The sequence below is a fragment of the Peromyscus maniculatus genome, chromosome 3 (assembly GCF_049852395.1).
Source record: "Peromyscus maniculatus bairdii isolate BWxNUB_F1_BW_parent chromosome 3, HU_Pman_BW_mat_3.1, whole genome shotgun sequence".
Lineage (NCBI taxonomy): Eukaryota > Metazoa > Chordata > Mammalia > Rodentia > Cricetidae > Peromyscus > Peromyscus maniculatus.
The window spans coordinates 48384960-48457048 of NC_134854.1; the positions used below are offsets into that span (position 1 = coordinate 48384960).

The 72089-nt window shown below is 39.5% G+C and overlaps 2 protein-coding genes, 1 non-coding gene and 1 pseudogene across 5 annotated transcripts; 1 reads left to right on the forward strand and 3 right to left on the reverse strand.

The window, feature by feature from the left end:
* Positions 1–15286: 15286 nt before the first annotated feature.
* LOC102908677 (mitochondrial import receptor subunit TOM5 homolog pseudogene) lies at positions 15287–15442 on the forward strand (annotated as a pseudogene).
* Positions 15443–35842: 20400 nt separating this feature from the next.
* Or6b1 (olfactory receptor family 6 subfamily B member 1) lies at positions 35843–41588 on the reverse strand. Of its 3 annotated transcripts, XM_042274651.2 has the most exons (3): positions 41421–41588; positions 41269–41323; positions 36518–38491 (listed from the first exon to the last, which is right to left on the reverse strand). In XM_042274651.2, exon 3 carries the CDS (start codon positions 38464–38466, stop codon positions 37531–37533), a length of 936 nt encoding a protein of 311 aa, XP_042130585.1. In that variant the 5' UTR covers positions 38467–38491; positions 41269–41323; positions 41421–41588; the 3' UTR covers positions 36518–37530. The 3 variants fall into 3 exon arrangements, with proteins under 3 accessions (XP_076422158.1, XP_042130585.1, XP_006985104.1); XM_076566043.1 differs by lacking the exons at positions 41269–41323; positions 41421–41588 and adding an exon at positions 38868–39171 and having other exon boundaries at positions 35843–38491; XM_006985042.3 differs by lacking the exon at positions 41421–41588 and having other exon boundaries at positions 41269–41406.
* Positions 41589–43039: 1451 nt separating this feature from the next.
* Positions 43040–43146, reverse strand: LOC121828390 (U6 spliceosomal RNA). The gene has a single exon (XR_006070874.1). It is a non-coding gene; the product is annotated as a U6 spliceosomal RNA (small nuclear RNA).
* A 19369-nt stretch (positions 43147–62515) lies between these two features.
* LOC102906800 (olfactory receptor-like protein OLF3) lies at positions 62516–63448 on the reverse strand. Its single transcript, XM_006997169.1, has one exon. It carries the CDS (start codon positions 63446–63448, stop codon positions 62516–62518), a length of 933 nt encoding a protein of 310 aa, XP_006997231.1.
* Between the last annotated feature and the right edge of the window lie 8641 nt (positions 63449–72089).

The following is a 72089-nucleotide window of genomic DNA, read 5'->3' on the forward strand; positions in this document are numbered from 1 at the left end:
AGCGAGAACATGATCAGCTAAAATCAGGTGAGAGAAGAGAGAGAAGGCAGGATAATGAGCATAGATGAATGTTCATCATCGTTCATAGCAGGTAATTACCTACCAGTGGCAGATAATTGATTTAATGCAATGAAATGGAAGATGAAGAATATCCCCAATGTAGACAGAGGCTAGGGATATGGCTTAGTGATAGAGTGTTCACCTAGTCTTCATAATGCCCCAATCTCCTGCACCACAGAAACAAAAGAACATTATTCTACTATATTAGGAAGTTTAAAAAATGACTTATTGAGAGGAAAGAGTAAAATTGAGATATAAACATCAAAGGACTTCCAGAATGAAATTATTAGAAGGACTATAAAATTAAAACAACAACAACATAGTTTTCCTTTTGGCTTTTCCATCCATAAACACAATACTTTAAGAATTTTGTTTCTCTCATGCGACTTTTAGGTTTCCAGCAGATATGTCTCACTCACACTGAATTAGGTATGCTCCTAAATGTTACGAGTTTCTGTGCAGATTCTACAGAGACAATCACATCATCTTTGGACAGATATACTCTATTTATTCCATCCCAATCTCTATATCTTTTCTTTTTATTGCTATTATATTCATCAATGCACATTACAAATGAGTGTGTTTCATTCTGGTACTTCATCACATGCATCTATTATGTGCTGAACATTGCCATCTTCTTTCCTACCCTTTCTCTATTCTCCGGCCTTCTTCCCTTTCCCTAATAGTCTCTTTTCTACTTCCTTTTATATGTTTGTTTCCATATACTAGAGAAAACATGTGACACCCATCTTGCTGTGTCTGACTCATCTCACACAGTGATCTGCAGTGCCATTGATTTTATTGCAAATGATAGAGTTTCATCATTCTTTGTGTTTTGTTTCAACAATAGTTTTGTGTGTGTGTGTGTGTGTGTGTAACTGTGACATTTTCTTTCTTTATCTTCTGATCTTTTGATGTGGACTTAAGCTGCCTCTAGACTTTGGTTGCTGTGAATAGCACCAGGATAGATGTTGGTGTGTATGTGTCTTTTATGTATGAAGATAACTTCCTTGAAGTGGATGCCCAGGAGTGGTATAGCACATCACAGGGTATTTCTAATTTCAGGAGCCTCCAAACTGACCTCTACACACTATTGACAATCCCCGAGAGCAGTGGATAAGGGTTCCTGCTCCCTCCTGCATTCCCACTAACATTTGTTACTTTGCTGTTGCTGTTTGAGTCCTGCATGGCGTGAATTGGAAGCGTAAAGTAACTTTGATTTACATTTCCCACATAGATAATGATAACAAATGTTTTTTTTAAAGGTGTAAGTTCAGAACAAGACCAGATAATAAACCTTTTAAATAAACCAAATAAACTTTTCAGTCACAATAATAAATGTCAACAAACTACTTATTAAGAGAATATACAGATTGGCTTACTTTTTTTATTTTATAATTTAATTTAATTTTACATATCAGCCATGGATTCCCTTGCTCTCCCCTCTCTCGCCGCCCCCCCCCCCCCCGCCTTCTCCCCAGTTCACCCCCCATTCCCATCTCCTCCAGGGCAGACTCCCCTGAGGATTGAGTTCAACCTGGTAGATTCAGTCTAGGCAGGTCTAGTCCCCTCCTCCCAGGCTGAGCCAAGTGTCCCTGTATAAGCCCCAGGTTCCAAACAGCCAACTCGCACTGAGTACAGGACCTGGTCCCACTGCCTGGATGCCTCCCAAACAGATCAAGCTAATCAACTGTCTCACCTATTCAGAGGGCCTGATCCAGTTGGGGGCTCCTCAGACTGGCTTACTTTTAAAAAGCTCTAGTTTACTCTTTTTACAGGAAAGATGTAAAACAAAGAGATTAATCAGGATTAGAAGGAGAAGTCTGAACAGGGCATGCCTGGCAAGCACCAGCCACAATGTAGATCATTAACTTCATTTCAGACAAGGTTTGATCCAGACCCAAAGCACTAATGGCACAGAAGAATATGAGTAGCAACAAAATAATGATTGACAGGAGACAGTCCCACAGCTAAAACTTAAAAAATAATAAATGAAACAGGCTGATTACTTATTTTATTATTTTTTTCATTTTACATATCAACCACAGATCCTCCTCTCTTCCCTCCTCCAGCCCCCCAGCCTTCTCTCCTCAACTCACTCACCCCCATTCCCTCCTCTGACAAGGTAAGGCCTTTCATGGGGAGTCAGAAGAGCCTGCTACACTACTTTCAACAGAGGCAGGTCCAAGCACCTCCCCCTGCATCAAGATTGTACAAGGTGTTCCACCATAGGTAGTGGGCTCCAAAAAGCCACCTTATGCACCAGGAATGGATCCTGATCTTACTACCAAGGGTCCCCTTAAGCAGATCAAGCTACACAACTGTGTTGTTTATATAGAGAGCTTAGTCCAGCCCCATGGAGGCTCCACAGGTGTTGGTCTAAAGTTCATGAGTTCCCACAGCTTGGTTTGGTTGTCTTTCTAGGTTTCCCCATCATGGTCTTGATGCCCCTTGCTCATAGAATTCCTCTTCTCTCTCTTGACAGGACTCCCTCCTGGAGCTTGGCCTGGTGGTGCTTGACTCTGGATCTCTGCATCTGCTTCCATCAGTTACTGGATGAATGCTCTATGATGACAGGGTATTCACCGATCTGATTACCGGGTTAAACTAGTTCAGGCACCATCTCCACTATTGCTAGTAGTCTAAGCTGGAGTCATCCTTGTGGATTCCTGGGAACTTCTAGCACCCGGTTTCTCCCTATCCCCATGATGTCTCCCTCTATCATGGTATCACTTTCATTGCTCTCCCACTCTGTCCCTGTTCCAGCTTGACCATCCTGTTCCCTTAGGTTCTCATCCTCCATCCCCTACCCTCCATTGCCCCCAGTTTACTCATGAAGTTCTCATCTATTTCCCCTTCCCAGGGCAATCCATGTGTCCATCTTAGGGTCCTCTTTGTTATCTAGCTTCTCTGGGGTTGTGGATTGTAGTCTGGTTATCCTTTGTTTTACATGTAGTATCCACTAATGAGTGAGTACATACCATGTTTGTCCTGAGTCTGGGTTACTTCCCTCAGGATATTTTCTAGTTCCATCCATTTGCCTGCAAATTTCATGATGTCATTGTTTTTCTCTGCTGAGCAGTACTCCATTGTGTATATGTGCCACATTTTCTTTATCCATTCTTCAATTGAGGGGCATTTAAGTTGTTTGCAGGTTCTGGCTATTACAATAATGCTGCTATTAACATAGTTGAGCATGTGTCCTTGTGGCATGATTGAGCATTCCTTGGGTCTATGCAGGGCCAGTTTTTATAAGGAAAAAACACACATGATCAAAGTGACACAAAAGTGGCTAAAGGTGTTAATTCACTTTTCTCACCCATATGAGATCATGGGGGTATGTTAATATACAGAAGGCCAAATGGTGGAATGGACAAAGCAATCTGGTGAATGTTCCAGAGAATCTGAATCCTGAAAGCAATGAACCTTCTTGTCAAACGCCAAAAGTTTTCAAGCACCAAAAAATGGTAAGAGATTAAACTCCACATAAAACTGGTTACAAAAAGCCAGCTCATCAGATGAGATCCGCTGCGATCAGGCCCTCCGGATAAATAAGACAGTTGATTAGCTTGATCTGCTTGGGAGGCATCCAGACAGTGGTACTGGGTCCTGTCCTCAGTGCATGAACTGGCAGTTTGGAACCTGGGGCTTATACAGGGACACTTGGCTCAGCCTGAGAGGAGGGGACTGGACCTGCCTAGACTGAATCTACCAGGTTGAACTCAATCCTCAGGGGAGTCTTTGCCCTGGAGGAGATGGGATTGGGGGGTGGGCTGGGGGGAAGGCGGGGGAGTTGTGGGGGGTGGGGGTGGGAGGGGGAGGGGGGGAGAACAAGGGAATCCATGGCTGATATGTAAAATTAAATTTAATAAATATTTTTTAAAAATGAAAAAAAAAGCCAGCTTATTCACCAAGTACAGGTCAGGCTGGGCTGAATCCCCAGGGGAGTCACCTTGCCTTGGAGGAGGTGGGAAGGGGGGCTGGGTTGGGGGAGGGAAGGCTGGGGGGTGGGTGGGAGGAGGGAGGACAGGGGAATCCGTGGCTGATATGTAAATTTAAATTAATTATAAAACAAAAATATTTATTTACAAAACTTGCAAAAACAGAAAACAAAACAGGTATAATTTTTCTCAGCACAGTTTAAAAATTAAAAATTAATTGAGATAGAAAATTAGAATTTAAAAGTATCTTAAAATTTCAAACTTTACAAAATGTGTTCATGTATGGGAAAATGTTTAAATGCTATTGAGAGGCCAGGTAGCAAGCCTTTCCAATTGTTGAATAGGAATGTGACCATTTTAAACACGTCAATTTCTCTGCAAATAGTTCAGTAATAGCATTCCACTCCACTGTAGGCAGTTCCAAGATTTGCTCATTTTTAGCTTACATAGGATGATACTAACAGTATATGAGAAAGTAAAAAGAATGGACATCATGGAAATTCTCTAAGAGAGTGATGTTTAAGCCTAGCCTTCTTATCCTTTCGGATACAATAAAATGGCCATGATTTGAAAATTTAAATACTAAGTTACTGATTTGTGGCTGGAGAGACACATGATAAATTAATCCAATTCAATAGACTTTAGATAACCAAATAAATATGCCAAGAGATTTTTATGGTGCAGTTGGAGTCTCAAATGAGCGAGACCACAATGGCTTACAAGACAAATGTAACAAAACGACTAACTATTCAGACAATAGTTCGACTTATGTCTATGATCTTACATTGTTGTGCATCACAGAAACCTAGATTGTTCTCAAGGCATGCAGAAGCAAGGACAAAGGGTGTTTCCTGCTTCATTTCAAGGCTAGACCGTGCAGTACACAAAAATCAACTAGATGTAAAAAGATCTCTTTTATGTATTCAGTCTCCTGTGCTGGATTTTCTCATTATGAAAGAATCATGCTTGAGAAACGCCTGTCTTGGACACAGATTAACCAAGACAAAGTAAATGTGATTCAATAATACGAAAGGAAAGCAAACAGCATGGCTGCCCTCATCCTACTTTGTTGTTGTTTTAGTTATTTACATAATTATGTACAATGGCTGAGCATAGGGACATATGTGCCTTTAATCTCAGCAACTGGGAGGCAGAGACAGAAGGATCTCCATGAGTTCAATTTTATCCTGCTCTACATAGTGAGTTCCAGGCCAGTCAGGACTACACAGAAAGATCATGTCTTTGTGTGGGTGATAGTTGTGTGGCTTGATCTGTTTGTGGGGCCCCTGGCAGTGGGACCAGGACCTATCTTGGGTACATGAACTGGCTTTTTAGAGCCCATTGCTAATGGTGGGATGCCTTGATGCAGGGGGAAGGGCTTAGTCTGCTCCAGCGTGGTATGCCAGCCTGTGTTGACTCCCCAATGGAGGCCTTTCCCCCTATGAGGAGTGAATGGGGAGTGGGGTGGGGGGAGAGGTGGGGAGAACAGGAGAAGGGGAACACTTGTTGGTATATAAAGTGAAAAAAAATTTAAATAAAAAATCACAAATAATGTTAAGTAATATGAACTACTTAGGAATGATTGTTTTCCATGCAATGCCATCCTGCGATGACCCTTGTCACCTGAGCCAATGTCTTGTCATTTATAGATACTTTGTAAATCATCTAACACAATTTTCCAAAACACACTATGTTCACATTCCTTTAAGTTATTTGAAATATTAGGCATTTTAAATCCATTAACAAGCTCTCAGTGGAAACATTTTACCAAGCCAGAAGCACCCACTGACACAGCTGTGTAATATTTTTTCTTACTTGCTTTGGATATATACTTATTACTTTCAAGCCTGGCTGTGATTATTCAAAAACTGAAATGACTAGCTCCGAGCTTTTGCCTCCAATTTCATGTGTGGTACTAGCTGGACACAGTGCCTTACATTTGTAGATTTAAACCATTCCTTCGTAGTCGATTGGCATTTTACTTGTGATTTAACACTGCCTTCCGGTTTCATCCTGTCCCATGCTCTCTGTTGCTTAACACAGTCTTTCTCCTCTCCTTTTCTTCACAGTCAATGTCCTGTCCTGGCTTTTCTAGCCATCCAAACCCTACAGAGCTTTCAAAATCCAATGCAAATTTTACATCTCCTAAGCAAAATCTCATTTCATTTCATCATAGTGATTTTTTATTATTTTAAATTACTGTAACAATCCCCTTCATAGAAGAATTCCTATATCTCTCCATCATATTTTACTTCATTTCCATATCCTCCTATTGTGGTGGACGACATGAGGTGAGTACATTTCACCTAAGAAGTGTTCAGCCTAATGTAGACTATGGGAAGATTCTTAGTTTCAAATTTTGACTTATTTCTCTAATTAATAGAGAAGGTTGGATCAGGTGATGAACCCTGCCTGTCTCAACATTAACTGTCCAAGCTCTCCTTAGCTGAGCACTACCTACATTTACCACAAGATGGCGCCAACACCAAATAAACACCATTTAGAAGCATCCATATTATTTATTTTATTTTATTTTTTAATTGAGTTTTTTTCGTATAATACATTCTGATTATGGTCTCACTTCCCCAAACACCTCCCAGATCCTCCCCTCTTCCTCACTCACCTAAAGTCACACCCTTTCTTTCTCTCTCTCTTTAGAATACAAATAAGCATCTAACAAAAAAAGTAAAAGATAAAACAAAAACAAACCAGAATATAACATAACAAACAAACAAACAGAAGGAAAAGATCCAAAAAAGCTCTAGAAACGTATAGATACCGTGATATCCATGTTTCACACAGAGAAATCCCATAAAAACACAAACAGGAAATCATATGTACACAAAAACCTGTAAGGTAACCTATTTTTAAATTAGTGACAGAAATATAACGGGTCAGTTGTCATGTCTACTGGTTGTCATTGGAGAGATAAGTTACAGATTTCTGCAGACACCAATGATGCCGTCAAATCAATCAAGGGACGAAATATGACATCTCGAATTGTCTTCCCATCATCTCATGATTCTTATTTCTTTCTTCCTTATTTTTGTTTGGTAAAAAAAAATTTAACAAAATATCTTTCTTTTTAATAAAAATGCATAATATAGCATGAACAATAGACATCATGTAGAAGTCTAGAACTTATTTATCTTATCAAACTGAAACTTTATGTTGAATGAGCAGCAGAATCCCATTGCTTACTCCCTCACAGCCACCATTCTGGAGTTGACCTACTTATGCCTTACATGAGATTGTATCACTAATACAATCTGGACTCAACAAAATGATTATCTTATCTGTCATCTTAAATATAATTTACATTTCTGTAACAGAGAATCACGTAGTTGTTCTTGTTTTGAAATTGAACATACTTGCTAAATAAACCCTAATGAATATCCTTTAAAAAGTTTATGGAAAGATATTTGTGAAAGGACCCTCAAATACCTTATTTAACAAACAAACTTATTGTTTGTTCTATATACAGTATTACAGTCATCTGAGACAAAACGATATCATTCACAACTATATGATATGAATGGGAAGACATAAAACATTGTTTCAAAAAAATCACAATATAAACAAAAATGAGAAAATCCCGGGGACACAGATATAATTATCAGCTGAAGAAATTAACTGGGCTGTTTATAAGAATTGGGGTATTTTAGTAAAAGGGGTCCAGTTTTACCTTATACGAGAAAAACACACTGAAACGGGCGGTGGAGAATGTTGACTGTGTAAGTTAAGTCTCCGGGATTTCACTCAGTAGATGACCGGACAACTGAAGACTTTTTCACACAGTCTCACAATCAGAGCCCACTCTACACAGTTAGTCTGCTGGCTGCGAGGCTGCTTGGCAAGACTGAGAAGCAGCAACAGAGCAGCAGGTTGAGGGGTATGACAGTCCACACATACTCCTAGGAGTCAGCGATGGCCTAAAGAGGGGTCAGGAAAACAGTGACGGCCGTGAGATGTCAAGGGACACAGGGAAGAAAGACTGATGTAGAAGCAGAGAAGATACAAACAACTGGAGTCCACTGTGATTTGGTGAACGGTGACAGAAACAAACGACCATCCATGTGTGTCTTGAGACTTAGAATCTGACGCCTGCGCCCTTTTCCTTTCTCAAATGCATGCTTTCTGACCTTTCTGATTGCCACTGCACTTCACTTTCTTTGCTGGTTTAAAAACTAAACTACATCTGTCAAGCCAGTGTGAGGATGGTGGCACCATCTCAAGCAAGTCACTCACCAGTGAGACTATGTTGTGTTTATTAGTACAGAAGTGGGGGAGGCGGCTTTCTGTGGGATGAGTCTCTTCTGGAAACATTACAAGACATTAAAATAGTGATGGAGACATAGAGCCTTTATCCAGTAACTGATGGAAGCACATGCAGAGATTCCCAACCAACCACCAGGCTGAGCTCCAGGAATCCAGCTGAAGAGAGAGAAGAGAGACCATATGAGCAAGACCATATGGTCAAGATCATGGTGGGTATATCTACAGACAACTGAACCAAGCTCATAGGACTTCACGGACTTTAGATCTACAGCTGTGGTCTGCATGGGACCTGCATGGGACCGGACTAGACCCTCTGCATATGGGAGACAGTTGTGTAGCTGGGTCTGTCTGAGAGGCCCCTGGCAGTGTGATCTCCCTGGTGTATGAGCTGGCTTTCTGAATCCCATTACCTATGGCCAGACACCTCGCTCACACTTGAGGCAGTGGGGGAGGGGCTGGGTCCTGCCTCAACTGAGTGTACTAGACTTTGCTGTCCACCCATGGGAGAATTTACCCTTTTGGAGGAGGGGATGAGGGGTGGGGTTGAGGGAGTGGGAGGAGAGATGAGAGGAAGATCTGTGGTTGGTATGTAAAGTGAATAAAAAAATCTTTTAAAATAAAAAAGTAGTGATGGAGAAATACCCACATGTGGGTCTAGAAAACTTCTTTGTCCCTTTTCTTTTTCTCAGCAGCTCCCCTCCCGCAACTGGACTTCACTTAGTTTAACAATGCTAATCAGGAATCAATTTCATGTGAAGGCTCCAGAGCACCAAGAAGATAAGTCAAGAATCATGTTCACTTGAACTTAGAGATACAGGGCAGAGCACTGTACCTTCTATAAGTAGAAGGAAACAGTACCAGGTAAGATTCCTGATACAAATAAAGTCTAATGGAATGGCAAAGATAAAAATATTACTCACTGGAAATAGCCTAAATGGAGACAGGGAGGCTTGAAACAGCAAGCTGGATTTTAGAAACGGTGATTAGTTTGAGAACATGAAGTCCTAGTGGGGAGTATCAGGGAAGACTGCTGCAGAGGTAGACGCCAGGGAGAGACACACAACCAGAAACTGTCAACAAGCCATGTGATCAAGCCTAAGGGACAGTGGAGAGAAATTTTGCATGTTTTTTTTATAAAGGAAGCTGTTCTTGTTAGATTAGTATTTTTATTTTGGTGATGGGAGATATTTTCTCTTAGAAATGAACAATGCAGAATTTCAAGACAGAAAACTACAAAGTAGAAAAATAAGAGGTGGTACAGGAGGAAGAGATATAAAATCCTTGCATTCTGCCTGTACCCATGATTATGTCTTAAAATTTAGTAGCCATGTTTCTAGATGTATTGTTATTAGAAAGTTATTATTGGCTACATGGCTTCAGTATGCCATGAAGATCTCTCAATGTTTCAAAATAAACATGAATTGTAAAGGGAATTGTGGGTTAGGAATGCAGCTCCATTGGTAGAATGTCGTCTACCTAGCATGCATATAACCTTGGATTCTATTAGTATCACCTAAACTGGTAGTACATACTCCAATCCCAGCACTCAGTAGGTAGAGAAGGAAGGATAAGTTCAAAATCATCCTTGGATACATATCAAGTCTAAGGCCAACTTGGGATACATATTGCTAAACAAACAAATATGTCTAGGCAGATGGCTCAATTAGCAAAGTATTTGTCATGCAATCAGGAGAACCTGTGTTTTAGGGTTTTTATTGTTGTGTAGAGACACTATGACTATATCAATTCTTATAAAGAAAAAACATTTAATGGGGGTGGCTTACATTTTCAGAGGTCTAGTCCATTATCATTATGGTGGCATGCAGATAGACATGGTGCTGGATACATATTGATCAGAAGGCAACAGGAAGTGGACCGAGACACTGGAAGTTGAGCATATACAAGACCCCAAAGCCCGCCTCCCCAGTGACACACTTCCTCCAACAAGTCCACACCTACTAATAGTGCCATTCCTTTTGGGGGGCACTTTCCTTCAAACCACCACAACCTGAGAGAAAATCCCAAACACCCATTGACATAAAAAATCCAGGTGTGATGGCCTGCTCCTGTCATCCTAACTCTGGGAACACAGAAATAGGTAGATTCTTGGAGCTCACTGACCAGCCAGGGTAGCAGAATTAGTGGACTCCAGGTTGAATGAGAGAAAGTAAGGTGTCGAGAAACTGAAAAAGACATTTGGCATCTAACTCTGACCTTCAAATGCATTCATAAATGTATGCAGTGCACCTACACCCGTGCATATGTGTGCATTTGTACCCACGTGGAGGGTATGGCCCAAATGTTAAGTATGCTTTTTACACTTATAGTAGTTACCTTAAGCTGTTCTCAGCAGTGTGCTCCACTATCACTAGTGTGGTTTGAATACGAGTGCCCCCCATGGGTTCCAATGTTTGAATATTCGGTCCTAGGTTAGTAGAACTATTTAGGTAGGTGTAGGTGTGGCCTTGCTGGGGGAAGTATGTCACTGTGTGTGTGTGTGGGGGGGGAGGTTGGCTTGGAGAGTTTAAAGACTCCTGTCATTTGGATTTATCTCTCTGCCTTGTGCTTGAGGTTCAAGATGAGAGCTTTCAGCCTCCTTCTCCTGCCGTCATGCCCTTGCTCCGCTAAACCTTCACTCCCCCATCGTGGACTCTAACCCTCGGGAATCGCAAGCCCAATAAACTCGTTCTTCTATAAATTGCCTTGGTCAAATTGCTTTTTCACAGCAATAAAAAGTGACTAATATAGCTACCCTGACAAATGTTGTAGTAAGACAGGAGGAGGATGAGGTTGCTCTAATCTAGGAGCTTTGTCCCAGAATTTGATACTTCACAGTTCTTAATATCAAGGGGATGGTAGCCAGCTTCTTGTCCATTTATGTTATCTATAAAAATATTTTCGCTGGGCGGTGGTGGCGCACGCCTTTAATCCCAGCACTCGGGAGGCAGAGCCAGGTGGATCTCTGTGAGTTCGAGGCCAGCCTGGGCTACCAAGTGAGTTCCAGGAAAGGCGCAAAGCTACACAGAGAAACCCTGTCTCGAAAAACCAAAAAAAAAAAAAAAAATTTTCACCTCAACCTTATATTTAGAAGTAACATTCTTCCTCCACAATCCTAATTTGTCCCCAAGCCTGTTCCACACCTCTTAGTGTAGTTTCCAGTAAAACCCTTTCATTATGTATGAACAAAGGTGCATTGTGTCTTGGTGAGAATGGGATGAATAGAACCAAATTTTTCTCTCTGTTTTCTACATGACTTCCTTCATAATTTGAATCTTCACCTTAAAATGTTGTTTCCTCAGCTCAGCTCTTAAAATTCACAAACAGAAAGGTCATGCCTACTTTACTCAATTCTGTATTTTAAGCATATCATAGTTATTTATCTTATTTCCTTATCTACTGATTTATTTATTAAATTTATTAAAATGTATACATATTTAATTGCCTCCAGGAAATAATATATTTATATATCACAAAGATGGTCTAAACAGAGACATTTTGCTAGATACATCCTGGAACCAAAAGACTAGCCTGTAACTGACTGATGTGGCCTCTGTGTTCCTGGAGGGGCAGAAAGGAGATCTGTATCTCCTTACACAATTTCTGGTAACCACTGCATTATAGAGCTTGTATGTAGCATACCAATCATGGAGCTTTTCTCCATCATGAAGTATTTTTTTAGTTATTAAAATTAATGGCTTTCTTTCAATATTATCCTTAGCATGCAGCATATCAGGAATAGCCAGATTGGTAGAAAAAAAGAATTTTCACTGGAGAAGTCACATTCATTCTCACAGACAGAAGGAATGTGCATAAAAATGCTTAAATGCATCAAATTTGAACATGATTGAGGCTGCAATGTAGTGGGTAGCCATTCCAGCTTTGGTCTGGAAGTTCCAAGCCCCATTGAGGTTTTGGTAACTATCACACCCACAAAGCAGGGCCGAGGGAGGGCCTGAAGACCCCAGATAGATTCTTGCTGTTGGGAGCCCGGATGCTAGAGGTGGACGAAGGAGAGTTCTCCAGAGAACATCGCTGAACTACTGCTGCTGCTTTCCCAGAACCCTCAACCTAACTATTCCTTCATTTGTAAGTTACGCCATTAAATAAATCTCCTTTTAACTATGTGGAGTGGCCTTAATAATTTCACCAATACTGCAAGAAATTATCCAATGAGCATCAAGATATCCTCTGATGAAGAGGCTGTGTTCTTACTGGAGGGCAATTGGAGGATGGCTTAGGAGGCTGGAGCTCAGCTAAGAGTTTGGATAAGGTGGGGAGGTTGACAGAAAAATAATATGGAGGAAGAAAACTTGGAACAGGGTGAGGAAAATCCATGGAGTCTCTTCCTCATGAAAGTAATGTTTGTAATGACTTATCTTTGTGGGATGTAAAAGAGTGAAGCCAACCAGATCATGACCTAATACGATAGTCTCAAGAGTAAACCAGTGCACCCATGGCATCCAAGCTATCTAGATATGTGGGACTGTATATTGCTCTTCTTATTTTAGCCAATTTAAGCTGGAATTTTTATTTCCATATTTAATGTTGTACCAGAAATGGGTATAGCAATAAGGCATTGAGGGGAAATTGGCTGCAGTGAGGTAGGATGGTGGCCGGTGAGAACATATCATTCTCAGATATGGATGATAACAGTCTTCTCAATGGATCATACCAGCTGGTTAAATGCTTCTTATGCTGTCCTGTGATGCAGACATTTATCTAGCTTGATTGAAATGAGGTAGATAGGAAAAGAGACCAGATTAAAAGATTTCAGACTATCACAGTATGTTAGCTACTTCCACCAGTTCAATGAGAAAGAAAATGAATCTTGGCTAGACCTGAGGACAGAGAGAAGCAAATAGGCCCTTTATTTTCATTTTTTATTTTTTTTCTAGTCTCCTCTTGGCCTCGACAGCAGTGACAAGTATATGTTTCATCTTGGGGAGCGGACCTTAAATCCGATCACAAAGTGGTCAGTTCCTTCCATGACATTAATGATATTATTGCACCAGTGGGCAGGTCCTGCAAGATCTATAATTATTCTAGTTTTCAGTATTTCCAGATGGGTAAGATTGTTAATACTTTTCTTCTACCATAGCATGTGAGCCTCTCCCAGCACTATGAAAGCCATCCAATAGGGAATGAAGCTTCCAGAAGAGTATGGACTATTTCTCATGTTTTATGACACAAGTATGTAGTATCATCAGCAATATGGTCTTATTTCTAAATTCTGACAGCTATTTGCAATAGACACATGATGGGAGAGGGAGAGTCAATTTACTTTAAGGATGTGGCTCCTAACAGGTTGTCCATCCTCCAGTGGAAGCCCATACATCCAAGAGTATATGAGCAGCACAAATTGGACTTGATGAAATTAAAAAAGAGATACCAAAGTTGGTTGGGAAGAGAAAGGTGGTTGGAGCTGGGAGAAGTTGGAGGAGAGTGAATGTGATCAAAATAAGCTGTATGAAGTTCTCAAAGAACTAATTATTATTATTATTATTATTATTATTATTATTATTATTATTATTATTATTAATCTATTTTCTGAGACAGGGTCTCCCTTAAGTGACTGGTTGTCATGAAACCCACTATTACAGACCAGGGTAGCCTTGAATTCACAGAGATCTACCTGTTGAAGTGCTAGAATAAAGGCATGTGATACCATGCTCAACAAAAAACTAATTTTAAAAAATCCTATTTTCTTTTTTCTTTAGCCCTGAATTAGAGTTTTCTGACATTTGAATCTAACCAGAGAAAAAGCCAGACTTTGATTCTGGATAAGATGAATTTCATTCAGAGAAATTCTGAAATCCTTGCTGTTCCAGCAGAATATTATTTTTCTTCTTGTGAGGAGTTGCTTATCCACAGGAATACAATCTAGGAATGTTATCTGTTATTCTCCTGAAAACATTATTTCAATTTATTTCAGGGTGGCAGCAGTGGATGTTGAATTCAAAGTATATGACATATAAAAATAAATAGAAGAATAAGCATGCAAGGCCCATCTGCTGTATACATTGAAGTATCTATACCCAACTTTGCTCCGAAGTATTTTACTTTTAGTACAGGCTCACATTAATTAAACCAAAGAGAAAAATGCCTACGAATCTTCTGTGAAAGTTTCGTTGACAGACTCCAGTTCAATCAGCTCATAACATCTTAAATACCAAAAAAGAAAAAAAGAATCATAAGTAATTTTTTTACCACTGTGGCCCAATGCATGATACAAGGAAAAACAACTGCATTTAAATGCCCTGTCCTGTTTACATGCATCATTTATGATCTGTAAACCTAGAAACCAGACAGGATGGTGTATGTCAACTGTATAGATGATCCAAAATTATTTTGGTGATATAGAACCCTGATTGTCAAGTTAACAATAGCTATAGTTATCCTAATATTCTAATATCTACTGTTTAAGGTGTGTGTGTGTGTGTGTGTGTGTGTGTGTGTGTGTGTGTGTGTTGAGGTAGAGGTGGGAGGCATGTCCAGTGTCTTTTTTTTTTTTTTGGTTTTTCGAGACAGGGTTTCTCTGTGTAGCTTTGCGCCTTTTCTGGGACTCACTTGGTAGCCCAGGCTGGCCTCGAACTCACAGAGATCCGCCTGGCTCTGCCTCCCAAGTGCTTTAATATGGACAAGTATGTCTCCACAATCTCATTATCTCCCAGGAGATAATGTCTCTTGTGGATCAAGAGATTCAATTCACAGACATTTGTCTTATCTCCTTTTGTGACTCCTGACCACTCAGTCTGGGCTATCACATGTAGACATCTATGAGTACCACTGTGTGGCACTCTGTGATTCTGTAATTGATGAGTTATAGCAGGATGCTGAATTGCTCACAAACAAAATGGCCATGATTCTCCTCCATTTTGGTTGCCTGGATTTTCCAGATAACTTACTCCCTAAGGTAGATTTTCTAGCTGGTTGAGTTATGGGTGTAAGGCAGTCACTGGAGGAGAACAGAGTGTGTAGATCCTACAAGCTTTGGAGGCGGAGCTGCAATGTTCTGGATCCAGGGTCTTGTGCTGAAGCTGGCCCCTGAGGAGATGAAGCTGAAGATGTGGGAGGATGTGATCTTCTCCATTCTGAACTTCCTCGTCTATGTGGCCCTGCTGTGAGTCCCTCCATGTATCTTAAAGAACTTGGACAGCATATGAGGATTGGGAGTCACATATGGATGCATGGCATGAATAACCTGGTGACAGTTTCTCCTCCTGTCTGCAGATGAATTGGTTCCAAAAGATGTAAGACTGATTAAAGGGACATAAAACTCTACTTGTTAAGAATGGGTTGGGCTTTGGGAACTGACCTCAATAGCTGAAAAATAAAACTATTTGGGAAATGAAAAAAGATGCCTTGTGATCATACTGTGTCCTTAGGCCCGTGATATCCACCTCTGTGAGTGTTGATGGAATTGTAAATAATGTCAAAATTCTAAGGGACTTATTTTTGAAGAAAAAAGATAATTTTTTTAAAAATACTATTGTCTGCAAAAATCAAGACTCAAACAAATGCCTTTCAGCCTCCTCCATCAACAGTAAGCTGACATGAATGAAAGTATCATTGCTCACATCAAGCTGTAGATCCAAGAACACAGACAAGTAAAGGTCTCTCACTGTGTATCCAAACAGCATTCCTATCTCTCTAGTTTTAATTGTCCCAAACTTAGTATCAATACTCAATATTTTGGAAATTATGATAGAGTCTTTTCTAAAAACTTGATCTTAGTGTGGTATTCCTAGGAAATGCTGCCATTTATTTAGTCATAATTTGCTATGTAAAAAAGTACAGAGTTTAGAGATTTATATGGTTATAGATTAACCTATAGAAATGTATGTGGTATTATATTTTGGTAGTATAGTTAATACAGTTAAGCTGGAGGTGATATGGATTATTAGACTGTAGAAGTTTACTTAAGATTGAGTCTAATTTAATGAACTTATTTTGATGTTCCTTTTTCTGAATTACTAAAGTCCTAGTCTGTAATGTTGGAATAACTTCTTATTCCTTCTTATTTGTTTTCTCAGCAGCAGGTTAATAACATTGGAATATAGTCACTATTGTGACTATTGTCAATATTGTCACTATTAGTTTTTATAAAGAGTATGATGTTACAATCCTTCTTGGTAGCTAATTGATGAACTATTATTTACTTTTACGTGGCTTGTATGTACTTGGGAAAGTAAGAAATGAGGCAGTGGGGGAGGGGAATGAAGGTTGACAACCCATCAACCTATTCAACTTATTCTCCCTATACTGTCACCAGCTTTGATGCCTTGATCATCAAGACTGTATGCTTGCTTATGTATTCTAGATGGACTTTTTGGTCAGTATGTAAAATCCTCACATAACTGACTTCCTAAGGAAAAATCAGCATCAACTACTGCTTCTTGCCAGGTGCACAGTGATGTTTAATTCAGGGTTCTATCCATCCATCTCCTTCTGAGCTCCAGGTGTGAGCTCTGATTGTATGAGTCCAGAAGCTCACTCCAACCTCTTGGCCATAATGCTCTCCAAGGGGCAAGATGGACACAGTACTAAGTTATAGTCAATAAGATCTCAGCAAAGATCTTGCAATGTTTTGGGGGAAAGAAATGTCTTTGCTTTGATAGGATTTTGTTTCTCCTATTTGGGGAGGCAAGGTGTCCTAGAGGATATTGACAGACTCTAAGGACATATGGTCATATATATTGTGAACATAAGGATACCAAGTCCAAAGAGAAGGTAGCAAGTGGGATAGAGAAAATTGTGTGATTTTAGTATAGTTGTCCTGGAAATGAACTACTCACCCAGAACATGTCCATCTTTTGTGCAAATGCTCAGAGTAACGCCCTGCCCATTGCTGTGTAATCCAGCTTAAGTGAAGCTTCTGACAGGTATATGCAAAATGTATTAGTTATATGTGTGTAATATATATATTCTTTAGACAATTGAAACTCTCTTAATTTCATGCTCTTCTAGTCAACTACTTTTACAACAAAAATAAATTCTTGAATTTCTCTGGGACTAATCCTCACATAGAGATAATAACCATGTGTTTAATATTGTAAAAACTTTATTCGAATGGTTTACACAATCAGAGGAAGGGTAGTCACACAATGGATGTCTGCAGGCTGGAGGACCACAGAGATGTCAGTCTAAGAAGTCGGATGCCTCAGAACAAGAAGGACCAATGACACGAATCAGAAGCTGGTGTTAGTCCACCTTGGCAGGCTAACTGAAGCTGTAGACTAATGCCCATGATGATGGCAACATCTCAGGAAGACTCAATCAAGCTTGGCCTCACTGACTGGCTGCTTCTCTTTTCTGTTTTTGTTCTATCTGTATGCCCACCATATTGGATGATGCCACCTGTACTCAGAGTGAGTTTCTACTCCCCCCACATTGTCCTACTTGCCTATAATTCACAAAAACACCCCAAAGGCATTGCTCAGTGTATTCTGGTTGACAATTGAGATCAGCTGGTAGAAGCTTTTTCAGAAATACGTTCTTCCACTGAGTCTTTGAATGTTGTGGTTTCATGGTTACAGGTACATGCTGTTATCATTGCGTTGACCCATCTTTAAATAAGATGAAGTCAGAATAAAATAAAAGTATCTTCCTGTTTTTATTTTCTGCATTTTCTATCTCATGAAAAAAGTAGGTTTTAAACACTAGTTTTCTTTTTCACATTTATTTTCCTTTTCCTTTTGAGGTATTTACTGAGGATTTCCAGCAAAAAAGTAATTTAACTAGGACTAAAGAGTTAACATTGCCCCAACCTCAACAACATCATTACCTGATAGTATCTGCTACCATCCCTATGCCATTGAGATGTGTTTTGTCTTTATTCTTGCAATAATCATTTAACCTACTGGATCCAAGAGCATATTACTCAGAAAGTGTTTTTTTTCTTCTGAGTCAAATTTATTCAACATCGTTAGTCTAAAAACCCAGACAATGGAGGCAGCATTAGTCTTGTCTTTCATCCCTGTTATCCTTTTCAAGTTAGAGGAAAGAGACCAGAGATAACCCATAGAATAAGGTGTGAGTTACCAACATGAAGAATTTAAGAAACAAACAGCTAATTAAGTTACAGTGGGCAAAACAAAGAATGACAATGATAAGCCCCTAGTTCCTATATTTGGTTGCTAGAAGGATTCTGCCATCTCAGGGATTGGCCAAGATATATTGTGGCTCTCTCCTAATTATGGCTTGAACACTCTTAATCCCAGACTTAGGTTATTATTCAAGGATAAGTTAAGATGTGGTGTTGGTTCTGAAAACATTATATAAAGAAGAGGTTAGCTTCCAGAGTTTTTCTCCAGTGTCAAGCACAGTTACCACAGACTTGGTAGTGTAAAGTAGCAACATATTTTACTACTTTATAATCCAGAATGCTGAAATCAAAGTATCAATAAGGCTTCATTTTCTTTGAAAGCCCTAGAGGAGACTGGTGTCTCAAGGTAGTCCACTGAGTGAGTTGCATAGCTTGGCTCTCTATCCCATCTTCACAAAGCTTTCCTTCTCCATCTTCTAGTCCCACATAAAGGATTTGACACTGTACTGAAGGCTCATGCAGGTAATTCATGATGGTCTCATAACTTTTAAATTCATAGGTTTAATATAGAAATTCACACAGTTAAAAAGGTGTCAAAAGATTGTTTGAATGGTTAGCTGAAGCATTTGTCAATTGCAAAGGAGATGGAGATGCCTGATATCCCTTGTCTTAGTGTTGATGAAGAGATTTGAAGGCTCAGGAAAATTGCATTGCTATAGTGTTATGCTATGTAAAATGCAAGCCTCTGCAATAGGAAGGCCCAGAGGACATGTGTGGTGGTATTGTGTTCCTCAATATATCATGTACCCCAGTAAATTTATCTGGGGTCAGAGAACAGAACAGCTACTAGACAGACATAGAGGCCAGAAAATGGTGGCACTCACACCTTTAATCCTAGCCTTCTGGAGGCAGAGATCCAGTTGGATCTCTGTGAGTTCAAAGCCACAGTGGAAACAGCCAGGCATGGTGACTCATGCCTTTAATCCCAGGAAGTGAGCCTTTAATCCCAGGAAGTAATGGCAGAAAGCAGAAAGGTATATAAAGCGTGAAAACCAGGAACTAGGCTGGTTAAATTTTTAGGCTTTTGAGTGGCACAGTTCAGCTGAGAGGCATCCAGTCCGAGGAAACAGGATCAGCTGAGAAATTGACAAGGTGAGGAAGCTGTGGCTTGTTTTGCTTCTCTGGTCTTCCAGCATTCACTCTACTACCTGGCTCCAGGTTTGTTTTTATTGATAAGACCTTTTAAGATTCGTGCTACAGACATGCCTTTCACTGATCCTATAAGATGCAAAATGGTGAGAGGGGCAGCAGCACATTTGAAGAGCTTTGCTGTTGCATTTTACCTAGTGCCAGAACTTAGTGTTGGAGACTCTTCTGCTCGGTTGGATGAATTAAATGCAATGGGTTTAATTGGACCCAGAAGCAGCAGGGGCTGGGTGGGAAGCACTGAATCAGCAAAGGCAAGGTGATTATAGTTATCATAATGGGCAGCACAGACAAAGTAATGTCCAAAATGGCCTAACCTGCAATGGCCAATACAGGCAAAGTGAATTTTATGGTGACATTACTCATATGGACGTTTGGTGTTGACTAAGCAATCATGGTGTTTCTGGGAATGGAATGGCTAAGAGACCTACTGCATTTCTGTTTGACCTGACTAACTGGAAAAAATCTCAAACAAATGAAAGAAAGGCTCTGCTGGATTGTGGCAAAAGGAAATTTTGGCCTGTGAATCCATTTCCAGACTTGAGCCAGTTTGCAGACCAGGAAGAACCTGATTAAACCCCTAAGAGTTTTACTGTTAGCCTTTCTCCAGTCCTTCCCCATAGAGGGACCTACGGCTTTTGACAAGGGTAACTGTACACTGCGGTAAAGGAAACAAGCAAACTTTCTGGGATCTGTTGGATGCTGGTTCTGAATTGATGCTGACTTTGGAAGACGCCAATAAACATTGTGGCCTTCCAGTTAAAAGTAGGGCCTTACAAAGGTCAGGTGATTAATGGAGTTTTGTCTGAAGTCTGACTCACAGTAGGTCCCGTGGATCCCCAAACTTATCCTGTGTTTATTCCTCCAGTCCCCAAATGTATAATTGGAATAAATATTCTTGGAAGTTGGAAGAATTCTCACATTGGTTCCCTGACCTGTGGGGTGGGAGCTATTATGGTTGGAGAGGCCAAAGGGAACCTTTAGAGCAGTATCACATTCCTGGAGGAACTGCAGAAATTAGTGCCACCATCAAGGACTTGAAGGCTGCAGGGATGGTGGTTCCCACTGCATCTCTCTTTAAATTTCCCATCTGCCCAGTGCAGAAGAGAGACAGATCACGGAGAATGGCAGTTGACTATTGAAAACTCAAACAAGTTAGTCATTCTAGTTACGACTACTGTAGCAGATATGGTTTCCTTACTTGAGCAGATTGATGTGTCTCTTGGGACATGGCATATAGCTATTGATTTAGCAAATGCTTTTTTTTTCTTTCTTTTTTTTTAATTACTTGTCCATAAGGACCACCGGAAGTAATTTTCTTTCAGTTGGCAAGGTCATCAGTATACCTTTACTGTTTTGCCTCAAGGATATATTAACTCTCCAACCCTGTGTCATAACTTAGTTCAAAGGGATCTTGATCATCTGTCTCTTCCACAAAATACCGCATTGGTTCGCTATATTGATGACATGCTGATTGAACTGAGCGAGTAGGAAGTAGCAACTACTTTGGACTTGCTAGTAATACATAAGCGCATTAGAAGACGGGTAATAAATCCAACCAAAATTCAAGGGCCTTCTAACTCAGTGAAATTCTTAGGAGTCCAATGGTGTGGGGTGTGCAAAGATATTCCTTCTAAGGTGAAGGATAAGTTATTGCACCCGCTGCAGCCTCCTCCCACTTCTGCCCCCATTTCCAGCTGATCACACTGATCTTCTCATCCAACCTCCCTCTCTATTTATCCCTTTATCTCAAACTCCAGCAGGTACTCCCTGTGAACCCACCAGCCAAGCCTTCCAGAGAAGTAGGCCATTGAAGCACACAGGCTAGCTTCAGATCTTCCCTTGCCCTTCTCTCCTCCAAGTCTGATCCCCCAGTCCTATCCCAACTCTGTAGCAGACTACCTGCTGTGGCCTCTCCTCACTGCCTGCCCCCATTCCTGGGGGCTAAGCAATTCTGGGTGGGACGCCTATCTTGCCTTCCTCCTGTGGACCCCCCAGACCCTACTGAGCCATTTCCATTCTTAAGTGTCAGCTCCCAATACCCAGAAACACATTTTACCTGGAACCCCCAGTGGCCATACCTAGCAGAATCCCAGAAGCATTCTCAACCAGGCATCACACAGCTACCACACCCTCTTAAGAACCAGAGAGGACAACAGAAACCAAGGAACAAAATATTCACCCAACAAAGAAAGGCCAGATATCAGCACTTAGAATTACAACTTTCCTGAATCCAGATGTCTAGACCATAGTGTGAAAAACACAATCATTAACAGCCAGGTCAGTATATTTCCACCAGAACCTAGTAACCCTACCACAGAGAATTGCAGCATAGATGACAAAACAAAGATGTAAACATAGCCATTATGATGATAGAAATACTTAAAGGGAAATTAATCAATATATTAATGGTATATTGAAGAAACAAGGAAAGTGGAAGGAAATGAAAAAAGAGTACAATACCTGAAAATGGAATTAGAATAAAGAAAACCCAAATTGAGGGAAATCTGGAAACAGAAAATTTAGGAACTTGAGCACATACATCAGAGGGAAGCTTCACCAACAGAATACAAGAGATGTAACAGAGAATTGAAGTATATGTAACAGGTATTTTAGATACAATAGAATAAATGGATACTACTGTAGCTAGAGTTTCCCTGCCTTGCCCACAGTCAGGACAAATCTTTGTCACCTGCCAGTCCCACAGTCGCTCAGACCCAAACAAGTAAACACAGAGACTTATATTGCTTACAATCTGTATGGCCGTGGCAGGCCTCTTGCTAACTGTTCTTATAGGTTAAATTAATCCATTTCCACAAATCTATACCCTGCCATGCGGCTCGTGGCTTACTGGCATCTTCACATGCTGCTTGTCCTGGCTGCGGCTAGCAGTGACTCCTTCTGCCTTCCTGTTCTTTCTTTTCTCCTCTCTGTTAGTCCCACCTGTACTTCCTGCCTAGCCACTGGCCAATCTGTGTTTTATTTATTGACCAATCAGAGCAACACATTTGCCATACAGAGCATCCCACAGCATACCACAGCCAAAGAAAATGCTAAATCTAACTCCAGACACAAAACATCCAGGAAATCTGGATACCATGAAAAGACCAAATCTAAGAATAATAGGAATACAGTAAGGGAAAGAAACACAGGTCAAAGGCACAGGAAGTATTTTTAGTAAAATCATAGTAGAAAATATTCTTAACCAAAGAAGGAGATGTCTATAAAGGTATTAGAATCATACTGAATGTCAAATAGAATTGATGATAAAAAGAAAGTCCCCTGGTCACAAAATGATCAAAACACTAAATGTACAAAACATAGAAAGGATATTAAAAGCTTCAAGGGAAAAAAGGAACATATAAAGGCTGACCTATTAGAATTATGCCTAACTTCTCAGTGGAGACTCTAAGAGTCAGAAGGGTCTGGAAAGACATTCTACAGACTCTAAGAGACCACAGATGCCAACCCAGACTATTATACCCAGCAAAACTTTCAAATATATATAATAGATGAAGAAAAGAAGACATTACATAAGAAAGCAAATTTAAGAATATCTATCTACAAATCCAGCCCTATAGAAGGCACTAGATGAAAAACTCCAGACAAAAGAGGTTAACCCTACACAAGAAAACACAAGGAATAAACAATACTGGACTAGGAAACCAAAAAGGGAAACACACACCTGACACACACACAACCACAGCAACAAAATGACAGGAATCAAAATCTCTGTTTATTGATATCTTTCAACACTAATGGTCCCAATTCCACAATAAAAAGCCATAAACTAACAGAATGTGTAAAAACAGGATTCATCCTTCTACTGCATCCAAAAAACACACCTTAACATTAAGGATAGACATCACCTCAGAGAAAAAAGATATTCCAAGAAAATGGACCTAGGAAGCAAGCTGGTATAGTCATTTTAATATCTGACAAAATAGACTGCAAACCAAACCTAATCAAAAGAGACAGGGAAAGACACTACAAACATATCAAAGGAAAAATCCACCAAGGTGACACTGTGATTCATAACATCTATGCACCAAACATGCGGGCACACAAGTTTATAAAAGAAACTATAGCTTAAATCACATATTGGCCCTCACATGCTATTAGTGGGAGACTTCAATATCCCACTCCACCAATAGACAGTTCTTCAGACAAAAACTGAACAGGGAAATGCAGGAGTTAACAGATGTTATAAACCAAATGGACCTAACAGATTTTTACAGAACATTTCACGTAGATACTATATATATATATATATATACCTTCTATTCTGCACCTCACAGAACTTTCTCCAAAATTTATCTCATGCTTGGACACAAAGCAGATCTCAATAGATGTAAGAAAATTGAAATAATTCCCTGTATCCTAGCATACTATCACAGACTAAAGTTGGATATCAACAACAGAAACAACAGGAAGCTTATAAACTCATAGAAATTAAACAACTTTCTAAAGAATGAAAAATGGGTAAACCATCTAGAATAGAATGAATATGAAAATATACATAACAGAAATTATGGGACACAATAAAATTAGTTCTGGGAAGCAAATTCATAGAAATAATGCCTACACACACACACACACACACACACACACACACACACACACACACACAAAACCAAAAGCTGGAGAGATTTCACACTAGCTCCTTAACAGCATGCCTGAAAGCTCTAGAACAAAAAGAAGAAATCCTACTCAAAAGGAGTAGAAGCCAAGAAATAATCAAACTTGGGGCTGAAACCATAAACTACAAACAAAAAGCAATACAAAGAATTAATTAAACAAGAGTTGATTCTTTGAAAAATCACTAAGACTAACAAACCCTTTCACAAATTAACCAAAAGACCCAAATTAACAAAGTTGGAGATGAAAGGGGTTACATAACATCAGGCACCGAGGAAATCCAGAAAATCTTAAGGGCATACTCTAAACACCTGACTACCAAATTGGAAAATCTAAAAGAAATTGATATTTTTTCCCAATACATAAGTGGTATCACTTACCAAAGTTAAATCAAGGTAAGATAAACAATTTAAACACACCTATAACCCCTAGTGAAATAGAAGCAGTTACTGAAAGTCTCCCACCAAAAAAACTCCTAGGGACAGATGATTTTAGCAAAGATTTCTACCAGACTTTCAAAGAAGAGTTAATGCCAATAGTCCTCAAATTATTCTACAAAATAGAAACAAAAAGGACATTGCCCAATTTGTTCTATGAGGCTACAGTTATCTTGATACCCAAAGACTCAACAATGAAAGAGAATTACAGAACAACTTTTCTTATGAACATAGATGCAAATTGTTTTCAATAAAATATTTGCAAACCAAATCCAAGAACACGTCAAAAAAAATCATCCACTGTGATCAAGTAAGTTTCATTGCAGGGGTTTAGGGGTGGTTCAACATACTTAAGATGATAAATTTAATTCACCATATAAACAGACTCAAAACCAAAAACTTCATGATTATCTCATTAGAATCAGAAAAGGTCTGTGACAAAATCCAACACCCTTTCATGATAAAAGTCCTGGAGAGATTAGAAATACAAGGGACATAGTTCAACATAATAAGGGCAATTTACAGCAAGCCCATAGTCAACATCAAATTAAATGGAGAGAAACTCAAAGCAATTCCACTAAAATCAGGAACAAGACAGGGCTGCCCACACTCTCTAAATCTATTGAATACAGTGCTTGAAATCTTAGAACAATTAAACAACTGAAGGAGATCAAGGGAATACAAAATGCAAAGGAAGAGGTCAAAGTATCTTTATTTGCAGATTATATGATAATGTACTACATGACCCTAAAAATTCACCAGGAAATATCTACAGCTGATAAACACTTTCAGCAAAGTAGCTGTAAACAAAATTAACACAGAAAAATCAGTACCCTTCCTATATGCAAATAACAAATGGATTGTGAAAGAAATCAGGAAAACAACACCTTTCATAACAGTCCCAAATAAAATATCTCAGGTTAATTATAACCAAGCAAGTGAAAGATATGTATGATAAAAACTTTAGATATTGAAGAAAGAAACTGAAGAAAATATAAGAAGATGAGAAGATCTACCATGCTAATGGGTGGGTAGGATTAAATAGTAAAAATGGCCATCCAACCAAAAGCAATCTCAAAATTCCATGCAATCCACATCTAATTTGAACACAATTCTTCATATATCTTGAAAGAACAATTTTCAACTTCATATGGAAACATAAGAAAAAAATCCGGGATATCTAAAACAATCCTGAATAATAAAATAATTTCTGGAGATATTACCATTCCCAACCTCAAATTTTACTACAGAGTTTCAGAAATAAAAACTACATAGTATTAGTAGAAAAGCAGACCTGTTAATTAATGGAATTAAATAGAAGATCCAGATATAGTTTCATATAAATATGGACACCTGAGCTTTGATCAAGAAGCCAGAAATACATGTGGGAAATAAAGATAGCATATTCAACAAACGGTTGGTGCTGGTCAAACTGGACAGCTGCATGTAAAAAATGGAAATAGATCCATACTTATCACCCTGAACAATACTCAGCTCCAAATGGATCCAAGACCCCAACATAAAACCTGATACACTGGACCTTCTAGAAAAGAAAGTGGGGAAACTTGAACACATTGGCACAGGAAAAGACTTTCTGAACAGAACACCATTAGCACAGATACTAGGATCAACAATTAATAAATGGGACTTCATGAAACTGAAAAAGCTTCTGTATGGCTAAGGACACTATCATTTGGACAAATGATGTATATATGGGTATTAGCTATTCAGTCGATGATAACCAAGCTAGAATATGTAGAACCACAGAGGTTAAGTATAGAGAAAGGGACTAGCAGAGGACAGATAGAACTCCCTAGGAAAGGGAAATAGAATATATCGTTATGCACACACACACACACACACACACACACACACACACACACACACACATTGGAATGGGAGATCCAATGGAAAAGTGGAGGGGAGAGGTGGATAAGGGAGAGAATATGGAGAGAGACAGCCAAAATTAGGGGCATTTTAAGGCTAGTATGAAAACCTAATACAATAGAGGCTTCTACACACACGCATACACACATATGCACATATGCATATATACATATATGAAGGTGATTTAAATAAAATTGCCAAATAATGGGAGAGACAGAGTCCTAAATGGCTATCCCTTGTCTCTAAATGAAGTTTCTAGTGCTTGGAATGGGTTACATCTAACTGAGTTGTTCAGGGTAAAGGGATTCCATGGGAATCCCCAAACAACCCAGGGCATTTCTATGACTATAGGTTGCTTTCCAAAACTGAAGGCAAGTTCCCATTACTGAAAACAACACCTACACAACTCACTGACCATGCAAAAGTCGAGCTGTTGTCCATATAGAGCCTTCACCCCTACATTCTAGTGTCTTTGGTATAGGAAGGGACTCTGCATGCTACCAAAGGAGAAATGTAAAAACCAATCCAGCCACAAACACTTTGATCTACAAGGGTGTCCTGCCTGTAAGATATGTTAACTCAGTGGTGGCGCAAGGCTTGCAGGAGTCACCAACTAATATATTATTTGACTTAAGACCCATTCCACAAAATTGAACCCATACACGATACTGCTGTCCTTGGGTGATAAAGAAGCTGAGACTAGGTACCCAGGGACCTAGGGTAAAACCAAATACTCTTGTTCTACCAAAGGAAGGTAGCAGTAGAATGGCACCTAGTGACATTCTGTTATGCTCATAGATCATTGCCTTGCTCAGCCATCAAGAAACTTCCTCCTGTAACAGTTTGGAACAAATACAGAGACCCAAAGCCAAACATATGTGAGTGAGAGAGCTTGGAACACTCAGCCCTAAATGTGATGTCACCATCAAATCCCTCCCCTCTGAGCTCAGGGAACCCCAGAAAAGAGGAGGCAGAAAGAATTTAGGAGCCTGGGGAGATGGAGGACACCAAGGAAACAAGGGCTTCTAAACACAAAAGGAGAGGTTCACATATGAACTTAGGGAAATGGAGGCAGCATGCACAGGACCCACACAGGTCTTCATCAGCTGGGGTTCTAGAGCTGAAGAGAAGTGGGCACATGTCTCCCACTGCAACCTAGACTTCATCTTCAACTGATAACCCCTTGCAAATGGAAATTCAGTTTTCTCTGTGGGAGTCTCACTAGGGAAACAAACTATACTAAAGGGCAATGGGCATGCTTAGCACTAGATGGCCAACAGAAAGTGAGCTCAGGGGTATCTTTGAAGTTTTCTTGTCCTATAATGTCATGTCAGGACCACCCCATTTTGTCTTATTTTTTATTTTTATTTTATTTCCTTTTATTTTTTCTTCTCTCTTTTTACCCTATGTGTCCTTTGTATTTATATTATGACTTCTACCGGACCACACCAGCCAGAATGGGTGAGTGACCTATCTGTCAGCAGAACTACACCCCTCCCAGGATTCTGTCCTCTGGGACCCTTCCCCAGGTCCACAGCCATCCAGCCCATCCCTGGCCCCTCTGTTGAGCCCTGGTCCCAGCCTCAGAAGACTTCTGCCAAGCAGGCCAAGGCCACACAAGACAGAATGGATGAGTGACCCAACTGTACCCAACCCTGGATTCTGTCCTCCCAAACCCTTCCCCAGGTCCATGCCATTCCAGTTCATCCCTGGCCCTGCTGCTGCTGGATCCTGCTCCTAATCCAAACAGAGTTCTACTGCTGAGACACAGACCACAGCACCCACAACCAGTAAGTGATCCTCTTGTTAGCCCGCCTGCCTCCTCCCATCTCAGGACCAGACCCACTGCTGGGCCTTGCCAACTCCGGAGGAAGGAAGAATCCCACTGCTCTGGTGCAGCCCTCATCAGCCAGTGAGTAGATGAGTGATCCACCTGCCAGATGGACTGCCATGATCTCCTGTATTCTGTCCCCCTCCCAAGACCCACACCACCACCCAACTCCTCCCCTCATCATCTTCCCTGTGGCCAGCCCTCCCCCAGAACTCTTGCAGACTCCATAGGCCTAGACACATTTCACACCAGTTAGAAGAACAACCCCAGAAGCTCTACCAGAGGCCGGGCTTGTCCTATGTGCCCTAGAAAAAGATTCAGGCTTTACTGGAGGCCAGGCCAGATCTAAAGACCCAAGAAGACTTTAACTTTACCAGAGCAGACCTCATCAAGGGACCCAAAGCACCCAAAACCCCAGTGAAAGACACCCTACTGGACCTGAAGACTCATCAGTCATGAGAACCCTTGGCTACTTAGGCCAGAAGACTGGGGAGGAAACAGAAACCAAGGAACAAAACACCCGTCAAACAAAGACAAGCACAGAAATCAACATTAGACTATAATCATCCCAATTCCAGATACGTAAATGCCAGTGTAAGAACACAATCAATAACAGAAAGGGTAATATGTCACCACCAGAACCTGGATATCCTACAACAGCAAGACCCGAATATTCCAACACAGCTGAAGCATAAGAAAATGACCTTAAAAATAACTTTATGAAGATGACAGAGGTCCTTAGAGAGGAAATGAAAATTATCCCTTAAAGAAATTGAGGAAAAGATAAACAAAAAAATGGAGGAAATCAATTAATCTCTTAAAGAATGTCAAGAAAAAACAGTTGACAGAAACAAACCTGTTTGAGATCTGAAAATGGAAATAGAAGCAATAAAGAAAAGACAAATTGATGGAATGCTGGAAATATAAAATCTGGGCAAGTGAACAGGAACTACAGATGCAAACATCATCAACAAAATACTAGAGATGGAAGAGAGACTCTCAGGCATTGAAGGCAGAATAGAGGAAAGAGATTCATCAGTCAAAGAAAATGTTAAATCTAAAAAATTCCTAACACAAAACATCCAAGAAATCTGGGATACTATGAAAAGATCAAATCTAAGAATAATAGAAATAGAAGAAGGAGAAGAATCCCAGCTCAAAGGCCCAGAAAATATATTCAGCAAAATTTTCCAACCTAAAGAAGGACATACCTGTAAAGGTACAAGAAGCTTCCAGAACACCAAATAAACCAGATGAGAAAAAAAGTCCTCTCACCACATAATAATCAAATTACTAAACATACAGAATAAAGAAAGAATATTAAAAGCAGCAAAGGAAAAGGGCCAAGTAACATATAAAGGGAGACCTATTGGAATTACATCCAACTTCTCAATGGAGACTTTAAAATCAGAAGAACCTGGACAGATGTCTTGCAGACTCTAAGAGACTATGAATGCTAGGCTAGCCTACTATACCCAGAAAAACTTTCAATCATCATAGATGGAGAAAAGAAGATATTTCATGACAAAGTCAAATTTAAACAATGCCTATCCACAAATCCAGTACTACAGAAGGTACTACAAGGAAAACTTTAACCCAAGGAAGTTAGCCTCACTCACAAAGTCACATGCAATAGATAATCCTACATCAGCAAAACCTGAAGAAGGGAAACACACACACATACCACACCACCACCACCACCACCACCACCACCACCACCACCACCACCACCACCACAACCATCTCCAACAAAATAACAGGAATTAACAATCATTGATTGTTAATATCTGTGGTACTTTGAATGTAAACCCCCCTCCAAATCTCATAGGGAGTGGCACTACTAGGAGGTATGGCTTTGGTAGAGTTGGTATGGCCTTGTTGGAGGAAGTGTGTCACTGTGGGGTGGGCTTTGAGGTTTCTATGATTAGGATACTGCCCAGTGGCTCAGTGGTTTCCTGTTGCCTGCAAGATGTAGAACTCCCAGCTACTTCTCCAGCACCATGTCTACCTGCACACTACCATATTCCCAGCCATGATTATAATGGACTGAACCTCTGAAATTGTAAGCAAGTTGCCCCAATGAAATGTTTTCCTTTATAAGAATTGCCATGGTCATGATGTCTCTTCACAGCAATAGAAACCCTAACTAAGACAATATATCTCACTACCAATGGACTCAGTACCCCAATAAAAAGACACAGGCTAATAGAATGAATATGAAATCAGAATCCATCCTTCTGTTGCATACAAGAAACACATTTCAACATAAAAAAACAGACATTACCTCAGAATAAAGGGTTGGAAAAAAATTTCCAATCAGCAAGACCTAAGAAGCAAGTTGGTAAGCTATCCTAATACCTAACAAATTAGACTTCAAACCAAAATTAACACAAAGAGATGGAGAAGGACATTTCATATCTATCAAAGGAAAAGTCTACCAAGAAAATGTCTCAATTCTTAGCATCTGCATACCAAATACAGGGCACCCACATTTGTAAAAGAAATATTACTAACACTTAAATCACATATCAAATGCAACACATTAATAGTGGGAGACTTCAACACTCCACTTTCATGATTGGACAGGTCGTCCAGACAGAAACTAATTAGAGAAATAATGGAATTAACAGGCATTATGACTCAAATGGACCTAACAGATATCTAGAGAAAATTTCACCCAAACACCAAAGAATATACCTTCGTCTCATGGAAGATATTTTCCACCTCATGGAACCTTCACCAACATTGACCACATACTTGGTCACAAAGCAAGTCTCTATAAATACAAAAAATTGGAATAACTCCCTGTATCTTATCAGATCACCATGGATTAAAGTGGAATTCAATAACAACACAAACTATATATAGAAAGCCTACAAACTCTTGGAAAACTGAACAACTCTGAACTGAATTATAACTGAGTCAAGAAAGAAATACAGAATTCAATGAAAATGAAGGCACAATATACCCAAACTTACAAATTGCTATGAAACATGCTAAGAGGAAAGTTCATAGCACTAAGTGTCTGCCTAAAGAATTTGGAGAAATTTCACACTAGCGACTTAACAGTACACCTGAAAGCTCTAGAACAAAAAGAAGCAAATATGCCTAAGAGAAGTAGATGGCAGGAAACTGAGGGCTGGAATCAATAAAAGAGAACAATACAAAGAATCAACGAAACAGAGTTGGTTCTTTGAGAAAATCAACAAAATAGTCAAATCCTTATCCAAACTAACCAAAAAGCAGAGAGAGAATATACAAATTAACAAAATCAGAAATGAAAAGGGAGTCATAACAACAGACAATGAGGATGCTCAGACAATCATTAGGTCATATTTCAAAAACTTGTACTCTACAAAATTGGAAAATCTAAAAGAAATGGACAAATTTCTTGGTAAATAATACATACCAAAATTAAATCAAGATCATATAGAGGATATAGAAGCAGTTGTTAAAAGTCTCCCAACCAAGAAAAAAAAAAAGCCCAGGGACAGATAAGTTTAGCACAGAATTCTACCAGACTTTCAAAGACGAGCTAATACCAGTACTCTTCAAATTATTTCACAAAACAGAAACAGAAAGAACATTGCCAAATTCTTTCTTTGAGGCCACTGTTATCCTGATACCCAAACCACACAGACTCAATAAAGAGAATTACAAACCAATTTCCCTCATGAACATTGATGCAAAAATATTCAATAAAAATACTGGCAATAAAAATACTGGCAAACTGAATCCAAGAACACACCAAAAAGATCATCCACCATGATCAAGTGGGCTTCATCTCGGAGATTCAGAGATGGTTCAACATACAAAAATCTGTCAATGTACATTAGGACTTCTAGTTTAGTGGACTTATTAGATTCCCGAGTGTGCAAACAAATAGGTCTCTGTGTCTGTAACTGTTTCTTGTGCCATTTACTGGGCTCTTTCTTCTTTTCTTTTTCTTTCTTTTTTTTTTTTTTTTTGGTGGTTAGTTTTTTTTTATTTTATAATTTTTTTTAGGCAACCTTCTCTCTCTCTCTCTCTCTCTCTCTCTCTCTCTCTCTCTCTCTCTTTTAAAGATTTATTTATTTATTATGTATACATTGTTCTGTCTGTACATATCCCCACAGGCCAGAAGAGGGCACTGGATCTCATTACAGATGGTTGTGAGCCACCATGTGGTTGCTGGGAATTGAACTCAGGACCTTTGGAAGAGCAAGCAGTGCTCTTAACCTCTGAGCCATCTCTCCAGCCCCCTATTTTATAATTTAATTTAATTTTATATATCAGCCACAGATTCCCTTGCTCTCCCACCTTCCCCCCAGCCCACCCCCCATTCCCATCTCCTCCAGGGCAAAGACTCCCCTGAGGAATGAGTTCAACCTGGTAGATTCAGTCCAGGCAGGTCCAGTGCCCTCCCCCCAGGCTGAGCCAAGTGTCAGTGTATAAGCCCCAGGTTCCAAACAGCCAGCTCATACACTGAGCACAGGACCTGGTCCCATTGCCTGGATGCCTCCCAAACAGATCAAGCTAATCAACTGTCTCACTTATCCAGAGGGCCTGAGCCAGTTCGGGGGCTCCTCAGCTATTGGTTTATGTGTTTCATTTGGCTATTTGTCCCTGTGCTTTTTCCAAACTTGGTCTCAACAATTCTCGCTCATATAAACCCTCCTCTTTCTTGCCAATTGGACTCCTGGAGCTCCACCTGAGGCCTGGTCGTGGATCTCTGCATCTGGTTCCCTCAGTCATTGGATGGGGTTACTAGCATGACAATTAGGGTGTTTGGCCATCCTATCACCAGAGTATGTCATTTTGGGTTGTCTCTCAACCATTGCCAGTAATCTATTGTGGGGGTATCTTTGTGGATTTCTGTGGGCCTCTCTAGCACTTTGCTTCTTCCTATTCTCATGTGGTCTTCATTTATCATGGTCTTTTATTCCTTGTTCTCCCTCTCTGTTCTTGATCCAGCTGGGATCTCCCATTCCCCTAAGCTCTCTTTCCCTTGACCCTTGCTCTTCATTACCCCTACTCATGTCCAGTTTGCTCATGTAGATCTCATCCATTTCTCTGTCATTGGGTGATCCCTGTGTCTTTCTTGGGGTCCTGTTTTCTAGGTAGCCTCCCTGGAGTTGTGAGTAGCAGTCCAGTCATCTTTGTTTTACATTTAGTATCCTCCTATGAGTGAGTACATACCATGTTTGTCTTTCTGAGTCTGGGTTACCTCACTCAGGATGATTTTTTTCTAGATCCATCCATTTGCCTGCAAACCTCATGATGTCATTGTTTTTCTCTGCTGAGTAGTATTCCATTGTGTATATGTACCACATTTTATTTATCCATTCTTCAGTTGAAGGGCATCTAGGTTGTTTCCAGGTTCTGGCTATTACAAACAATGCTGATATGAACATAGCTGAGCAAGTGCCCTTGTGGTATGATTGAGCATTCCTTGGGTATATGCCCAAGAGTGATATAGCTGGATCTTGGTGGAGATTGATTCCCAATTTTCTAAGAAAGCACCATATTGATTTCAAAGTGCTTGTACAAGCTTGCATTCCCACCAGCAGTGGAGGAGAGTTCCCTTAGCTCCACATCCTCTCCAGCATAAGCTGTCTTCAGTGTTTTTGATCTTAGCCATTCTGACAGGTGTAAGGTGGTATCTCAGAGTCATTTTGATTTGCATTTCCCTGATGATTGAGGATGTTGAGCAATTCCTTAAATGTCTTTCAGCCATTTGAGTTTCCTCTTTTGAGAATTCTCTGTTTAGTTCTCTGTGTCTATAACCGTTTCTTGTGCCATTTATTGGGTTCTTTTTTCATTCTGTTTGTTTTGTCCAATTCTGATGTGTTAATTTTTGTTTTATACTATTATGTTATATTTTGTTATTATTCCTTATAAGTCTGTTTGTTATCTGATGAGAGACAGAAAGGGGTTGATCAGATGGGCAGGGAGGTGGAGAGGAACTGGGAGAAATAGAGGGAGGGAAAACCATAATTGGAATATATTATTTTAGAAAAAGAAATCTACTTTCAATAACAGCAAAAAAGAAAGGAAAACCTGGTATGGCTTAGAAAGAAAAGGGAGCAAGAGCAGATGGAAACAGGCACCTAACTAACCAAACATTCTCTCTGAGTAGAATCATATTTTTAAATCAAATTGTGATTTTCTCTGATATCTTCAGTCTTCTATACAACAAGAAATATTTTGTTCTTGTTATATTTTTAAAGATTTATTTTTATTTATGAAAAATATGTAAAATTAATTTGTCTATATTTAATTTTATAAAATTTTTATAGGTTTGATTGGTGACAGCCATAGCCTCAGAGTTTGCCCTCTGGGTAAACTGCCACCAGACTTGTATCATCTTTACCTGCTATAAACTCACTTTGAGTACAACAGTCTGGCATAAATGGACTGTTGGGGAAGTTGGTGCTCTGCCATGGCAGGCAGATGGTCCAGAAAGCACACCACATTAATGTTGACCTCAGAACTGTTTTTTCTTTCAGTATCTGAAGCAGACCTAACCACACACTCCTACCTCTTATCCTGATTAACTCAGTTATGAGTTTGCCTATAATCTTAGAAACTCCATGTTGGATTAGAATTAAATAGAATTTATTCTCTAGATATCTACATAGTGTATCTGTCCTTAAAGTTCAGATCACATGAACAGGTAAGCATGAGGGCTCACAATTTGTGTTGACATAGTGACATCATATTGATACCATTAATGTCTCACTGGGCCATTGAAGGAGAAAGGGTATAGAAAACAGATAGCTAATCATTTCTTTATAATGAATTGTAACAAACTAATAAAATCTAGTGGCCTGGTAATAAACTAGTTTCTTTGACCTCTCATTTATTTGGACAATGATTTAAAGAGCTAAGGTTTGCAGTCAGAATGGCATCAAAGACAGAAAAAGTGTGGTGTCACATATTGCAAATAGCTTGTTTTGTCCAAATTTACCTATTAAACTGCCAAGAGTTTTATTCTTTCTGTTGAGGTAGAGTCCTGCCTTACTCTAAATTATACCCTGTAATTTCCTTCTATACCCTTAGGGATTCTTTTCACAAAGAGGTCAAGGATGCATTACTAATTCTCATTTGTTCTTTGCAACACAGTTTAATAAAATTTACACTCTCTCCAAAACCCACCCCATCATACCCTCTCTGTTACTAGAACATTGTGGAAATCATAAACACACAGACACTCCCTTGTATTTGCCATCTCCCAGATTATGTCCATGGGCATAATCAGTCTGTATAGGGCAGTTTTTGACAGGTGAAAGAACACAACCGTTCTTGCTCATTTCTCCACTCAAGCCCCAATTAAGAGACACTTTGTTCAAATCTTAGACTATGCCAGGCACTGAATAGTCAAGGCTTTTGATCATATTAGCTGAGCCTCACAACCATTGTGCGAACCAAGCAGAGCAAGCATAATTACTTCTGTTTTGCATATAAGGAATCAGTTCCAGAAAGTATAAACAGTTCTTCCAAGGCTCCACAATAAAAACACATCCAGAGCAAAAACTTAGATTATGGCCTATAACTTTTATTGTTTTGTTCTGGTTTAGTTTTCTGATCTCTACAGAAAAAGTTTTTTGCCTATGTTTGCCTGTACACATTTAATATTCCCTTTGGACTGTACCATGATAGTTTGATTCATATGAATTATTCAGAAAATAATTTATTTTATATACTTTGGTTTAAAATATAAAGACATTCATAACCACATTTTATTGACTAAGGAAATCCATCCAGAAGCAGACATTAAATCATTTCTATATGAGCACCATTTACTTTTGCACATTTATTTCCTAAAGTGAAGTATGTGTCTGTTTCTCTTTGTTCCTTTCCTAAGTTCTGGGCTTCTCATTTGTCCACTATATTTTATTAGTTGTCTCCCACTGTAGAAGTTCATTATCTACTCAATCCCTTTGCAATTAGCTTCTGCACACCTGGCCTCTGAAGAAGTATGTTTTCCTTTGGGGGACCCAGGCACTAGAGGAAAGACCCAGAGCTCAGAACCAAGAGACCTGGGCTTTTGACCTTTGCTCTTCAATATTTTTGGGAAAATACTATTTGCTTCCTTGAATATCTGTTCTGAATGTTTGTAAAAATGAGATGATAATCCCAACTAAATATCCTTACTTTCAAAGTGTTTTTTGTACTTAGGTGAAAGTTGCAGCAGTAATGAGTATTATAATGAGTATTCTTGTTTAAAATTACTCATAAGAAAAATTAAACTCTGACCTCTAGAGCCATTATGGTGAATGTAGCTTACAGTAGAACTTATGTTGCCACTGACAAGAGTGTGAAACCGAGCATTCTGTAGAGCTAATGGAAAAGGCCTTATGTAGGATGTCAGGTAAAGAGAGCTAATTATCACTCTGTTACAAAAGGAAAATCCATGTCAATTATTAAAATTGTGTTGTTACTTGTATCTGTGTACAAGTGGTAAAAGGAAAAGCTAGAAAAGAGGGAAAGAGGATGAATTAGAAGATACTGGGTTTGGAAGACAAGGGGACTAATAAGGCTAATTGACCCACACTGAATATATTTAAGATTTATTAATCATCTACACTTATCTATCAGAGCATGTAAACAAATGTTCTGGAGGGAAATATGAACTTCAAGAAAAAGCAATGACATAAGTTGTATCAGACTTCAAGATATGATTGTATCATGGACAATCCATTCACTTGCAGAGAGTTACTACTCAAGGAATGGTACTTACATGGGTAAGTCGGTGCTAGACAAAGGTTTTGGAAGGATCTGAGGATCAGCCACCTAGCCTCTGCCACCAACACTGACACTAAGGACATAGACAATGGGATTGTTGAGGAAGCTGCTTCCTCTGCCAGTCATGTAAGTGGGGAAGCAAGGATACCACAGAATCTTTTAACCTCAGAACTGTTCAAGCTTGCAGGACTCAAAACAGGCCAAGCCACGTGATACCATACCACACCTTATTTAGCTTAATTATCTACAACCTTATAAACTCCATGTTGGATTAGAGTCAAAGAGAATTATTATTTTTAATAGATACCTACATATTTGTATGTCCTAAGAGCACAGTTCTCATGCATAAATACATACAGATGCCCAAGACTGGTGTGTACACAGTGACATCATATTAACATCTTCCATCTTGAGCTGGGGCATTGAAAGAGAAAGGAAAACAGAGAAGACAGTCTTTTCTTTCCAACCAGTCAGAACAGACTAGTCAGATCTAACAGCCTGGCAATAGATCAGTTTCTTCAGAGCTTCTTTGACCTCCCGATTCCTGAGGCAGTAAATGAAAGGATTGAGGGCTGGAGTGACAATGGCATAGAAGATGGAAATGACTTTGTTCATGTTGAAGGCGTGAATAGCTCGGGGTCGGGCGTACATGAAAATCGTGGCAGAGTAGAAGATGGTGACCACCACAAAGTGGGAAGCACAGGTGGAAAGGGCTTTCTGCTTTCCTGTTGGCATGCGTAGCACAGTGGCCAGAATGCACCCATACGATAAAGCAGTGATTGACAGTGGGAAGAGGAAGATGACCAGAGCCAAGACAAAGTCCACCAACTCGGCAATAGACATGTCTGTGCAGGAGAGATTAAGTACTGGAGAGATGTCACAGAAGAAGTGGTTGATGACATTGGGACCACAGAAGCTGAGGCGAGAGATGAAGTAGATCTTTGCCAAAGAGATGCCAAAGCCGATGACCCAGGAACCAAGAGCCAGGCGGAAACAGAGCCCATGGCTCATGATGGTGGGGTAGTGCAGTGGGCGGCAGATGGCCACATAACGGTCATAGGCCATGGCAGCCAGGAGAACACATTCCGTACACATAAGTGCAATGAAGAAGTAAAGCTGTATCATACAGTGGGTGAAGGAGATGCTGTTACTTATGGACCAGAAGCTGAACAGCAGCTTGGGCACAGTCACAGAGATGTACCAGGTCTCCAAAAAAGACAGGTTGGCCAGGAAGAAGTACATAGGCTTGTGCAGTGGCCGGTTCTGCTGCACCAGTAGGATGATGATTACATTTTCAGCTACGGTCAGAATATAGGCCACAAGAAACATCAGGAACACGGCTGCTCGCATGCTCAAACTCCCAGGAAATCCTACCAGGATGAACTCGGTGACCCGTGTCTGGTTCTCCAAATCCATATCAAACACACCGGATTTAGCTCTTCTGAGAGAAAAGAATCACTTGATCAGAGTCTATGGTCTGGTAAACATCTTTTATCCCTGCCTTCTTTGAGAACCAATAGCAGTAACAGTTGCTTGTTAACAGCATATTATAAATTAGGTAGATGCATGTAGCATAATTAGCACACTCAATTTCCCACATAGCATCTTTAACCATACCCTATTACATCCATTTTAACGATATGGTATTAGAGAGATATTAAATACATTTCTATGTTCTTACTGACAGGAGAGAAAGAATTGTATTCAAGTCTAAGCTAAAGCCATCTATCTACTACCCTACACTGCCTCCACAAATACTTCCAAAGCAAACGAGCAAAGCTTGTGTTACAGCGGCTGATTTCAAAAAGCACACTCACCTTCCTGTGTTGTCGTCTGCTTATAGTTCTGAAAGTTCTTCCTCGCAGCTGGGAGACATTGACATGTCACCTGTGTCTTTTTTCTTCTACCATTAGTGGAGATGGAAAGGGCCTGTCACAATCTGAGTTGTATTAGATCAAGAGGCACGGGGAGAAGTCAAGCTCATCCCTGTCAAATCCCTGGATTTCATTCGACTTCCAAGTCTTCCATGGAGTTGCTATGTCCTTGAAATCATGCCCTCTTTGAGACCCATTTTTCCTCTCTTACTTAATACAAATATTAATATGTGTTCAATGGATGTCACTGTGGATTAAAATGAAGTTGGAATCAAGAAAATAGTGTTTTATATAAACTTAATGATAATGAGTATGAAATGGGCTCTTGTTCCATATTAAAACAGTAAAGATGAATCTAGATCAGTACAGGGGAGGTGCAACTCCTGTCATCCAAGGAAGCGATGAGAAACAGAAATGTGGGGCCCTGGTCAGTGAGCTTTTAGCTTCTGAGGATAAAGACAGTTTTTTTTGGGGGGGGGGTTTGCAATTACTAAGCTAAAGTAGAAATATATCATAAAATTTTAGATATTTTTAATGAAGATTAAGAGCCAGAGAGTAACACCGTATAATCTGGAATGCAATGTACCTCTGACCTCTGAGGAGGTGACATTGGATCAGAGGATTCCAGGGCCAGCTCTTTGAGGGCGTTAGGTGAGGGAGACCCAAGCTAAAATGAGACCCCTATTGCTACACTGTGGCTGATAGAAAAGGAGCCAGGAAGTGGTGAGAAGGTAGGTGAGACTGTGTAGACAAGACCCCAAGGCTCAGAAAAGGATCTACATGGTGGCCTAAATGCAATGTGAGGCAAGCAGAAGGGTAAAGGGCCTGGCATTATTGTGTCCTGGAAAAATGACTGTCATTTCCCAGTCGGCTTCCTGGAGCGAGGAGTGGGGGTGGGGGTGGTGGCCCAGGCGTTGAGGGAAGGTGCCGTGACCTCCAGGACTGCTTTGACAAAAACAAGTTTAAGGTCCATCTGAGAGGGAGGATCTTTAACAGAACTGAGTGGACTTGGGTGTGGAAGTTTAGGGGGGAAAGATCAAGGAGAAATCACAGACAGCTGAAACAGAGATGTGTTGCCATTTACTAACAGAGAAATTGTGGGGTTTTCATGGGCATTTCCCCTATAGTCAGAGACAAAAATGGATGAAAACTTGCCATATTTGGTGAGCATCAATGCTCCACTTCATCCTCTAAGAAGAAATCAGAGAGCATTCACTAGGTACCAGGTACTTACTACTGTTCATAAAGTGCAGCATTTAATTCATAAAATAACATTAATGAGATACAGTTACTCTAATTTCCCAGAAGAGGCATTTGGTCTCATCACTACTTTTAAACACTTAGAATTTGTGATTCTTTTAGTAAATGTTCTCCAGTCCTGCTGCAATTTCATTATAAGCACAGGCTATTGGGACAGCAATGAACATATGACAGAAGAATATTTTTTACCCAAAACACGCACAGCAGAAAGGAACATACAAGGATGCTTGTCATGTGTGCCAGAGATAAGATAAGCACTGAATATATCCTGAGATATATCAGGGAGAAGCTGGGGCCTTGCAGGCAAATGATTCAGAAAAAAAAAGTCAGAGAGGTCAGAACCACACAGCACAACAGCTCATTGGTCGTGTGTTTGACAAATGGAGAGTGATTGAACTGAAGAGTGATGCATGGCAGGAAGGAAAAGGGAGACTTGTCAGGGGCCAGATCGTGGGGAGCTCCATCCACAGTAGTAAGGAGCTGAAGAGCCATCCTGAAGCAAGAACAGTAAATGATGACTGGATATTTGTCAGGAGGATGGTAATATCCTTATATTTCACCCTGGCTGTTGATATGAGAAGATATATTGGGCAGAACAAGGTTATCAAATGAGAAGTTGATGGGCAAGCTGGAAGTCACCCTCATAGCAAACACTTACAACACAAACAAGGAAGAGCAAGATCACTAGCTGGTGACTGATTGTTAAAGAAACTGAGATGAACACATTCAACTCTATCTACATAAGCAATATCAAGATCTATCTATTTACATAAGAAAGAACAAGGAGTCTGCAGCATAGCAAGACTGGGGAGCATGAAGAATCTAAGGATAGTGGCCATACTTTGGGATACTTATTATGACCCAACACCAGGAAATATTTCTCAAAAAGCAATCATAGAAGTCTATTCCCTTGATTTATTGTGTAATTCTCCACACAGAGGTTTCAGAAAATGAGAATAAAATTGTGTTCAATTGCTGGAATTATAATGGATAAAAAGGAAAGACATAAAACATGTAGGGCTTAAACATCACTGTATCTAACAGTTGCACATTTATTATGGATGCTGCAAAAGAGATCACTTACCTTAACTTAGCAGCCTCTGATGGGGTAGAATGTGAAAAGAAATTCTTCACTGATTCTAAAATAGGAAGAAGTACAAAGGAAAGATTCAGATATTGAATAGATATGAGGAACCCACTCCCTAAACTCAGAAGAACACAATGGGCACCGATTACCCCACTGATTTCCAGCAGATGGCCAGGACTATATGAGAGTATATCCCTAGATACTAAGACCACATTTGTGTCCAGTGTGGCACCAGGCTGGATTTTCCAGCATTGTGGGGCCAGAGATCCCATTGCCTTCTGGCAAAAGCTGTCCTAGACTAGGGCACATCAAGCTGTGAATGTCTTTGTTCTTCTGAGAAATTTATACAGCATCAAGATTTTCTTGGCATCTCTCCCAGGACCCAAGAGGAAAGAACATTGACAACAGCTGTCCAAGTCTCTTGTGGTATCCAAGGAAGGCTGTGTGTACTGTGGCCATCTCATTTGTTTCATGTAATACTGGTTCCATTGGAGGAAAATCACTCATGGCCACATACTTTAGAAAGAGCCATGTTTTAGTCTTTGTCAAAAGAGTAAGAGGAAAGAGAGCATTGAATTTAAAAATCTACTTTGAGATAATTCGATTAGTATTATCTTGGCTTTTCGGAAACAGAATGACCATATCAGTTCTCCAAGGGAGACCATGACTGCTGAACTAGACTGGTGTTGTGACACCTTAGTAGGAGTTTAAATGGAAGTCTTTGTCATCAAGTATGTCATAAAGTATGCTAAGTGAAGTTATTATAATGGGTGAATGTCGCTATCATCTGCAGGGTATCACTTGACTAATATTTCCATCCTGAGACAGAGTCAGCACATATCATTTCTCTGTGTGTGCAGAACTTGCAAGCAGCCTTCGCAGCAAAGAAAGCTAAGAGATTCACTGTGGTTTCATAAAACAGTAAGTGGAAACATTGAAAGTCATAAACAGTCCATGCTGAGGAGCCACTCACATTTATGGCAATTAGGAAACCTGCTTCACATCTAGATTGTTTCAGAGGACTGAAACATAGAAAACAAATGATAAAATAGTGAAAAAATAAGGTCCTCAATTTGCCTCCAAGTTCCAGAAACACTCTGATATCACTTAAAATGTATCATTTAATCACGATTTTCCATCATGGATTTAAACTCTTATTGTAGTGATTATAAATGGAAAATGATAGAATTTCTACCAAATCATGGTTGCTTTTGCTGCATGAGCAGAATGCTTGGCAGAGCACACTTATTATCCAGAGTAAGGAAATCCCCTCCCTATTGTAGCAAGAGCCCATGAATTGCCATGACAACGAACAATTCTTGAAGCAAAAATTTCATACAAATAGTCTTAAATGGATATGAGAAATTTGGCAGATACAACTGGGTACATTTGGTGGCACCCTGACATGCTGTCATCAAGAGCTTTAATAAGCTTTTTGTGTACACCCTAGTGGCTCCAGGTTGGTAGTCCCTGACCCAGGAAATACAGGATACATCAGCTTCTAAGGTCCTTGGATGTTTTCCATTTTGCAGAACCTTCTCTTGCTGTTGCATTGTGACCAGGGTCTCTTTATTTTCCAACTATATGAGTACACTATAGTTTATTTGTTGACAAACTGGTAGACTTGTGTTCCTTTTGGGACATGTTTCCAAGACTTAGGCCACTTGCAAGTGTGCTTTAGGTTTCTCTTGCTATTGAACACAGCCTGAAGGTTACCTGGAGGTGAACTCTTTAGATCCCTTTGGGCATATGTACAACTTTCTGAGGTACACACCAAGGTTTGTTCATGAATTTGCATGTCATCTTTATGAAGGGGCCAGCCTAATCATCTCTGTATTGTTCCAATTTCAGTATATGTGCTGCCAAAGCAAGCACCACACTGTTTTCATAATCCCCAATTCCCTAATATATCTTCTTTCCCAACCATCTCCTTCTGAATTTTTTTTATATGTCCATTGTTTATCCCAACCTTCATTCATAGACAGAAGCTGCTACAACTGTTCCCTTTAAGTGCTCCCAGTCAGCCTGGCCAGGTGGTCCAGGCCTGTACTCTCAGCTAGTCAGCAGACAGCGTGTAGAGAACAAGTCAAAGATTCACCTAGGCAATTTAGTGAGACCCTGTCTCAAAACAAAAACTAAATAGGAGGCCAGGGATATAGCTCAGTGGAGATGTGCCTAGTGTATGCAGAGCTCTGGATTCAAGCCCTCCCTATCCCTGACCCCACCCCACGTACTGCACTCGGTAAGCTTTATCTGAAAAGCTACCCTAGTCTTGGAAATGCTTCCAGTCATTGAAAACAGAGGGAATTCCTTGCAAGACCTTTCAGTACCTTCTAGATAAATTGAGGATGTTGGCAAAATTTCTTTGAGAATATTGTTCACATTTGTCTTTCTCCTAGTTAAATCCTGTACCAGACGTAAGAACCATCATCTTGATGTTTGCCCAGTATGAGAAGTCAGGCAAATTAAATGACCCAACTCTCTCACTACAAGACAGTGGCTTCTACCTTCAGGAATCTTTCCCCTGAGTGTTGAAAAGGTTTTTTTCTTCATAATTGGACAAAAGTTGATTCTGACAAGTTTTGACATCCAATGAGTTATTTCTGTAGTGAGTCAGAATCTCCCACACCACTGGTGTAGGTGATCTTAATATGCACATACATACACAGCACATATTGTTCTTGAAACTTTCAAAATTCCCAATCTCACTTTTTAGTTCTAGGCACTCTACTGTGAGATTTTGTCATTGACTATTTTTAAATAATTTTCTTTATTTCTGATTTACATGATTTTTTTTCACTTTTCCTGTCCTTAACACTTTGCCTATGACTTTTATTTAAGACTAAATGATGAACTTGTTTTCAATCTTAGATATCAGTCAAGTCTTTCATTCTTTAAAGATGTTACATGTTAATAAACCCAGTTAATTCCTGCACCCCAGGCCATTTGTATCACCTGCCTCATGATGGATCACTTCCACTGGACTCTAATTAATTTTTAAATTAAAACATTTCACTCCCCCTTTCTATTTTCTCCTTCTAGCCCACCCCAAATGTCTCCTCCTTCCAACACTGCCTATACCCACCAACTCCCTGTCAAGCTTAAGGTTTAGTGTCTGCCATTCAAGATTTATTGGGAATATTTAATGAATGTGTATAAGTAGGCAATCATGTCTTTGATCTCTGAAGACATGAAAGTCACAGAAAGGAGACGGTCATTGACTGAAACACAGTTCATACTTCCGTCTTTAAAAGTAGGAGGTCAGTGTGGAAGAGTAGCTAGAATGCATCAGAAATGCTGTTCCCAGGAAAAAATGGGTGAGTGGTAGTCTCTCCAATCACAGAAAAGGCAGGGCCAAAGATTGGTTTCACAGATTCACTGACTTCCATTATTTGCTCCTAAGTAAGCCACTGGCTGCAATCAGTCACAAGCCCATCAGTCTTTTAAGATGGTTTTAAAGGACTGGGGCCCAGGAGGATGCTATCCATGCTGTTGAGTTTTGTTTGGTTGAGTCTTTTTGGAGCAATCATGTTGCTAACAACTGAAACTATCCTTATCTTTAAAAATCAGTAACAATTCTGTGTTGAACCCATCTTGTCCTGTTTTTTTTTTTTTTTTTTTTTTTTTTGGTTGGGAGACTTTTAATGGCTGTTTCTATTTCCTTAGGGGTTATTGGTCTTTTTAAGTAGTTTATCTGGTCTTGATTTAACTTAGGTATGTGGTACCTATCCAGAAAATTATCCATCTCTTTTAGATTTTCCAGTTTTGTGGAGTACAGGTTTTTGAAGTATGACCTAAAAAAATCAGTAACAAGAAGAAACAAAAATGCATCCTATAGATTATCCTATAGATAATCCTATAGATTATTTTCTCAAAGTAGACAAAAAAAACTTCCTTGAGCTTTTGTTATGCCCTCTTCAATGACATTTTATTGTCAGTTTTTCATTATTATGATGAAATATTGTGTTAATCAACAGGAAGGCTCATTTTGGCTTGTGGTATGAGTCCATGGACACTTTGGGCTCATGGCAGCACAGCCCATCATAGTGGAAGCATGTAGCAAAACAGGCCTGTTCCTCACATGTCAACAATGAAGCAAAAGAACAGGAAGGGGTCAGTGTCCCAATTCCCTGATTCTAATTTGCTTTCTGTGGTGATAATCACCAAGATCAAAAGCAAGTTGGGAATGGAAAGGTTTATTTTATCTTCCATGCTGCAATGCCCTTTTATTGTTTACCCAAAGGTGACCCTACTTCAATCTCAGTCGGTATTTTCTAAAGTTTTATTACCTAAGAAGTGTTATTGCCTCTCAATAGGATCAAGGAAAGCCCCACATCTTTAGCACATAAGCCTTTAGGAAACATTCAAGATACAAATGATTGATAACTTCTAGTAGCATCACACAAAAACATGAAAATATGTTGGTGGCAAACAGGAATTCATTTACAGTTCAGTAAAAGGAATTACAGTTAGTAAACTATAGGAAAGGTCTTCTTCAGACCAAATATACATTTGGAATGCCCTGTAGACATTCATTCATATGAGAATGTCCACAAAAGAAGTCCTAGACATAGAAAATTGGCCACAAATCCAACAGCTGTATTTGTTTTGCAGAAATCAACATGTAATTAGCCTATTGAAGAAAAACTGTGAAGTTAAATGCATCATCATATGACAATATTTACAGAAAGAGATATATTATAAAGCACAGACCCCAGAAATCTACATCTAATGTCTGATTCACTTTGTCAGTATTGTGGACTGCTTTCTGAACTTTTTTTTTTCTGATCTATAGAAAAATTTATTTATTTATTTATTTATTTTACAACACCATTCAGTTCCACATAATAGCCACATATTCCCCTGTTCTCCCCCTCTCACCCCCCCTCCCCTCCCCCCAGCCCACCCCCCATTCCCACCTCCTCCAGATCAAGGTCTCCCCCGAGGACCGGGATCGACCTGATAGACTCAGTCCAGGCAGGTCCATTGCCCCCCTCCCAGACCGAGCCAAGCGTCCCTGCATAAGTCCCAGGATTCAAACAGCCAACTCATGCAACGAGCCCAGGACCCGGCACCACCGCACAGCTGCCTTCCAAACAGATCAAGCCAAATGACTGTCTCACCCATTCAGTGGGCCTGATCCAGTTGGGGGCCCCTCAGCCTTTGGTTCATAGTTCATGTGCTTCCATTCATTTGGTTATTTGGCTTTCTGAACTTTTAACTGAGGTCTTTGGCATTACTCTGATGAGGTAGCTTTCTTCCTATGAGAAATACAAATCCTGAGTCAAATTATTTTAGTGAAGAAGCACAAGATTAGTTAGCAACTATTGACACGGTCTCTTTGAATGAGATTGGAAAAGGCTGTTATGAAGTGGCACTTCCATACACAGCCACCAGAATAAAGGTTGCACAGCACGATTTCTTCCCCTGGAGTATGCTGCAGAAAGATTCTGTATTCTGAAATAACTTCGAATTCCTTGTTTAGTTTAGATCTCTGCCTCCTAGTAGTTTCTACAAAAGAAAGATATGTTATGTAAAATTCCCCAAGAAGATGTATGGAGGTGTCTATACCGATGACAGGCTCAGCAAATAACCCTATCCCAGTCTACTTTGGTGAACAAATAAGATTACTGAAATGACTTGCAAGCACATGGTGTTTCCTGGGAATCTGCCTCACTAAAAAGCCCACACAGCATGGGTGGTGACTCAGAAAAGCTGAATCAGCAGGGTTTCCTGTGCAACTGGCAGGCAGTTCCACTAAAGAATCTCCTCTTATCTCTGTAATTTTTCCTGCTCTTCTAACCTCAAGGCAGAGCCTTGTGAGTATTGTAAGTTCCTGGTGAGCTCTTATAAGTTCCTTGTAAGTTTTGTGAGCCTCTTCTCTCCACCAGGAAGTGGTTCAGTTTGGAAGAAATAACTATAAAGTGTGATAACTGCTCCTTGAAAGACCATATTTGAGCAACAGAACCTTGACTCCTGGCAAATTTCTGTCAATTAAGAGAATTGAGTTTTTTTGGATTTGTGGTAGTGCATTCATTAACCCTAGTACTGAGGATGATAATAATACTAGAGTATAGGCCAAATTCTGCCAACAGTTTGAACTCCTTGCCTAAAGTCTGAGGTCCTCTGCCACTGGGACATTTAGATGGTAATCCCCAGGAGTGAAATAACTGTTCCTAATAGTATTTTACTGACCGCTGCAGCTATGTTCTGTGACAGGGAAAAGCTTCCTCACAAGTAGAAAACTGTGCAAATGACCAATAACACACATTTTTTTCTTAGTGAAGGTGACAGCCAGGTAGTTTATTTGTTGTACTTAACAACCCTAGAAGCTGAAGGAAATGACTTTCCTTGGGGGAATTATTTCTCAGGTGAGTCTGAGAATGGCTTCCATGTGGCTTCCAATGACATGACGTATCCTATTGGATGGTCCTATTTGTATTACAACTGGGTTAATCTCTGTGTGTTAAAGAACAAATCATCATACACAATCAGAAAATGCTGGTCAGCTGCTTGGCTCCATCTTCACACTTTATTAAGAAATTAAAGCTTTGTCTATTCAGTTTGTCTTGGTATTGTTCAATGAGCATCTGTTTTCACTCATTCTGTTCTTTAAATACAGTAAAATCAGAATTGAGTGAAGAAGCACCAGTCAACAGAAGGTCAGGATGCAGGTCTACAAGTACAGCTGAAGCACCAGCTGGGTCATTTATTTTTCCTTCTTCTCTCTGCTAAAGACTGCCAGCTTAGATGCAAGATTGTAAAACATCAGTAGCGAACTTCTGCCTTCCCGGGTTCTCCCATTGTGCTGTAAGCATGTATTTAAGACCTCCTCCCTCAGACCTCCCATATGGACAAGAGGTGGGCTCAGACTCACAGAGGTCTGCCTCTAGATCCCATCCCTGGGCACCAGCCATTCCAGGGAAGACCTGCCCAACTTGGCCCCAGGTTCTGGCCATGAGGCAGGATCCCCTCCACCCCCACGGGGAAGGTTCCCCTTCTCCAAGACCCCGGCAGACTCTGCAATCTCCACGCCCTGCCCCCACGCCCATCTGCCTGAGACACCAGCCACTTCTTGAGACTTAGAGACCAGCCCACAGATTCCCTTCCTGCCCCGGACCTCCCATCTCGACAAGAGCTTCCATCCTGCCCCGGAGTTCCCATTTGGACAAGATAGAGAGTCTTCCTGAATCTGTCATCTCTCTGGACCAAGAGCACTGATAACACCAAGAACAAATCCATTAGGAGATGGGCAGACATCAAGGCAGAAGTACATACAACAAAATGAAGAGCAATACAGCATTACCAGAACCTAGCCCTCCTCCAATAGCTAGACCTGAACATCACAAAATGGAAGAAGCAGAAGAAAGCAACCTTATGAATAACATCATGGAACGGGTAGAGGCTTATATAGAAGAAATCACAAATGAAATTGAGGAAAAGACAAAAAAAATGGGAAGAACACTATGAAAAACTAGAGGAAAGGACAAATAAAGCAGAAGAAAACATAAATCCCCGAAAGAAAATCACAAAAAAGCAATGAAACAGATGAAGGAAACAGTCCAAGACCTGAAAAGGGAAATAGAAAAAATGAAGACACAGAGGGAATATTGGAAATAGAAAATCTGAGTAAACAAACGGGAACTTCAGATGCAAGTATAACCAACAGAACGCAAGAGATGGAAGAGAGGATCTCTGGTGTTGAAGATACAGTAGAAGAAAGAGATTCATCAGTCAAAGAAAACACTAAAGCCAACAAAGTCATGACCCAAAATGTCCAAGAAATTTGGGACACCATGAAAAGACCAAACCTACGAATAACAGGGATAGAGGAAGGAGAAGAATACCAACTCAAAGGCACAGAAAATATATTCAACAAGATCATAGAAGAAAACTTTCCCAACTTAAAGAAGGAAATGCCTATGAAGATACAAGAAGCCTATAGAACACCAAACAGATTAGACCCCCAAAAAAGTCCCCTCACCACATAATAATTAAACAACTAAACGTACAGAATAAAGAAAGAATATTAAGAGCAGCAAAGGAAAAAGGCCAAGTGACTTATAAAGGCAAACCCATCAGAATAACACCCAATTTCTCAATGGAGACTTTGAAAGCCAGGAGGACCTGTACAGATGTAATGCAGACACTAAGAGACCATGGATACCAGCCTAGACTAATATACCCAGCAAAACTTTCAGTCATCGTAGACGGAGTGAACAAGACATTCCAGGACAAAGCTAGATTTAAACAATACTTAGACACAAACTCAGCCCTACAGAAAGCACTAGAAGGAAAATTCCAACCTAAGGAAGTCAGATTCACCCTTGAAAACACAGGCAATAGATAATGCCACAGAAGTAAACCCACCAAAAAATAACAGGAATGAACAATCACTGGTCATTAATATCCCTTAATACCAATGGACTTAATTCACCTATAAAAAGACACAGGCTTACAGAATAGATACGAAAGCAGGACCCATCTTTCTGCTGCATACAAGAAACACACCTCAAATTCAAAGATAGACACTACCTAAGAATAAAAGGCTGGGAAAAGACTTTCCAATCAAATGGTCTTAAGAAGCAAGTGGGTGTAGCCATCCTAATATCCAGCAAAATAGACTTCAAACTAAAATCCATCAAAAGAGATCAAGAATGGCATATTATACTCATCACAGGAAAGATCCACTAAGATGAAGTTTTAATTCTGAACATTTATGCCCCAAACACAAGGGCACCCACATATGTAAAAGAAACATTACTAAAGCTTAAAATACATATAAAACCCCACACATTAATAGTGGGAGACTTCAGCATTCCATTTTCACCACTGGACAGATCTCCCAAAATGAAACTTAACAGAGAAATAAAGGACTTAACTGATCTTATGACTCAAATGGACTTAATCGATATCTACAGAACATTCCATTCTAATAAAAAAGAATATACCTTCTTCTCAGCACCCTATGGAACCTTCTCTAAAATTGACCACATACTTGGCCACAAAGCAAATCTCAACAGACACAAAACAATTGGAATAACCTCCTGCATTCTATCAGACCACCATGGTTAAAAGTTAGATTTCAACAACAACAAAAACTACAGAAAACCTACAATCTCATGGAAACTGAATAATGCTCAACTGAATCACCAATGGGTTAAGGAAGAAATAAAGAAAGAAATTAAAGACTTCCTAGAGATAACAAAAATGAAGACACCACATACCCAAACTTATGGGACACTATGAAAGCAGTGCTAAGAGGGAAATTCATAGCACTAAATGCCCACATAAAGAAGTTGGAGAAATCTCACACTAGTGACTTAACAGCACACCTAAAAGTTCTAGAACAAGAAGAAGCAAAGTCTCCCAGGAAGAATAGATGCCAGGAAATCATCAAAATGAGAGCTGAAATCAATAAAATAGAAACAAAGAGAACAATATAAAAAATTAATGAAACAAAAAGTTGGTTCTTTGAGAAAATCAACAAGATAGACAAGCCCTTATCCAAACTAACCAAAAGACAGAGAGAGAACATCCAAATTAACAAAATCAGAAATGAAAAGGGGCACATAATAACAGACAATGAGGAAATTCAGAGAATCATCAGGTCATACTTCAAAAAGCTCTACTCCACAAACTGGAAAATATAAACGAGATGGATAATTTTCTGGATAGGTATCACATACCTAAGTTAAATCAAGACCAGATAAACTATTTAAATAGTCCAATAATCCCTAAGGAAATAGAAACAGTCATTAAAAGTCTCCCAACCAAAAAAAAAAAAAAAAAGCCCAGGACCAGATGGTTTCAGCACAGAATTCTACCAGATCTTCAAAGAAGAGTTAATACCAATACTCTTTAAATTGTTCCACACAATAGAAACAGAAGGAACATTACCAAACTCCTTCAATGAGGCTACAATTACCCTGATTCCTAAACCAAACAAGAATACAACAAAGAAAGAGAACTACAGACTGATCTCCATCATGAACATTGATGCAAAAATACTCAATAAAATACTGGCAAACAGACTCCAAGAACACATCAGAACAATTATCCACCATGATCAAGTAGGCTTCATCCCAGGGATGCAAGGGTGGTTCAACATACGAAAGTCCGTCAATGTAATACACCATATGAACAAACTCAAAGAAAAAAACCACATGATCATCTCACTAGATGCAGAAAAGGCATTTGACAAAATCCAACACCCCTTCATGATAAAGGTCTTGGAGGGATCAGGAATACAGGGAACATACCTAAACATAATAAAGGCAATTTACAGCAAGCCAACAGCCAACATCAAATTAAATGGAGAGAAACTCAAAGCGATTCCACTAAAATCAGGAACAAGACAAGGCTCTCTGCTCTCCCCATACTTATTCAATATAGTACTTGAAGTTCTAGCCAGAGCAATCAGACAACATAAGGAGATTAAGTGGATACAAATTGGAAAGGAAGAAGTCAAACTTTCCCTATTTGCAGATGACATGATAGTATACATGAGTGACCCCAAATATCCAATCAAGGAACCAATACAGCTTATAAACACGTTCAACAACATAGCAGGATACAAGATCAACTCAAAAAAATCAGTAGCCCTCCTATATACAATTGACAAACAGGCTGAAAAGGAAATCAGAGATACATCACGCTTTACAATAGCCACAAATTTTATAAAATAAGCAAGTGAAGGACCTATATGACAAGAACTTTAAGTCCCTGAAAAAAGAATTTGAAGAAGATGTCAGAAAATGGAAAGATCTCCCATGCTCATGTATAGGCAGGATTAACATAGTAAAAATGGCAATCTTACCAAAAGCAATCTACAGATTCAATGCAATCCCCATCAAAATACCAACACAATTCTTCACAGACCTGGAAAAAATAATACTCAACTTCATATGGAAAAACAAAAAACCCAGGATAGCTGAAAGAATCCTGTACAATAAAACAACCTCTGGAGGCATCATGATCCCTGACCCCAAGCTCTACTATAGAGCTACAGTAGTAAAAATAGCTTGTTACTGGCATAAAAACTGACATGTGGACCAATGGAATGGAATTGAAGACCCGGGCATTAATCCACACACCTATGAACATATAATTTTAAAATTATAAAAGAAGCCAAAACTATACAATGGAAAAAAGAAAGCATCTTCAACAAATGGTGCTGGCATAACTGGATATCAACACGTAGAAGGTTGCAAATAGATCCATATCTGCCACCGTGCACAAAACTTAAGTCCAAGTGGATCAAGGACCTCAACATAAATCCAGCTACTCTGAACCTGCTAGAAGAGAAAGTAGGAAGGAGTCTTAAACGCATTGGCATAGGAGATCACTTCCTAAATATCACACCAGTAGCACAGACACTGAGAGAAACAATCAATCAATGGGACCTCTTGAAACTGAGAAGCTTTGTAGAGCAATGGATAAGGTCAACAAGGCAAAGCGACAGCCTACAGAATGGGCAAAGGTCTTCACCAGCCCCACATCTGACAGAGGACTGATATCCAGAATATATAAAGAACTCAAGAAGTTAGCCATCAAAATGCCTAACAGTCCAATTAAGAAATGGGCTATAGAACTAAACAGAGAATTCTCAACAGAGGAAACTCAAATGGCTGAAAGACATTTAAGGAATTGCTCAACATCCCTAATCATCAGGGAAATGCAAATCAAAATGACTCTGAGATACCACCTTACACCTGTCAGAATGGCTAAGATCAAAAACACTGAAGACAGCTTATGCTGAAGAGGATGTGGAGCTAGGGGAACTCTCCTCCACTGCTGGTGGGAATGCAAGCTTGTACAAGCACTTTGAAATCAATATGGTGCTTTCTTAGAAAATTGGGAATCAATCTCCCCCAAGATCCAGCTATATCTCTCTTGGGCATATACCCAAGGAATGCTCAATCATACCACAAGGGCACTTGCTCAGCTATGTTCACAGCAGCATTGTTTGTAATAACCAGAACCTGGAAACAACCTAGATGCCCTTCACCTGAAGAATGGATAAATAAAATGTGGTACATATTCATAATGGAATACTACTCAGCAGAGAAAATCAATGACATCATGAGGTTTGCAGGCAAATGGATGGATCTAGAAAAAATCATCCTGAGTGAGGTAACCCAGACTCAGAAAGACAAGCATGATATGTACTCACTCATAGGAGGGTACTAGATGTAAAGCAGGGATGACTGGACTGCTACTCACAACTCCAGGGAGGCTACCTAGAGAGCAGGATCCTGGGAAAGACACAGGGATTGCCCAATGACAGAGAAATGGATGAGATCTATATGGACAACCTGGACGTGAGTGGGGGTAATGAAGGGCAAGGGTCGAGGGAAAGAGAGCTTGGGGGAGCGGGAGATCCCAGCTGGATCAAGAAGAGAGAAGGAGAACAAGGAATAAGAGACCATGGTAAATGAAGACCACATGAGAATAGGAAGAAGCAGGCTGCTAGAGAGGTCCACAGAAATCCAAAAGGATACCTCCACAATAGACTACTGGCAATGGTCGAGAGACAGCCCGAAATGACCTACTCTGGTGATAGGATGGCCAAACACCCTAATTGTCGTGCTAGAAATCTCATCCAATGACTGAGGGAGCTGGATGCAGAGATCCACGACCAGGCCCCAGGTGGAGCTCCAGGAGTCCAATTGGCGAGAAAGAGGAGGGTTTGTATGAGTGAGAATTGTTGAGACCAAAGTTGGAACAAGCACAGGGACAAACAGCCAAACGAATGGAAACACATGAACTATGAACCAATAGCTGAGGAGCCCCAACTGGATCAGGCCCTCTGGATAAGTGAGACAGTTGATTAGCTTGATCTGTTTGGGAGGCATCCAGGCAGTGATACTGGGTTCTGTGCTCAGTGCATGAGCTGGCTGTTTGGAACCTGGGGCTTATACAGGGACACATGGCTCAGCCTGGGAGGAGGGAACTGGATCTGCCTGGACTGAACCTACCAGGTTGAACTCAATCTTCAGGGGAGTCTTTGCCCTGGATGAGATGGGAATGGAGGAGGGTAGGCTGGGGGGAAGGCGGGGGGGGGGGGGGGAGAGAAAGGGAATCTGTGGCTGATATGTAAAATTAAATTAAATTATAAAACAAAATAAAAAAGACTTCCTTCCTCCTTCAATAAATGGCATTTGGCATTATATAAATAAATAAATAAATAAATAAATAAATAAATAAATAAATAAGATGCAAATTATTAGGGGAGATGTTGCAAATGGAATTTGCATAAAATTTTCAAATATAAATTTCCATTTTTTTTAATGATGACACACACACAAAAGACTGCCTGCAGGTTGAGGGTGTCGCCTAGTGGTACAGAGCTTGCCTAGAATGCAGGAATTCCCGTTTCAGTCTCAGTTCAGAAAAAAAATATATGCCTATGAGTGCATGCTCACTAATATCTGAGGCACCTGAATAATACACAAGAGATTTAAAACAGGAGCAAAGATGTCATCTATTGTGCTGAGATAGCCTTGGGCATAGGCTTTTCTTCTCTACTTCACTCAAGAACACTATGACATAAACAGCTCTGAAATATGTATTTTTACTTTTTAGGTAAGATCCATTAGTGAACCACATTATTTCCATATGATCAAAAGAGTAGATATTCACTGTCTTCTAAGAGATAGTAATTTATCTGTTTACATCAAACAGACAGCAGAGATTTTTTTTTAGTTGGTGCATATTCATTATATCTTACAATGGGTTTATAGCCATTTTCATAGTTTTAGCTATATTTTCAAAGGTGAAAGATATGCTCTGAACAGAAATATGAGTATTGCCTTGAACATATTTACCACACATGCCCCCTTTATGCTCCCTATCATCTCTCCACTAGGCCCCTTTGCTTTTCCCAGATAGCCTTGCTCATGATTTCATTCCATACAGACATATTATAGAAAATACGAGAGAAAACATACATTTGGTTTTTGAGTCTGGCTTATTTCTTTTAATATGTTGACCTCTAGTTCCATTCATTTCTCCACAGAAGAAAAAAACCCCACAATCATTTCCTTCTTTATGGCTGAACAAACTCCTTTGTGCATATAGCACATTTTCATTATCTAGTTATCTGTTGACAGACACATTGGCCGACTCTGTAACTTGGCTGTTGTGAATAAACACAGATGCACAGGTGTCTCTGTTGTATTCCAATGGGCATGTTAGAATAGTTTTATTTTTAGTTTTTTAGTTTTGCTAGGTGTGGTGGCCCAAGCCATTGATCCCATCACTCAGGAAGCAGAAGCAAGCTGATCTCTGAGTTTGAAGCCAGCCTGGTCTACAGAGTGAGTTCTAGAACAGCCAGGGCTATACAAAGAAACTGTCTCAACTAACTGAAAAAAAGTAAAGAAAGAAAAAGAAAAAAAAAAACTCCTCCATGTTGATTTTCATGGTTGTTGTATTAGTTTACATTCTTTTTAACAGTTCATGAGGATTCCCTTTCTCCCATTTTCTTACCAGTGTTGGTTGACATTTGTTTTCTTAATGTCCAGAATTCTAACTGTGGTAGGACAGATCTTTGGGCAACTTAGATTTGCATTTCTCTGGTGACTAAAGGTGCTGAACATTTTTTATATATTCCTATGGCTGTTTATATTTCATCTCTTGATTTATCTATTCATTTCATTTGTCTATGTCACTATTTTTTCTTAGGTTTCTAAGTTCCTTATGCATTATATGTAGCATTCCTTTGTTGTATGTATAGCTAGTAGAGATTTACTCCCATTCTATGGGAGCTTTTCTTGCTTAATTGTTTTTCCTTGGCTGTGGAGAAGCCTTCGACTTTCATGTAATCTTGTTTTTTCCAGTTCTTGGTTTTATTTCTTGAGCTATTAGAATCTGTAAGTCTTTACCCATACCTATACATTGAAGAAAACACTTTTAATAAAGCCTTTGATCAGTTTTGATTTTTGTACAGGGTAAGAGATAATGTCTAGTGTCGTTATGCTGTGAATGAGTACCCAGCTTTCCCAGCATCATTTGTTGAAGAAGGTGTCTGTTCTTCAACGTATGTTTTTGGTATCTTGTCAGATATCAAGTGGCTATAGATTTACAGGTTTGTTTCTGGGTCCTCTATTCTCTTCCACTCGCTTATAGGTGTGTTTTGCACCAATGCCGTGCTGTTTCTGCTATTACGGCTACTAGTATAGTTTGAAATCAAGCACTGTGATACCTCCAGCATTATTCTTTTTGCTCCAGATTGCTTTGGCTATTCTATGAAGAATGTAATTGGAATTATGATGTAAGTTGCATTGAATCTGTGACTTGCTTTCGGTAATAGGGCTATTTTCATAATACTAATTCTGCTATTCCATGGACATGGAAGTTCTTTCCACCTCCTAATAATTTCTTAAGTGTTTATATTTTTCATTATAGAAGTATTTTACTGTTTTGATTATGTCTATTCCTAGGTACTTTTGAAATTTTTCTGAGTGGAACATGAAGAATTTTGCCAGAAGGGAGAAGAACAAGAGTAGTGAGATTCAGGATATTGTGTTAGATATTAGTTACTTTAGAAGGACACAGTAAAGTAATTTTATAAGATCTCATTCTCTTTTAAGATAAACACTAAGCATTGTGGGAATTTAATAAGCCTTCCAGGGAAGAAGAATGTGCACAATGAGGCCATAAAAATCTCATTTACAACCTGTAATACTTTACCAATAGCTATAATTGCTCTCACACAGAGTGGTAACCACTAGCAACAGGAGCTACCTGCTAGCTATAATGTCTAATTGGCCACGTCAGTCTCCGTGTGGCTGAATAACTCCTGATTCATTCTTATGTATTTCATGGACAAAAGAAAGTTGGACATTTATTCTCAGGATGCCCTTTCAATAGGATCAGGCAGAATCTCCTTTGTGTCCTCAAACACAGTTTTAGATTCCTCTGTCCAATGTAAAGTTTCAGTTCCGATATGAGTTAGGTAATTCGTGTAAAGCTTGAACCATAATAAAGAAATAGGGGATCCACTTTCCATAATATCTTAGAAATCCCCTTTGCTGACTTTTAGTTTAAGGGAGAAAGGAAGGTAATGAGTCATGGAAATGGTTGGGGACTAGTTAGTGCTTGTTTAGCTCCTTGAGCCCCTGGAAACCTTTGTGAATAAGTTTCTGTAACATGTGCAACCTTTGGTATGGGGACACCTTCTGAGAGGATGAATCTCAACAGTGAGTCATTGTTCTACTTTAGCTGACTAGTTCCCTCTGGAAAGGTTGCATCGACCTCTAGGACTTGGGGAATATACATGGAATCTCAGCTAGCCTGGTGGCTTAAATGGTTAGCTATATAGTTGAGTTTTACATATGAATTCAAAAGAGTTGGTAACAATGTGAAAGGCAGAAGCAGAAGATTAAATTGTCAATAAAGCATGGGTTTGGGAATGACAAGGCAGCCAGGTGTCATTATGTATGGCTCATAAGCCTTGAAAAAGTTTATATTCTCCTACATTTATTTTCTATCCAGGGAGAGTAGATGTGTTATGAAAACTGCTATAGAAAATAGGAAATCTGGACTTATATAACCTCTAAGAATAGGTTTGTTTCTTTCATCTTCTGCATTTAGAGGGTCCTCTTAAATGTTGAATGAGATCTTCCATTGTAACTAACCTGATTTTTCTAAAATGGAACTGGGCAGGGTTTTTTGTTTGTTTGTTTGTTCTGAGCTAAATGAACTTGACCAATGTTCATGGTATTTTAGACTATTGTCTGGTAAAGTATCTACATTGTAGTTTGAAGGTTGTTTTGAATGTAAATATCTTCCCTCCTTTTGGCATAACAATGCGTTTGCTTTAAGAATTTGAATAAAATTCCAACTACATTCCAGTGCAAGCTCCATGCCTAGGAGTAGTTGATTAACACAAAAAAAACTCCATGCTTCTTTTGGTGGACTTTTGGCTCTGGTTTGTTTTGTTTTGGAACTTTTTGTCTTCTTATTTGCCTTGATTTTTGTTTTGTGGAGTTATTTTGAAAGAGAGAGAGAGATAAAGAGCTTAAAGTTGGATGGCTAGGAAGGTAGAAAGGATCTGGAGGAACTGGGGAAGGGGAAAATGAAAATATACTATATGAAACACATTGAAATAAAATGGAAAACATTTTTCTAACGAATTATAGCTTGAAACAGAAATATTAAAATCCATGAGTTAGTCAGAAGGTCCGAACTACAGAGGGATTGGTTAGGAATTTAAAATGGCTGCAGGCCATCTTGAAGCCCCTACCATTGAAATGTTCTTTATTCTGGGGAAGGGGAGTTTAGGGGAAATTAGAGAATAGAATCAATGTAGTCTTATATCAGTTAGGGTCTTGGTAAATTCACAATTGAATGAACTGTTAGTGAGTATCAGCAAAATCCTCTTTAGTTCATCAGAGCAATACCACCGAGAAAATGTTCAGAAGGACACAGGATGAGACTATTCTTCAAATTCCACAATAGAGAAAACTACAAAGCATTTCATATCAGGCACCAGTGGAATAGAAGAGAAGAGTGTTGGCAAAGGCACGGATTTTAAATGATGCAGACCCCAACTTAAGACAATCTCTACAGTCTCCTGACTTATCTGTAAAGAGAAGCATTGCCCAATTCATTGATTTGTAGATATTAAGTGAGAAAAATGTATGTGTTGCTGAAGGGCAGATAGCACATATTACTCTCCCCAAATCCCACGGAAACAGCAAAATGGGAAAAGGCTTAACAGAAAGAAACCTTCCTGAGAAGTGCCGCTTCAGTGAGACAATCTGTTTCCTTAGAATTTCGCAAAGTGAATAGGAAGTAGAAGGCATCCAGGGCTGCCAGGAGGACACATGCTATGGAGTCCAGCAGGGGCCAGAACAGGCAGCACACGTAGATCATTGTAGCGAATAAGATCGCTCCTGCTAATAGCAAGTGGGCATCATTAAAATATTGAAGCCCGAGGGAATAACATATACATTGGTAAATCACTAGCACATGGATTATGACTGAAGATAAGTGAGTTTTATAGTTATTGTACTGTAAGAAAGAAAACGAGGGGCTGCAGAGATGGCGCTGGGTTTGAAAGAACTTGCTGTTCTTGCAGAGGATCCAGGATTGGTTCCCAGTGGTCACATGACAGTCTACAGCCGTCCATAACTCTACTTCCAGGAGATCTGATGGCCTCTTCTGACCTCTGTGGGAACCAGGCATGCACCTGGTGCAGGCAACACAGTCGTACACATATAAATAACATCTGCAGAAGGAAAAGAAAGCAAACTGAGTAACTGCAGCTCTTTAACTTCAGAGTCCTTCATGGTTGAGGGCAGGGCTTGCCTTACTAGCGAAGATGCTAATTGAAGGAAAACAACAGTGTCAGAGCAGTGATAAAACAGTCACCTTAGATATAAAGCCATATTTCCTGTGCATGAACTTTTCATTTTCCTGTTAGCAATACAGTAATAAAACAGCAGATCTAGGAAACAGAATGTCATCCTTCTCTGTTTTTATGCAATTGAGAAAGCCACAAAGACCCAAATGATAATAATGGACTTTTGCAAATATGATTTCTTTTTCCAGTGTTAGATATGTCTTCCTATTTCACAGAAATGAGCCTTTTTTTAAAGCTTTCAATTGGTCTTTAGTAGCACTTAATACTTTAATACTAACAGCCCTAAGTGTATAGAATAATAATACCTGAAGTCATTTCCGAATAAAAATTTATATACTATACTATGAAAAACTTTTTAACCTAATGTTTTTATTAATTCTTTGAGAATTTCATACACACACGATGCATTTTGATCATATTCACTCCCCTGACTCCTCCCACATCTACCTCCTTTCCCAAAATTTGTGTTCTCTTAAAACACAACCCCACTGACTAGAATATGAAAAGCTGTTTAAACATTCATTTAGCACTTGTGCATACATATGTGCATATGTGTGTGAGTGCCTGTGCCACATCATTAATGTGGAAGTCATTGATGGCATCTGTTTTCCCCTTTCACCATCAGGTTCTGAAAGTCAGTGTCTGGCAATAAGCCTTGGTAGCAAGCTCCTTTATCTGCTGAGCCATCTTGCCTGCTCTGAGAGACATTAATTGAGAGAGTAGAACGTAATCTTACTTAGACCCTTAAACTTTGAATGCTTTTACATTATAAAAGTACTACTTGGAAAATCTTTGAACAGGGACAAAATATCAGCGCTCCAATGTTTTAGTCAGTAATGTTCATCAAGTCAAGCTTATACACAGTGTGTTTGACTAGACACTATGTTTGTGCAACACAAAGATGAAGCCCTTGCCATGCAAGATCATTGCCTTCATCTTCCAAAACAGCAATCAAGTGCTTTTTCTATTGGAAAGCACATACAGGACTTACAAAATGGCTCAACAGATAAGGGCAAGTGTTCCCAAGTCTGATGACCTGAGTTCAATCCCTAGAATTTACATGGTGGAAGAAAAAAAATCCATTCCTGAAACTTGTCCCTGGCTTACACACACACACTCACACACACACACACACACAGAGAGAGAGAGAGAGAGAGAGAGAGAGAGAGAGAGAGAGAGAGAGAAAGAGAGAAGAGAGAGAGAGAGGAGAGAGAGAGAGAGAGAGAGAGAGAGAGAGAGAGAGAGAGAGAGAAGAGAGTAAGAGTAAATGTTAGCATAAGAAAAAGAATAGATAGTAACCCCCAAATACCTACAGTTTTATGTAGGAGTTATTATACATATAAATTTAAAATATGCATATATAATATGAACATATTCATTACACTAAAACAAGGTAAAATATTGAGCAGAGACTATTTAAGAGAAAAAGAGGAAGTTTGAATTGAATTAAAAGAAAGCATGGTTATATCAGTCAGCTCAGCATGAATTCCAAGTTACTTCAATAAATTGATGCAAAAGTGAATGCACCTTTCTATAAATTTCTCCAACCTTCAAATCACTTAAAGTTATGTTATAAATAAGTTAATGTCACAAATGTTCATATTTTGTTTCATGGCTCATATCCCTACTCCTTAAGCCAGACACACATAAGGACCCATATACAAAACCATAGTATCTAGTCAAACACACTGTGTATAAGGTTGACTTGATGAACATTACTGACTAAACCATTGGAATACTGATATGTTTTCCCTGTTCAAAGACTTTCCAAGTAATACTTTTATACCATGTACAAAAACACATAGACACACATACACATCGATTTTTAGAAGATTTTATTTTTATTTTTGATTATGGGTACATGTGGTAGTGGAGGTGTTGTACATAGGAGTACAGTATCCCTGGATCCCAGAAAGGGCTGTTGGATGCCTTAGAACTGGAGTTACAGGAAGTTGGAAGGCATCTTGGGTGCTGAGAATTGAACTGCAGACCTCTGCAAGGGACCTTCTGAGCCATCTCTCCAGCCTCCTCAAATATAAATTTTATAGAACATTAAGTCAACATAAATTCTTTGGAGTAATGTGCTTTTGTCAGAAATTTTCTTAAGCTACCCGAGAAAGATTCCTAATTACAAACTCTAGCGAGCCCACTTCATTCTTACAAGGACTGAAGTTATTAAAAAAAAAAAAGTCATCATTCACACTATAACTGAAGTAAAAATTTCTTCTTTGGCAAGAATTATCAGAGCTCAGCCTGCATCTCAAGAAGTCCAACTGCTTGCATTCATAATTTCAAAAGTGAAACAGAGTGGCTTGCTCTGTGTTAGTAAGTATGTCTTTGAATTAGCTAACAATCTGGGGCACTTGAGGGAGAAGAGTGCACTTTTCTTGTAACTGATGGTGGGAGGGCATTTAACACAAATTACCCCAATGTTTGCAGCCACTCTGGAAACTAAGTACATTTCTGTATTTAGCCAAACACAATATTTCTGGCATACAATAGTTCAGTAACTTACCAGAGAGCACAGCTAATGAAAGGCAGAACAAGGATCCACAGCACAGTGTGTTTGGGAAAGCTGAGGCTCCTTCCCTTCTCACTAATAAACTGACAAAATTCAGAGTGGGAGGATGGAGACTCCAAGTCATTGTATGTCAGAGAGAACCGGATCTTAAGGGGCGTCTCATAGGTGACTGATGTTCAGTGATGTTCTGTTATGAAACTCATTAGACATATGTAGAAACTTCTTTGACCACAATGATATGACTGTATTAATCAGTTTTCCTCATTGAAGTACAGGAGCTCTACCTACATTTATCCGATCTCTGGCTTGATTCTGAAGACAGATGACACAAACTTCTTAAGATCTTCTTTCTTTTACCTTAATTTCTCTACAAGTTTCCTTAGGGCAGCCATGACTTCTTTATTCCTCAAGCTGTAGATCACAGGGTTCAACATGGGGGCCACCACCGCATAGAACAGAGCCACCATCTTCTCCTTGTCCTCAGAGGAGGCAGAACGTGGCCCTAGGTAAGTAAAGATTGTGGCCCCAAAGCACATGCAAACCACAGTGAGGTGAGAGGCACAAGTCCCAAAGGCTTTATGACGTCCCTGAGTAGAGCGAATGCGCAGAATGGCAATGACTATACGAGTATAAGAGAACAGAACCAGGCCACAGGGAAGCATGATTACCAGAAATCCCGAGATGGCCACCATGACCTTGTTGAAAGAAATGTCTACACAGGCTAGCCGAAGCACTGCAAGGGTCTCACAGGCGAAGTGATTAATGACATTGTGACACAGAGGAAGACGGAAGGTGATTATTGTCTCCATCAGTGAATTCAAGAAACCAGCCACCAGGCAACTGACAGCCAGCCCCAGGCACAGTCCTCCATCCATGATGACAGTATAATGCAATGGGTGGCATACTGCCACATAGCGGTCATAGGACATAGCTCCCAGAAGGAAGAACTCAGAACCACCCAATGCCAAGGAGACATAGAGCTGGAGCACACAGCTGTGGAAAGGGATGAGCTTTTGGGCTGAAACCAAGTGGGCCAACATTTGTGGAGCAATACTATTTCCATAGCAAAGGTCCACTATGGATAGAACACTAAGGAAGAAGTACATGGGTGTATGAAGCCTGCTGTCCAGCCTGATGAGAAGAAGAATAAGGGAATTCCCCACAACAGTTATGAGGTACATGGCAAGGATCAGGACAAAGAGGAAGATCTGGAAGCCCCAGTCACCGGAAAATCCCAATAGGATGAACTCATTGACCCATGTCTGGTTGACAAATTTCTGGCCCATGAATTCCAGGACTGGAAGGGTATTTTTCCAACCATGGGGCAAGCCGACACTTCTGAATTTTAAGGTCATCCACACTGAAGACTATGATAAGCTGTAATGGTACCACTGAAAATTAAGGAAAAAAGAAGTGAGATCTTCCTGAAACTTCATTTCTTCTCCCAAATGCCTACCTTAAATGCCAAAAAATTAATTAATTTTAGATTCAAAATCTTACTTGGTTTAGTATTTAGTAATACTTAGTATTTCACCCCTCTCTTTGTGGTCAGAAAGGTTTTGTGAACAATAAGTCTCTGAATTCTAGATGATGTCCAGTTCCATTTAACTTTTATTACTGAATTTCTCTGTAGAGCTCTCAGACTAAGCTCCGAAGCATCCACAGTAGAATGAATCCAGAAAGCCTGGGATATTTTGAGTGATCTTCTTATATATAGAATCACGGAGCAATATGAAGCTGATTTTGTATAACTTTGACTTTCATAGTGTCAATCGAGAGCCTCTATGTCACCCACATTATACCGCCATGCCAGGTAACCCACTGCAATTCGAAATGTCAATTTTAAGACTCAGGTGTTACATAATAGCAAAAACAAAACAAAACAAAAATCCCATAGGCCTTCAAGGTGGATTCAATGAAGGGTCCAATAATGTCATGTTCCTACTGAGCAATAGTATTTTCCCAGTGATAACACAATTCATTTCCACTGGAAAGGGGACTCACTCTCACCAGTGAAGAAAGAAGAGTAGAAGACACAGCACTAACTAGAGAACATATGAAATAGTGATACTGTTTACCAGCTGCAGTGGCTCGTGCTTGTAATATCAACACTTTGGGGACTGAGGCAGAAGGATTGCCATTTGATGAGTTCCCAGGCATCCTGGCTTATAATGTGAGATCCTATCTAAAAAACACAGTAATAAAAACAAACAAACGCAAAAGTAATAGTGTCACTTTTTAGATGGTTTATTTTTAGCAGCTTATTTAGTTTCTGTACAGCAAAGGAGAGAACAAGCAAAATGCAAAAGCAACCTGCAGAACAGAATGGGCAAATACAACTGCAAACTATCTCCTGTGAGGAGTCGGTGTCCAGAGTATCCTTGGAGAAATTTCTGCAACTCAAAAACAAAGGTAAACACAAAGTGACCAGAGCTTATCATCAAGTGATTACTAAGAACCCAGTGTGCTTTTCTCAGGAGACAGACGAAGTGAAAATCAGCATCACTGTTAGTCAAATGCCAATCAAAACAACAAGGAAACATTACTTCACACTGCTAGCAACTTTTGACTCCACAATGAAATTTCCTTCCTGTTTTTACAAAAGGGAGAAAGTGACCCATTAACTAAGAAGGAAGATCATGTTCTGTGGCCTTGAAGGGAGTCCTGTAACAGTACACTAGGGTGAATATCCCAACAGCGTCCACCAGTCACAATGTGACTACAAAGGGGTGTTCCCAACACAGATGTCTCTGTTGATGGTGTCTACTTTCAGCCTGTGAGCTTTTGGAATGCTCATTAGATATCACATCATTGCTAGGTGGTTAGGGTACTCAATATTAATGCACAGTATTATGAAAACAGCAATGGTCACTCCTTTCTTATAAATGTCTGCTATATTTTCTTTTTACATTTAAACTTTTAGAAAGAATTCCACCACATTTTATACACAATAAAAGATGATTTACTCAACCCACCCAACTTGGCCCCAGTTGCGGGCCAGCTGGTAGGGCTCCTGTGGGAAGGTACCCCTTCTCCAAGACCCCCCAGCAGACCCTGCAATCTACAAGCCCTGCCCCCACATCCATCCACCTGAGACCCCTGCCACTTCCTGAGGCTTGGAAACCAATACCCAGCTCTCTCTTATCTGGCCCAGAGAAAGAGAGAGAGAGAGAAAGAGAGAGAGAGAGAGAGAGAGAGAGAGAGAGAGAGAGAGAGAGAGAGAGAGAGAGCGCTCTCACTGGACAAAGAGCTGTCATTGGACCAAAAGTAACCTCGGGAGACAGGGAATCTGCCCGCCTTCATTAGACCAAGAGTGGTTTTCTGAGAAGTAGAATCTGCCACCTATCATTGGACCAAGGGAGGCTCCCTGAAACACAGGATCTGTCAGCTCTGACTGGAAAAAGAGCCCTGATAAGACTAAGAACAAATCAGTGTGTCACAGAATCAACTAGCTTGGGTTGACCCAAGAGCAGCTCCCTGAGACACAGAAGCTGCCTGCTCCAATTAGACCAAGAGCTGAGATTAGATCCAGAAGGGCCCCCTGAGACACAGATACAACAAGCACAGAGTGGACCAACAGCAACTTGCTCAGACACAGGCACCTCTTATACCTAGACGAGATGGGCAGATGTCAAGGCAGAAGTACATATAACATAAAGAGCAATACGGCGTTATCAGAACCTAACCCTCCTCCAACATCAAGAACTGAACATTACAAGGTAGAAGAAAGCAACCTTAAGAATAGCATCATGAAGATACTAGAGGCCTTTCAAGAAAAAAATAAAAAAGGAAATTGAGGAAAAGATAAACAAAAAAAGTGGAGGAAATCAATAAAGAAATTGAGAAAAAGAAAAACAAAAAATGGAAAGAAATCTATAAAGAAATAGAGGAAAGACAAATAAAAAATTGGAAGAAAGCAATAAATCCCTTAAAGAAAACCATGAAGAGGAATGAAACGGGTGAAGGAAACAGTTCAAGACCTGAAAAGGGAAATAGAAACAATGAAGAAGACACAAACAGAGGGAATACTGGAAATAAAAAATCTGAGTAAATGAACAGGAAACACAGATGCAAGCATAACCAACAGAATGCAAGAGATGGAAGAAAGGATCTCTGGTGTCGAGGATACAATGGAGGAAATGGATTCATCAGTCAAAGAAAATACCAAAGCCAAAAATGTCATAACACAAAATGTCCAAGTCTGCGAGAGAGAGGAGGGATTATATGAGCAAGAAATATTGAGACCATGATTGGAAAAAGCACAGGGACAAATAGCCAAACTAGTGGAAACACATGAATTATGAACTAATAGCTGAGGAGCCCCCTTGGAAATGGATCAGGCCCTCTGGGTAAGTGAGACAGTTGATGAGCTTGAACTATCTAGGAGTCCCCCAGGCAGTGGGACTGGGACCTGTCCTTAATGCATGAGCTGGCTTCTTGGAACCTAGGGCCTATGCTGAGACATTTTTCTCAACTTTGGTGTAGGGAGGAGAGGACTGGACCTTCCTCAACTGAATCTACCAGGCTGAGCTGAATCCCCAGGGGAGACCTTGCCATGGAAGAGGTGGGAATGGGGCGTGGATTGGGAAGAAAGTTGGGGGTGGGAGGAGGGAAGATGGGGGAATCGGTGGCTGATATGTAAAATTAAATTAATTATAAAATAAAATAATAAATAAAAGAGATGATTTACTCTAAAATCATTATACTAGGTAGAGGTTTTTTTTAGTCATGACAACACTCCTCCAAATAAAGGTTGCTGATGTTTACAATGTTTTCTTATGAAGGTATAAATCTACTCTTGCCAACCTAATCCTTTTGAAAAATCCATAAACAGCTAAAGAAAACACGCTACAAAATACAGCTTAATACAAAACTCATCCATCTTTCTAGTCTAACTGCCTTGTTCCTTACAAATGGCTCCTTTCTCTTAGCTTTTTTCAGAATATGTGTGATGAGACCTGCTATTAGGTCTATTTGGTGATCAAGAGAACTTTCCAAAAATTAATTACAACTAACCTGTCTAGGGCCATTAGTTTACATCTAAAGATTTGAAGTGTATTTCTTTAGTGTGAGAATGTTTTCCCCATTCCCTTTATGTTATCTTTCCCTCATGAAAGAATGGCTACAGACATCTGCAATTCTGCCATTTTAAAATTCTTTCACTCCCTCTTAAATAGAAATATATGAGTATATATTGCTACCACCATGGAGTTCAAATAATAAAGTTACTTTTGCTTACTATTTTGTTGTAGGATTGAAACAATACTTAAAAACAAAAATAAAACATAAACTGCACCACTGTAGGATAAATAACTTTAAAAGTATGTGTATTATGGCCTGTTATTTAAAGAAATAGCAATAATTCTTCCTGTATTGTGTGTTAGACCTACTCTAATAAACCATCAATCCTGTCTACCAAAACTTCATATATAACTGAGGCAGCAGTGCTCCCAGGTTTGTATACACAGGACCACACACTCACACACACACACACACACACACACACACACACACACACACACACACACACACAGACACACAATGGTTATATCTGAGGGCCACTCCACAAGAGGTAACCCAAGCTTGGTACTATAAACCTGATGGACAACCCATGACTGAGGAGGTCATAGGCCCTAGGAGGGACCTTTACTACTGCTACTTAGCTAAACTGATAGGGCATCAAACCACCTTCCAGTATCTGTGCTGATACCACAAAGGCTATTCTCTGCCTTAATCAGAGAAGCCTTTCTTTACAGTGAATGGAGATGAATGTTGACCCATGGCTGCACAAATGTTAAGAAAAAAAAGTACCATTGATGATTTAGCCTTCAACAAGATATTTGTTCCACCCTTTTAAGGCTTGGGAATATTGCAAAAAGATGGTAGAGAGTAAAAATAAAAGCTGGAAGATAAGGAAAGGGGCTGAAAATGCCATTTTTCTAAGCATAACACAGCCATAGTAACCATGGAACTCACAGTAGCTGTACCTATTGGTACTGGGCTCACACAAGTCAAACCCACCTCCAGTTAGGTATGGATACAGAGGCTCAAGGGCCCTACCACATGCCACTGAAATACTGGCAATTAACGAATCTGGGAGGTGGGGAATATAGTACCCACTGGTAAGTCCTCCAACTTTAATGGATAATTCCAAACCCATGGTCAAGCAGAGGAGCCTAACTAAACTCTGTGGCATGCAAAACAGAACCCTAAGTCATGAATATGGGAAGCAGATCTATAGGGGAAAGAGAGCTGAAGGGGTAGGAGAGACAAAAGAGATGGAGTAGAGGCAGTTATCCAAAGGTATTGTGCACATGTACAAAATCGTTGAAGATCAAAATCTATTAACCAAAAGATAAAAAGAATGGTTAATTGTTCATTTATTTATATTATTTATTTTTCTACTACTTATAATTAAAAAGCTAAATTACAACAACTACCAAAGAAGTGATGTTTCCCCAGCTATTGCAAAAAACATTTTCAAAAGGAGAAAATTTGTGTTTAAAGCCACGTTGTCCTTGCTCAATAGGATAACTGTGAACATGTATTTCCCAGTTACTTACTACTATCATATGTAATTTTTTTATTTGGTCAAATATGTTTTACATTTTAAAAGTGATTATGAAAACCAAGGAAGATGTGTAACTACAAATAACTAAATGACTGAAATTATTGATAAGCTACCTATGAGAGAAATGAGAAGCCTAACTATTCTCTAAGAGAATTTTGAATAAATGTATCTGGATGTCACTTGATAGATACAGACCTATTTATGTATTGTTAAAGTCCAGTTTTATACACCAGACTCTCTAATAGTTTTAGTTTTGTTATTTATGTTTATAAACATAAAGTTTATTCTTTATGTGTTATGTTTAGTACTTTATATGAAAGTTTTCTAAAATTTAAGTTTATCACATTGAAAATTCTGTTCAATGTAGTGAGCATAGAGATCCTCAGTTTTGTATAATGGGAACTTCAGAATCAACTGAGCACATGAAATTCTTTTTCTTTTCCATCATTACAGAAAACCTAAAATTTCCTACCAAAAGGTAGAATTCATCAGTAGCTGAAGAGATGGCTCAGAGGTCAAAAACATTTGCAGAGGATTGAGTTTTCACTTAATAAATAGTGTTATTATTATTATTATTATTATTATAACATATTTAAATTTTGGAAGTCAGATTTGTAAAAAGCTAAACACAGATCAAAGCAGAAAGACTGAGTAAAACACACAAGGAATATAAGGCAAAGGACAGAGGAGGGTGTGAGTAAAAAATAAGCTGCAGTCACTGCCTCTATGGCCATTGCCCCCACCACACTGTCCAGCATCTGTCCAGCTGTTACATTATCATCTTGTTCCATTTTTGTCCCAGAATACTTAAAGAATAAGCATTAAGTAGAATACAGTCATAATAGTGACTGAACCACATTCTATTTCAAATAGAAATACATACAGTTCTTATGCGTATGTGTGCACATGTGCATGTTGGTGTGTGTTTATATGTTTGAGTAGGCCAGAGAGCAGCCTCAGTTTTTGGTCCTCCAGTGAAGCTCCACTTATTTTTTTCACAGTTTGTTACTAAAACCTGGAGTTCCTCAACGATGTTAGGCTGGCCAGTGAGCTACCCCAGCAGCCACTTGCCTCTGCTTCCCAAGCACTAGGATTACAAGTATGGACCATGAAACCCATCTTAGGAAAATATGTAGATCTCTGGACTAAAACTCATGTCTTCATTCTTGAGGAACTTTAAGGACTTCAATCTTGGCAGGCACTTTAAGGACAAGCCTCTGTGATTTTAATGCTACCATAACAGGCTTTGTGTCTTTCTCTACCTAAAAATACTCTTTCCGTTGGATTGATGACTTATGCAAAATCAGGTGTTCCCCTAAAATGGCAAAAGATCTGCTTTCATACATATTAAATCAAGCTTGATAAAAAATTATCTCTCTCCCAAAGTTTAAACATGTTATAATAATATAATTATTTATTAATTAATAATATAATTGTAATTATAATTATAAAATATGAAATCAATAATAATAATAATAATTAAGTGAAAATAACCTTGAAACTGTAAGAATATTTTAAAATCCATACCAGCTATGCAGCACTTTTGACCTAAAAAGGTGGACACTGTTCCTAGAGGAGCTACATGGCATTCTGATCAGCTCTGGACTGGGCAGTTGTAGGAAACATTTTTAGAGAGAATTGGCTATTAAGAGGCTCAAACCTATCACAGCCCGGGAACCATTACCTCACTGGCAAGCACTTCTTCCTGACTTGAAGAACGAGTATGTAGCTTCTGAGGACCAGTCTTGACCTGGGGGCTGTTCTAACAAGACACCATACTTCCAGGGTTGAATGGAGAGAAGGCTATGGGTTTCAGCAAACTAGTTTTGTGAGTAATGGTATTAAATGACTGTTAAAGAAATAAAAATTGCCCAACTTACCTTTGCAGAGCTCATCAGGCTGCCCTATGCCTTTGAAGGGTGGCAAAGATGAGAATGTTTGGAATTTGAAGAGAGTGACTTTGGAACAGGTAACTTTCTCAAATTTTAGGAAGGAAATCCCTAGGGGCCAATTATGCTTTGTTCATTAGACATCTCTTCTTTCTCCTCCTCCTGTATCTGTCAACTTCTGCACCCTATCACCCTAAGCATTTCACTTTGCAAAAAGAAGTTTGTTGTCCTTGTCCCTGGAGCAAGGCAAGGGACTTGCCAAAATTTAATTTCTCAAGGGACCAACCCCTGTTCTGAGTGTTTTCACTTTAGATGGTTCATAGTCTATCCCAGTTGATGAGGATGGAGGTGTGAATGAACTTCTACTTCCTCATTCCAGCTCAACCATCTCCACTCTGCTTTGTCCAAAAAAAGTTCAGGGAACTCAGGAGGCCACCTATCTGTTCTCTGTACATAACTTGATAATGTGAGAGTAGACCATAGATCATTTGATTCTTATCCCTCTTAATATATTGTATACTCTTGGTCTGCCCTTTATGTTTGGGATTCTATCATGACATTCATCAACTTTCTTATAATATTGGTCCTTGCCTGTTCTTTAGGGAAGACAGACCATTTTATTTCAAAAGTTGCAAACTTTACTTCTCTGAATTTATAATCAAAATGCAACAAGCTTATGTGATATACTCTAGTGAAGATGGTAAGTTCTGTGCAATTAAAGTCATAGAACTGAGAAGCCTTTTGTCCTTCTTCTTCCCTAAAAGAGTGGAGGCTTCCATGGTAGGTACTGCAAACTAGGATTGTGCCAGGAAGTCTCAAATTTTGAAAGTGAGGACAAGGCTACTCACCCTTGGCCAGCGGTCCAAGATCCATTCTCAAGAACTTATTATAAAGATAAAATATAGTCTGCATAGAGAAGACATTGCTCTAGTGCTGGATCTGGAGAAAGAGACACAAGTGAGACTGTCAGTCAGCCCAGAGTCATGAAAAGAGAAGGAAGGAGAAGAGACCAAAGGGAAAGGAAGCAGATGGGGAAAAGAAAAATGTCTCCCTATTTCCAAATTAATAAAAGGGGCCTCATGAAATTACAAAGCTTCTATATAGAAAACCAAGCCATTAATCAAGTAAAGTGAGAGACTCCAAAGTGGGATTAAAATAATTTCTAGCTCTATATCACACATAGAATTAATAACTAAAATACACAAAGAATTTCTCAAAAATTAAAAGGAAATCAAACAATGTAATAAATTAAATGGGCTGATGTAGTTAACAGACAGTTCTCAAAAGATGGAATGCAAATAGCCAATAAACATACAAAAAATAGTCAACCACTATCCATCAGAAAAATGCAGATTGAAACTACATTGAGATTCCATCTCTCCCCAGTTAGAATGACAGTCATTAAAAAATTGTATAGCAAATATTGGCTAGGATGTGGAAAGAGGGAAACCTTATACACTGGTGGTA

What these genes read in the sequence shown, in the direction of transcription:
- Or6b1 (XM_076566043.1), bottom strand. Translation starts at nt 38,466, where the DNA reads ATGGATTTGGAGAACCAGACACGGGTCACCGAGTTCATCCTGGTAGGA.
- LOC102906800 (XM_006997169.1), bottom strand. Translation starts at nt 63,448, where the DNA reads ATGGGCCAGAAATTTGTCAACCAGACATGGGTCAATGAGTTCATCCTA.